This window comes from Leiobunum rupestre, chromosome 5, assembly GCF_980474605.1.
Source record: "Leiobunum rupestre chromosome 5, qqLeiRupe1.1.hap1, whole genome shotgun sequence".
Taxonomy (NCBI): Eukaryota; Metazoa; Arthropoda; class Arachnida; order Opiliones; family Sclerosomatidae; genus Leiobunum; species Leiobunum rupestre.
The window spans coordinates 60256730-60323815 of record NC_143388.1 but is presented as its reverse complement, the minus strand read 5'-3'; the positions used below and the strand labels follow the sequence as shown (position 1 = coordinate 60323815).

Below are 67086 nucleotides of genomic sequence, written 5' to 3'. Positions count from 1 at the left end.
GCTAACCAAAAAAAAATTAAAAAGGGGGGGGGGGGCTCATACAGATTTTTGCTGAGGGGCCTCTGAGTTCTCAGCTACGCCACTGTTGTTAGGCATTGAAACATAATAGTTTAAATTCCGCGCGTGTTATAAAGCGCCATTTATTAACTCGTACATCATATTTATATTTGTAAAAACTGCAGGGAGCTCAGCGCTCCGTTCAATGTGTGAATAAAGCTTCACATTTATTTTGTCAAATCTCCAACTTTTGTTTTTAATGCTTTGTGACAAATATCTATCTATACTATATTCCTAAGTGTCTTCTGTCTCGCGTCTGTTTCTCTATAGACGTCCGAGCCGTTCAACCTAGGACCGCCAAATTTCGCACAGCTATTCTTTAATATATTCTTATGGCGCAAAGGTAGCGAGTCGCGCTATTTTCATCGATTTCAAATTAAGTTAAGTAATTAAATCATGTATTTTTGCCCCTTGAAAGGTGCCGTGAATCCTGCACCCTACATACACCTATTCAACCAATATTTTTCTGCCTCAGTCAATTTGGCGGCTGCGTCATCGTCACTTGGAGAATGGAGACTGGGAGGGGGGGGGGATAATTGAACGTAACATTTCCGGAGACCCCTCCCCATTGTAACATTTAGTGTACCAAAGACCAAAGAGTAATCTTCATATTCCTTTAAAGGCAGTATGTACTTCCATATTTCTGGTAAAACAACGAGTTATGTCACCAGGTTTAATATAAGCTAGCGGTGATTGGTGCCAAATTTATCACAGCTATTCTTATGGCGCAACGGCAGCGATTTCCAATTAATTTAATTAATTAAATCAGGTAGGCAAACTAATATAAAAGCTGTTGAGCCCATGTGATTTCCTATCGTTAGATATATAAAATACCATCCTAAGTTGAAGGATTAAAACTTGGGCGCCACCCACTCTCAGGAGACCCGGGTGGGCACACCAATACAAAAGCTGTTGAGGCCATGTGATTTCCTATCGTTTGATAGACGGAAAGCATCAAAGGTGAAATATGTAAGCAAAACATGAACATGGGCGTCGCCGTCAAAGGCCGGACGACTCACGCCCGGACAACTCAGTCTTCACGGGATTTTAGTTCTAGCTGGGGCCCGGCCGAAACAGTCTTCACGGGATTTTAGTTCTAGCTGGGGCCTGGCCGAAACAGTCTTCACGGGATTTTAGTTCTAGCTGGGGCCCGGCCGAAACAGTCTTTACGGGATTTTAGTTCTAGCTGGGGCCCGGCCGAAACAGTCTTCACGGGATTTTAGTTCTAGCTGGGGCCCGGCCGAAACAGTCTTCACGGGATTTTAGTTCTAGCTGGGGCCCGGCCGAAACAGTCTTCACGGGATTTTAGTTCTAGCTGGGGCCCGGCCGAAACAGTCTTTACGGGATTTTAGTTCTAGCTGGGGCTCGGCCGAAACAGTCTTCACGGGATTTTAGTTCTAGCTGGGGCCCGGCCGAAACAGTCTTTACGGGATTTTAGTTCTAGCTGGGGCTCGGCCGAAACAGTCTTCACGGGATTTTAGTTCTAGCTGGGGCCCGGCCGAAACAGTCTTTACGGGATTTTAGTTCTAGCTGGGGCTCGGCCGAAACAGTCTTTACGGGATTTTAGTTCTAGCTGGGGCCCGGCCGAAACAGTCTTTACGGGATTTTAGTTCTAGCTGGGGCTCGGCCGAAACAGTCTTCACGGGATTTTAGTTCTAGCTGGGGCCCGGCCGAAACAGTCTTTACGGGATTTAAGTTCTAGCTGGGGCTCGGCCGAAAAAGTCTTCACGGGATTTTAGTTCTAGCTGGGGCCCGGCCGAAACAGTCTTTACGGGATTTTAGTTCTAGCTGGGGCTCGGCCGAAACAGTCTTCACGGGATTTTAGTTCTAGCTGGGGCCCGGCCGAAACAGTCTTTACGGGATTTTAGTTCTAGCTGGGGCTCGGCCGAAACAGTCTTCACGGGATTTTAGTTCTAGCTGGGGCCCGGCCGAAACAGTCTTCACGGGATTTTAGTTCTAGCTGGGGCCGGCCGAAAGAGTCTTCACGGGATTTAAGTTCTAGCTGGGGCCCAGCCGAAACAGTCTTTACGGGATTTTAGTTCTAGCTGGGGCCCGGCCGAAACAGTCTTCACGGGATTTTAGTTCTAGCTGGGGCCCGGCCGAAACAGTCTTTACGGGATTTTAGTTCTAGCTGGGGCCCGGCCGAAACAGTCTTCACGGGATTTTAGTTCTAGCTGGGGCCCGGCCGAAACAGTCTTCACGGGATTTTAGTTCTAGCTGGGGCCCGGCCGAAACAGTCTTTACGGGATTTTAGTTCTAGCTGGGGCCCGGCCGAAACAGTCTTTACGGGATTTTAGTTCTAGCTGGGGCTCGGCCGAAACAGTCTTCACGGGATTTTAGTTCTAGCTGGGGCCCGGCCGAAACAGTCTTCACGGGATTTTAGTTCTAGCTGGGGCCCGGCCGAAACAGTCTTTACGGGATTTTAGTTCTAGCTGGGGCTCGGCCGAAACAGTCTTTACGGGATTTTAGTTCTAGCTGGGGCTAGGCCGAAACAGTCTTCACGGGATTTTAGTTCTAGCTGGGGCCCAGCCGAAACAGTCTTCACGGGATTTTAGTTCTAGCTGGGGCCCGGCCGAAACAGTCTTCACGGGATTTTAGTTCTAGCTGGGGCCCGGCCGAAACAGTCTTCAGGGGATTTTAGTTCTAGCTGGGGCCCGGCCGAAACAGTCTTCACGGGATTTTAGTTCTAGCTGGGGCCCGGCCGAAACAGTCTTTACGGGATTTTAGTTCTAGCTGGGGCCCGGCCGAAACAGTCTTTACGGGATTTTAGTTCTAGCTGGGGCTCGGCCGAAACAGTCTTCACGGGATTTTAGTTCTAGCTGGGGCCCGGCCGAAACAGTCTTCACGGGATTTTAGTTCTAGCTGGGGCCCGGCCGAAACAGTCTTCACGGGATTTTAGTTCTAGCTGGGGCCCGGCCGAAACAGTCTTTACGGGATTTTAGTTTTAGCTGGGGCTCGGCCGAAACAGTCTTCACGGGATTTTAGTTCTAGCTGGGGCTCGGCCGAAACAGTCTTTACGGGATTTTAGTTCTAGCTGGGGCTCGGCCGAAACAGTCTTCACGGGATTTTAGTTCTAGCTGGGGCTCGGCCGAAACAGTCTTTACGGGATTTTAGTTCTAGCTGGGGCCCGACCGAAACAGTCTTCACGGGATTTTAGTTCTAGCTGGGGCCCGGCCGAAACAGTCTTCACGGGATTTTAGTTCTAGCTGGGGCCCGGCCGAAACAGTCTTCACGGGATTTTAGTTCTAGCTGGGGCCCGGCCGAAACAGTCTTCACGGGATTTTAGTTCTAGCTGGGGCCCGGCCGAAACAGTCTTTACGGGATTTTAGTTTTAGCTGGGGCTCGGCCGAAACAGTCTTCACGGGATTTTAGTTCTAGCTGGGGCTCGGCCGAAACAGTCTTTACGGGATTTTAGTTCTAGCTGGGGCTCGGCCGAAACAGTCTTTACGGGATTTTAGTTCTAGCTGGGGCTCGGCCGAAACGGTCTTCACGGGATTTTAGTTCTAGCTGGGGCCCGGCCGAAACAGTCTTTACGGGATTTTAGTTCTAGCTGGGGCTCGGCCGAAACAGTCTTCACGGGATTTTAGTTCTAGCTGGGGCCCGGCCGAAACAGTCTTTACGGGATTTTAGTTCTAGCTGGGGCTCGGCCGAAACAGTCTTCACGGGATTTTAGTTCTAGCTGGGGCCCGGCCGAAACAGTCTTCACGAGATTTTAGTTCTAGCTGGGGCCCGGCCGAAGGACAGGCTACCCAGCTAGTCTATACTATATCCCTAAGTGTCTTCTGTCTGTCTGTTTCTCTATAGGCGTCCGAGCCGTTCAACCTAGGACCGCCAAATTTCTCACAGCTATTCTTACGGCTCAAAGGCAGCGAGTCGCGCTGTTTTCATCGATTTCCAATTTCGGTTACGTTAATTAATTAAATAATGTTAAAAAGCGAGTCGAAATCTATGTACTTTTGCCCCTGGAAAGGTGCCGTGAATCCTGCAACCTACATACACCTATACGACCAATATTTTTCTGCCTCAGTCAATTTCGCGGCTGCGTCATCGTCACTTGGGAGGGGGGGGGGATAATTGAACGTAACATTTCCGGAGACCCCTCCCCATTGTAACATTTAGTGTACCAAAGGCCGAAGAGTATAGCTTTAAATTCTACATTTTCCTTTAAAGGCAGTATGTTTTTCATATTTATGTCACCAGGTTTAATATAAGCTAGCGGTGATTGGCGCCAAATTTCTCACAGCTATTCTTATGGCGCAAAGGCAGCGATTTCCAATTAATTTAATTAATTAAATCAGGTAGGCAAACTAATATAAAAGCTGTTGAGCCCATGTGATTTCCTATCGTTAGATATATAAAATACCATCCTAAGTTGAAGGATTAAAACTTGGGCGCCACCCACTCTCAGGAGACCCGGGTGGGCACACCAATACAAAAGCTGTTGAGGCCATGTGATTTCCTATCGTTTGATAGACGGAAAGCATCAAAGGTGAAATATGTAAGCAAAACATGAACATGGGCGTCGCCGTCAAAGGCCGGACGACTCACGTCCGGACAACTCACGTCGCCAACGTCGCCGTCAAAGGCCGGTCTACCTGGGTCGTCGTGAACGGAATGACGATAATAAAATGAAATTAATGTTGGGAATTATAAATTTTTTAAATAAATAATAAAACTTTGAAGAAACGACAAAACAATTGTTTTAATTTTTGTAATGTTAGTAACTAAACCTAAATTAGAAATTTTAAACAGAATTTGAAAGTAAATCAATTACAAATATCACGCCCAAAATAGAAAAAGGGGGGCTATTGCGCCCCCTGTTTACCTGACAGAGCTGAAACTTGCACGCAGTTTAGAGGTATAGAAGTAATAAAGGTGTAGTAATTTTTGAAATACAGATGCGGAAGGGTATCGTTCAGCGCGAAAAATGAGACTTGACCCTTGGAGGAAAGAAGGTGTCCAACCTGAGGAAGCTATGATGATGAGATTCCCGCGTCAGAAAGGTCGCCTTTCGTTGGCTCCACGTGTTTGTGGGGGGTCAGAGGTTTTTTGTCCACTTTTAGTTTCGTTGTGGAGGAAACATCCGAGGATAAAACTCTGCCCTTGACATTGGCTATAAGCGGGGGCAAATGTGCTTTGGACTGGGACACAAAGAGGAAACACTTTAATTAGCACCATACTGGCGACGGATTTGTTTTATAGGAAATAGGAAATCAGTTGGAGACGCGTCAGTGCGATGATTTCATCGTAATTTTTAGGGCGTATTACAATTTTGGTGGCGTACGATATCGTACCATTTGGTGACTCTCCCTTTAAGGGGGTTAGTCGGAGGGGGCAGAAATTAATGGCATTGCGTGTGCGTCAACGAGTTCTATTGTGCGCGTCAAAGAGTTCTATCGAATGAGACCAACTTGTTTTTTTTTTCGGTCACTCTCCCTTTAATGGGGTTGGTCGGAGGGGGCGGAAATTAACGGCACTGCGTGCGCGTCAAAGAGTTCTATCGAATGAGACCAACTTGTTTTTTTCGGTCACTCTCCCTTTAATTCGGTTGGTCGGAGGGGGCGGAAATTAACGGCACTGCGTGCGCGTCAAAGAATTCTATCGAATGAGACCAACTTGTTTTTTTTTCGGTCACTCTCCCTTTAATGGGGTTGGTCGGAGGGGGCGGAAATTAACGGCACTGCGTGCGCGTCAAAGAGTTCTATCGAATGAGACCAACTTGTTTTTTTCGGTCACTCTCCCTTTAATTCGGTTGGTCGGAGGGGGCGGAAATTAACGGCACTGCGTGCGCGTCAAAGAATTCTATCGAATGAGACCAACTTGTTTTTTTTTAAGGGGGCTGGTCGGGGGAGGGGCGGAAAAAAGAGAGACCAAAGTTTATTTCAACAAAAAAACGCGCCGAAACTTTCGGACAAGAGTGACATCTCTGGACCAACTATACAAACTGTAACAGTGTTCAAGGCTAAAAGTTCAAACAAAATCTCGAAGAGGACGGCGTCGCTCGGGCTATATGAAGCTGTTGTCTAGGTTTCTGGGTAAGCTCCCAAGCTTTTAACCTCTTAGTCTCTTCTTAGTAGCTGTGTTTTAGTATGTGTAACTGTAACTTCTTGTGTGTTTGGTGTCTAAGGCCTCGGGCCGACACCACTTTGTAACTATCAAAAAAAAAGAGGACGGCGTTGCTCACTTGAATGATGCGTCGGTTATGAAGACTACGCGGTCAGAAATCTCAGTTCGAATCCCGGTGTCGTCAATATAAGAAACTAGCCGAGAAGCACACACTACGGGTGGGCAATCAGCTAGTTATGTGTTTCGAGGCACTCCACCCCAGTAAGGCCCCCCTGCCCCATTTCCCCATGCCAGAATTACCGGGGTACCCTTTTTCCCTCGCAAAAATAACTCAAAAACAATGTTACCTACTGCTGCCATAGACTATTCTATGCTGCCCTGACTGAGCATAAAGACTCAAAGAACTGAACTAACAGGTTTTCTCGACCACAGAATAGCGTGGAAAAAGAGGATCTACTACCCATACGCGCAGATTTAACCATTCGGCTGGCTTAATAAGGTAAGGCACAGGCCCGTAGCCAGGGGGGGCCAGTACGGGCGCCGCCCGTACTGGGATCTCTTTCGCCCGACCTAGCCTTTTCTGCAACTCAAATCCGACGCCCCCTTTTGGGACAATTCGCCCCTTCCAAAATATGGTTTGCCCGCTCTATATCGATGTCCTGGCTACGGTCCTGGTAAGGCAGTCCCTATTTCCTTAGTGGCTAATCCAAAGCCCGAACGTCGGTGGTTCAAGGTCGACTATAATTACTTCAGCGTGGGAGGCGGGGGGGGGGGAGGGGGTGTAGAAACGTCGCTGGCACCTCACTATCTTTGCCTATAGGGAAGTCAAACCACCACCAGTAACAAAGTGAAAGGCAGTACCGGTTTCTCTCTGGCCCGTGCCGCCTGTGTCTTCGCCCGGTTCGCCGCCCCGCCTTTGGTACCCTTACTGACTAAGCAAAAACACAAAAAGGCTATAGTTGAGCCACTAACAAAGCGAAAGGCAGCAGCTTCTTTCTCCGTCCCGCGCTGTCTTTCTCTCCGCCACCCCGCCTTTGGCTTCACGACAGACTAAGCAAACATTCCAGAAAGCTCGGACGTACGACGACTAACGTACCAAGCGCTCCTTATAATATAGAATATAGATTATTTTTCGCAGCTCCAACTACCATGTAGTCGCTTTCCACGCCGACGCCAAACAAACAACACTTAACGACATTCCGTCCATAACAATAGTGTCACTTCGAATATATATTCGATGTGAAACTAAAAACGTAGTTGAGTTCAGTCCTTCATTCTATGTGTCGGATGAGGAAGGACGTGTTGCAGTTCGTATCGGTTAATCTCGGCCCTTTTTAGTCTCTTCCTCTATTGTTATTTTCGCTCCTGATGTATGCGGTGGTGGTGATGGTGAATAATACAGTGGAAGCTATAGGTCCGTATAGTCTACAACAGGAATCCATACTTCTACTTGGAATGCTTATCCTGCCGTATCGCTTATGGTACGATTACTCTGACGGCTTTGGCCCCGCCTACGAGAGAAAAAATCCCCTCTGCGCGCGCTTTCCTCTCACGTAGTTGTTTGTTAAGTTAACATAGTGACGTCAAAAAAACCATCAGCCACATCGAGACGAAAATCTGCCGCGATAAGTATTCCAAGACGAGGTATGGATTCCTGTCTATACCTCCGTATAAGTCCCTGGGAATCGACGAATTATCTTCAACGGCACTCTATATAAAGTTAATTAAAGGGGTAAAATCAAAAGTATTAGGAGTAAGAGGCTACTATTGTGGCTGTGTCATCTTGTTATTTTTAATGACCTTTGGTCAACAGCTTTTCGTTTTCTTAGTGTTTTCTCCCCCCTTAGTATCCCTGCAATTTTTGGTCCATTGTTTTTGTGCCATTGTGGTAGGTGAGCCTAAATTTTCCCAAAATGGCTGCTTCTTCAGAAGAATGGAAATCAGGGATGACGAGCTGGGTTACACGGTGGTAAGCCGCCGGGGACACACGAGCGGCCCGACTATAGAAACCGAAAAGATCGGAGAACAAGTGGGACCCGAAGAAACCCCCCTCAACCGGTTTGGGGACAAAATCTCGGGGGTTATTCCCCCCACTTAAACCCCTTCGTTTTAAGACGGCTAGTATTGGAGTGAAATTCTTGGAAATGGGAACAAAACAAATGCATGAATACGCTATTCCTGCTTTCTGATAAGGGGTTCATCTCAAGCCCATACAGCAAAGGGACCTTCTGATGTTTCCCAAAACGCCGGAACAAGTGGAGAGGATTAATCGACTACGTCTTTCGGGGATTTTTAATTTGGAGTGACAGATTTTAAAGACTTCGGCGTATTATAAACGTACCTACGTCTTACATCACCAAAGGTGCCATAGCTGACACAACGAAAGGTGTCTTTCCGGTCTATCCGACGCTTTGATGGTAAAACTATACCTTCGTCATTGGTTTCCCGCTAAACTAATCCCACGTTAAGTTTTCCTTTACAGCATGAATTTTGCGGTTTTGGAGTATAAGGCCCGCCTACTCCAATGCTACAAATGTCGACATTATGGCCACATCGCGTCTACATGTCGCACCAAGGTGAGACACGAAATTTACCCCACTTGTGGTAAAGACCATGCATTCGACACGGCCCAATGGTGCACAGCCGTGGCCTACTGCGTTAACTGCAAAGGCGCTCACAGTGCCAAGTTGACAGACTGTCCTTCTATGCGGAAGGAGGTTTGACGTGAGGAAGACGTCTCTTTCCGTGAGGTGCGGGCGATTGTGCGGCAAACGTCGTACGCTCAGGCAGCTGCTAGATAATAGAAGGATTGGCCTCAACCCAGAAATAATTCCATTTCTTTTCGGGCTTGGCGTCTGGCCCTGGCTTACAACCTGGTTTTTTCAGATTTATCGGAGCCATATACCTAAAGTCTCTACCCCTCCATGGGAACTACCAGTGACAACGGTTATTTCGAGATGGCTTACATTCTCTAAACAGGAATACAGCGCAGATGCCCTTAGACAATTATTCTTGGCAACTTTGGAGAAATATGACCAGGAGGCAACCGTCATTTACGAGCGCTATAGACTTAGGGGTCTCAGGTGCGGCTTTCGTGATTCCGGCCCTACCTAGATCCGGGTCATCCCAACCTTCTTGGCGATTTGGTAATTTGCTCGGACTCACAAATGGCTCTTACCCAACTCCATGCGGGCTCTGAGGATCCGGTGGTCAAATTTATACATGACCTCTGCGACGGGTATCCGGGTGCGATTACGCTCTTGTGTTGCCCACCTCATATCGGTGTCCCGGGTAATGAAATGGCCGACAGCCTGGTTGAGGTCAACCGCCTGGTTCGCCCCGCCCGGATTGACTTCATTCTCCCTTCTACACTCGTGGCAGGAGTCCATACTTCTACTTGGAATGCTTATCGTGGCAGATTTTCTTCTCGATGCGTCTGACGATCTTTTTGACGTATCAACAAACAACAACGTGAGAGGAGAGCGCACGCAAAGGGGATTTTTTTCTCTCGTAGGCGGGGCCAAAGCCAACAGAGTGGTCTTACCATACGCGACACGGCAGCATTAGCATTCCAAGTAGAGGTATGGATTCATGCTCGCGGAGATAAAACGGGCTTGCACGCAGGAGATTACCTCGGCCGGGACTCAAAGTGGCATTTTCATACTTCGCAATATCCACTCATGGATGCTAAGCCGTTTACTGGTTCCAGCTCACTCATGCTACTCAAATTAACACGTCGGGACGACACCCTACTTGCACGTCCTGGCCACTGAGTTGAGAATAATCTAGAGCCCCAGACCGGATTTTCTAAATAGGCTTTAAGCTTACCATTAGTGGCAACGGGACTGAAAATCAAGGAACTTTATCATTTACCTTCTACAATACATTCTCGTCTCGCGCCAGACCGCCCGCACAAAGGCTGTTTAATATTGTCAACAGAAGGCGCCAGGCATACTTTGATAAAGTTCCTTGATTTTCAGTCTCGTTGCCACTAATGGTAAGCTAAAAGCTTATCGAGAAAATCCGGTCTGGGTCTCTATATTATTCTCAACTCAATGGTCCTGGCTACGTTCGACCCCCGACCAACGCGACTCTTCACCGTTTCGGTTCACGACCTTCGGCCTCATGCTCAAAGTGCGGTGCGGTGGAAGATGCAGTTCACATTATATTCAAGTACCCAGCTTAGGCCACGGTTAGGAAATTATTACTGAATGCCCTCCCTTTTGGAGGATTCAACGAGTGTCCTTCAGGTTTGTTTCATTAAAACTCAACCCTGAATGTACACTTCACACAAACGGTCAGCTGCGCTGTATTGTAGCAGACGCCTCTAAGTCTCTGCCAATGAGTGTGACGTGGTCGCACTTTCCGTCTTAGCTCTAAACAACTATTTTCGTATTGTTAATTGTCACCCTGTGGTGGCTAGCGCGTGACAGCCTCAAACGTGGCGCCATACCTTGATCTATTGCGAACTATTAATTAGCAACGCTTGTGGGATTCTAGAACTATTATCTGCTAAATAGGTGAAACTATTAAGTCCACGTGGGCTGAAAAGATGGTAGTCACTTAACTTTGCGGAGAACTGCAGCGCCATCTATCCTAAGAAATACGAACTATTATTCATGTTATTTTGCTAATGGTGGTTTAAATTTTGATCGATTCATCTAAATTATCTAATTTAAATTATTATTTAAAACATCTTGTAATAGAAAGGTTGAAGTTAATTAGCTTTCGGTAGTATCTGGAAGGAATAATTTTTTTCTTCACCGTCGTACGGCCAACTATGAACAAGAGTTACCGAATCGAAGTTGGCTGTGATGTGGTAGTCACGTGATTTTGTTTTCCCATTTTAAAAAGTTGGTTAAGACAAAATTTACTTTATAGTTTCGCCTATTGGGGTTTAGCAATGAATCTAGAGATTACGTTATTGTTATTATAAAAGTGCGTCTGTTATGACAAGAATTTACAGTAGGTTGAATCCATGGTTGAATATCTAATATATTTTGATCAATCTAGGGTGGGATCAGCTTATTAAGATAAGATAAAAACTAACCTAAATAAAGTGCATTTCTACCAAGGTTCGTGACTTTCAACAACTATTTACTTCAATAACCCGATTAAATAATAACAGAAGTAAATGAACCAAGGTTATCAGATTGCTATACTCTGGAGGCGTTTTCCTTATGAAGTTACATTTTGACCTCGAATTAGAAATTTTTCGCGCTTCTAGACCGAAAAAAAGTTATTGTTTTTATGAAATCATTTTTTTATACATAGAAATAGCTATACCCACAATTCCCAAAAGCAATTTATCGCGTCAAAATAAAAGGATGGAAATTAGCTTTTATATGACTTGATTTTCTCATCATTTTCATAAGAAAAACGCTCTCCGATTCTGAGCACTATTTCGATAACTTCGGTTCATTTACTTCTGATAATAAGTATTCTACCAAGTCTTACGATATACAAGGCATTTTTATAATAATAGCGGTATTAAGCAGGACCACTTTTTGGCTAACCTTTTCAATTTAATCGCGGACTCTATTAAACGTAAATTTCGTTACAGAGTTGGTGATATAATTCTAATTTTCTGAACCATATCGGGCTGTTCACAAATTACGTAACGCAGAAAAACCACTTTTTGGACTCCCCCCCTCCCCCTCGTAACAAAGAGTAAAAAATGGAAAGACCCCTCTTCTTAAATTACGTAACAAATATCGAACCCCCCCTTAAATTATTATAGTACGTAACAACTAATATGCTGGTAATAAAGTACTATAAGATCAGGTACTAAATTTTGTTGTTTGTAATTTACATTTGAAATTACAACTGTATTTTTATGTAAACCAATGAAAATGTTTTTAATAATTGCGACTGTTTCTGAAAGTGATGAAAATTTTATTCTACGATATTAAAAATAAGATGTGTTACGTAACATTTCAGTTAACCCTCCCTCCCCCCACGTAACAATTCGTAACACTTGCCAAAACCCCCCCTCCCCCCTACCACGTTACGTAATTTGTGAACAGCCCCTATAATTATTTTCGACACTGATACTCTCGCCTAGCTACGACATGGACTTGCAACTAACTGTGTAGTGTATTATCGTCCATGGTAGTAATATATTTCGACTCGGCTCTGTGCTTACTAATAGCGTTTTCCATTTGACTGCTCTCGAGCGCTCTAGATCGCTCTGATCAACATTTTATGTTCCATTTGCGTGCTCGGATCTGCTCCGATCAAGTTTCACGTGTTCCATTTCCCGCTCTCGGGTGCTCCGAGATCGTCCAAAATCGATCTGCCGATTTCGACAGATCAACGGATCGAGATCGAGATCGGAGCAAATTTTTGCACGTTACTTTTAGATCCTTTGGCAAAATGGCAGACCAAGACGCGAAAATTCAAATTCCTAGCAGATGAAAAACCACAAAGCGCGAGAATATGATAATGGCATGTTCCATTGGCGGTTTTACTCTAGTCGATCGGGGGGAGATCTATGACATCAGAGACCAGTAGCGGCGCTAAGGGTGGGCTGAAGTGGGCTTTAGCCCCCCTGCATTTTTTTATCTCTAGAAATTTGTATTATTGCTAAGAAACGTATTTCTGGAAAACAAATCTTTCAAAATCAATTTGTTTACTCAAAAAGATAGTAGACCATTAACAGACAGATTCGGGAGGAAGGGAGCGGAAATTGAGAGAAAGTTGAATGTCCAATAGAAAGAAAAGAAAGCGGCTTAAGGGAATTTAGGGAAATACGCCGGGCATGCAGGTGTCCCCTCCAGGTCAGATACAAGGTCAGTAGGGGTCCAGTAAACGCTACGAGAGCCGCAACAATATAAAACGACCTTGCACTTCTCGCTTGCTGGAAAATATTGGGTTTTTTCGATTTTACCACTTTTGCGAAATATGGCCAACCCAAGGTTCCCGCTAAGGGCCACAAAATTCTTAGGGGCCACAAAATAATAAGCCCACCTGTGAAAAAACCTTAGCGCCGCTACTGTCAGAGACAGATTCGGAGCGAATCTCGCGCAATCAAATGGAAAAACGCTATAAATAACTCTGAAAATCAGTTCGCTGAAAACTTTGCAGATTTTATAGTAATTGCCATACTTAATAGACGCGTCAATATAACATCTTCATGGAAATTGCCAGGAAGTAATATTTCCGAGAGCCAGGACCTGCAAGTTACTGTCATAGGAAAAAAGTGTTTCCTTTAAGCTTTTTCGGACGTAATCATAGAAATCTTATACTCCTACCGGTCTAGGGGAGAATCTGACGCCAAGACATTTTGTAGCAACGACTAATGATTATATAATCAGCGGCCATTCATTAATTACGGCAATCAGCTAGCGCCATAACATGGTGGTTAAAAATAGTAAAAGATCAGACGATTCTTACAGGATCCATCCGATCCAAGCTCGCAGAATTCCCATAGGTTTTTGCTGGAATTTTTTCACATGAACCACTTCAACGCTTTTGGATTTTTATTTAATAATAGTGGTAAGATTTTTGTAACTTTTAGTTTTGTTTCATATTTACTTATTATAAGGAATATTTAAATACCATTGTGAGGAAGATAAATAAGATTTCGTTTAGGTTCGCTTTGAAAATATTTAAGCCTAGGCCTGACATAGGCCCAACTTTTAAAATAGCAGGCAATTTCAATGGCAGTTTTAGGAGAAGCAGTGACTGATGGTCCTTAGTATTAACCTTTGTATTTAAAGTTTATTACACATTTAAAGTAAGTAATATTGTATTTATGTTTTTAGAAACTTAGATAAACAAAAACCTTATGAAAGAGTAATTATATCCCAGAAAAAATACATTACACAAAAGAATGAGGTAGCAAAGTTATTTGTAGATTTTCTCCCTCTGTGACCTTTTGAAAGTATTTCCCATAGATATAGGAAACGTATATAAAGGTCTAGATAAAATATTTCAAAGGGAGTGAATACGGAGGTGACAGCTAGCAGAAACGCGTAATTTCTGCAGGCTATCCTTATAAGGCGCTATCTATCGATAAGAAAGCTCGTGCTATCGTCGCGAGAGCCATTGTCTCCCACTTAAAAATTATACTAAAAGTCACCAACAGATGGTGTCTAAAGACTACGGCCTGCGGAAAGGTCAAGCACTTAGTACTAAAATGCTAAGAGACCTCGCGCTCTTGGTCACGTGCCTTGCTCGGTGTCTGCTAGATGTCAATTCCGTATTTTATATTAGGCTTAGACGCCCCGAAATTTATCTAGACCTTTATATACATTTCTTATATCTATGGTATTTCCTTTGCAAATATATATTTATAGAGAACAATGATGTGTATCTCATATTCCTCCGATATAGCTAATATAGCGATGGTTGAATGGCGACTTGTGTATAGAATCAGAATTAAATTTGTTTTGTACGAATACCAATATTTACAATACTAAATAAAGTGTTTTTAAAAAACCAGATATTGCAGTAATTATAGTCCTGAGTTGTTGTTCCACTGGGCTGACTGAACTTCCTTAAGTAACTTTTACCAAATCACCAATTTGAATAGCCCGCCGTTTGTTAACATTTCAAATTGCCCCGAGGCCTGTACAACGACACATTTCGTCCACCGCAAATCGTTTTCTACATATGGAAATGAAGCCTTCGAGGAGCCATAACAACAAACAACGCAATAGTTATCCACCTAGGAGCAACAAACACAACACCCCACACAAGGAGAACGCAACCCGTCAAAAGGGACCGACTGAATAACGTGGAAACTGAATAACGCGCATCCTGATTTACGTGGAAAAGTTAGTAAAACCTGAATAACGTGGAAACTGAATAGCGTGGAAACTGAATAACGTGGAAACTGAATAACGTGGAAACTGAATAACGTGGAAACTGAATAGCGTGGAAACTGAATAGCGTGGAAACTGAATAGCGTGGAAACTGAATAACGTGGAAACTGAATAACGTGGAAACTGAATAGCGTGGAAACTGAATAACGTGGAAACTGAATAGCGTGGAAACTGAATAGCGTGGAAACTGAATAACGTGGAAACTGAATAGCGTGGAAACTGAATAACGTGGAAACTGAATAACGTGGAAACTGAATAGCGTGGAAACTGAATAACGTGGAAACTGAATAACGTGGAAACTGAATAGCGTGGAAACTGAATAGCGTGGAAACTGAATAGCGTGGAAATGTTTCCCCTTGTCGTTGTTAGAAGTCGCCACTGACTGAATTTTAAAGGCGTCGTTTTCCATTTAAACAAGTTGGGCAAAATCGTACAAATAGTTTCACTTGCTGATTTATTTAGTGAAACATTTATTATTGCTTCTTCTCTTTTCTCGAAATTGTTTTTATTTGATAAAAATAGGGCCTAATTATGCATTAAGCTAGAATGGGAATATAGCCCCAGGGCGGTAATCGCTCAATGGTGGCTGTTGTTTCAATATTGCACAGAAAAGAATTACGATTTTGTATAAAAGGGTGGCAAATTTTTGGGCGGCAAAAGTATAAAGACGGCCCTGACTATAGTTTTAAAACAATAATAAATAAATTATATTAAATAGTCAGATTTTCTATAACGAAATTTTCTTAAAAAAAGGTTAATTAACTAAGAAATATAAATTAAATATTATTCTTATATCAATTGTCTAAGAACGAGTGACACTATCTTTAGAAAAGTAAATTTTAGACTAGAAATGAAGTTTATGAGTGGAACAATTTTTACCAAAGAAAATTGCGTTATAGCCAAAAACGTTTCTTTATTCACTATATGAGGTAAAATTTATGAAGTCGCAGATTTTCTTAATGAAATTTGAAGAATTATAGTAAAGTTGCACTTGGAAAATCCACGACTTGAGTTTTGGTCTACAAGTGAGCGGAAGTGATCTGCGAATGACCGGAAGTGGAAGTTTGTCTTCCCCTTATAGATGATTAGGGAAAAAAGGAAAAGTTTTCTTCCGTTAACGATTTTAACAGGCTACTTTGCACATATTGAAACGTTGAATTTATTAGAACTAAATTGAAGTGGTCGTTTATACATAAGAGGTTTATTTAAGGTTTATATCTGGGACGAAAAGTTCGAGGTCGGAATTTATAGCGTCGTGGCTGGACGGCAACGGCTGCAGATGGAAAAGGAACGATTTGCGGCGGTTGCGGCTTGACGGGAACGGTTGACGGAGGCGGCGGATCGACGGGAATGGCTGGCGGCGGCCGGACTAGAACGGTTGACGGAGGCGGCGGATTGACGGGAATGGCTGGCGGTGGCCGAACGGCGGCGGTTGGGGATCGACGGGAATGGCTGGCGGCGGCCAGACGGGAACGGTTGACGGAGGCGGCGGATCGACGGGAATGGCTGGCGGTGGCCGAACGGCGGCGGTTGGGGATCGACGGGAATGGCTGGCGGCGGCCAGACGGGAACGGTTGACGGAGGCGGCGGATCGACGGGAACGGTTGACGGAGGCGGCGGATTGACGGGAACGGTTGGCTGCGTCCGAACTCGTTGTAGAATCGGTTTATTAGACTCGGAGTCGGACTCGTTCTCCCTCCCAAATATTTTTTTTTATAAATGTGATCAGGAATTTGAGGAATAACGTGGAAACTGAACAGCGTGGAAACTGAATAGCGTGGAAACTGAATATCGTGGAAACTGAACAGCGTGGAAATGTTTCCCATGGTCGTAAGGGAACGGCTAACGGCGGCTGCGGGTGGACGGAAATGGCTGGCTGCGGCTGGACAGGAATGGCTGCACGGGAACGGTTGGCTGCGGCTGCCACTGGACAGGAATGGCTGGCGGCGGCTGACTGCGGCTGCGGCTCGACGGGAATGGCTGGCGGCGCCTGGACGGGAAAGGCTGGCGGCGTCCGAACTCGTTGTAGAATCGGTTTATTAGACTCGGAGTCGGACTCGTTCTCCCTCCCAAATATATTTTTTTTATAAATGTGATCAGGAATTTGAGGAATAACGTGGAAACTGAATAACGTGGAATGTTTCCCCTGTTCGTAATGGAAGTGCTAACGGCGGCTGCGGGTGGACGGAAATGGCTGGCTACGGCTGCGGATGGACAGGAATGGCTGGACGGGAACGGTTGGCTGCGTCCGAACTCGTTGTAGAATCGGTTTATTAGACTCGGAGTCGGACTCGTTCTCCCTCCCAAATATATTTTTTTTATAAATGTGATCAGGAATTTGAGGAATAACGTGGAAACTGAATAACGTGGAATGTTTCCCCTGTTCGTAATGGAACTGCTAACGGCGGCTGCGGGTGGACGGAAATGGCTGGCGGCGGCTGGACAGGAAAGGCTGGTGGCGTCAGAACTCGTTGTAGAATCGGTTTATTAGACTCGGAGTCGGACTCGTTCTCCCTCCCAAATATTTATTTTTTTTTATAAATGTGATCAGGAATTTGAGGAATAACGTGGAAACTGAACAGCGTGGAAACTGAATAACGTGGTAACTGAATAACGTGGAAATGTTTCCCATGGTCGTAAGGGAACGGCTAACGGCGGCTGCGGGTGGACGGAAATGGCTGGCTGCGGCTGCGACTGGAAAGGAATGGCTGGACGGCAACGGTTGGCTGCGGCTGCGACTGGACAGGAATGGCTGGCGGCGGCTGACTGCGGCTGCGGCTCGACGGGAATGGCTGGCGGCGGCCGGACGGCAAAGGCTGGCGGCGTCAGAACTCGTTGTAGAAGCGGTTTATTAGACTTGGAGTCGGACTCGTTCTCCCTCCCAAATATTTTTTTTTATAAATCTGATCCGGAATTTGAGGAATGAGTTAAGGTTAATAGAAACCTTTTCTAAGTGGTTTTATTGCAGTGTACGTTTATACATAAGAGGTTTATTTAAGGTTTATAGGAAGTTATAGCGTCATGGTTGGCGGCGGCTGGATGGCATCAGCTGGTGTAGGCTGCTGCCGGACGGGGTTTGCTGGCGGTGGTTAAAATTAACCTTTAACCTAAGAATTAAATATAATTTATACAGATCATAGAATCAATTTAATACACAATCTAAATCATTAGATATGAAAAATTTTAAAAAGTGTTTATAGTGATATTTTATTAAATTCAATATTTATTCTTCTGCTACGCAGTTTTCGAAGAAATACTCTGACACTTCATTTGGGAATTATTCACAGTTTCCTTCACATGGTTTCAAACAAGTGAAACAAATCCAGTCCTAACAATTATCGCACTTTAATCCTTCATCGTTCTTTTTCCTCTTACTATAAAGTAAATCACATGTAGCGCATCTTTTACCACTCTTAAATTTAAGTTTTCTTCTTAAAAATTTTATCTCTCGTTTTCTCTAGCTTTATTTTTCGGTGGCAAAAAAAAAGAAAAAGCAGCATGCTTTTAATCCCCCCCTCCCCTCACACGGCCTTGGCAGAGGTGGGTGGAGTCGACCGTAAACATTTTCATCCATTAAACATCAATACCATATTTTTAGGATATACTTAAAAGGGCTTTCTCTACCCGCTGGTTAAACGTAGTTAGCGGTGATTCTTCAGCCCCTCTTAGTGCTTCCAACCGACTCCCAGATATCAGTTGCGATATCTGATCTGAGGATAAGAAAAAAATCAGATCGATATCTGATTATCTGATTTTAAAACAAGGTTAGGATGAAGTGCTAAAAAATAACTTCATCAAAATTATAATTTTTAATTTGGTTTCCATAGGATATAATGCTAAAAATATTAGTCAGATAACTGTTCGGATAACAGTTAACGGGGAAATTTAACCTGAATGAGCAGATCAGTTGACCGTTGGAAGCGCTAGCCCCTCTTATCCGAACCCCTTAAACACGTTTAAAAAAATACGCAGTCTTATAATTTTGGATCCGATTGACTTTTAAATTAAACCATATTGACATGCGCCAAAGCTTATAGAGCCTACACGAATTTTCTTCGTAGTTTGGATTAAATTTGAGATAGGGGTCTCATTAAAATGCCCTACGCCAGCATCAACTAGCCCGGACAGGTAACAACCCTAGCATGGGTAGTAGTACCCTACTACTGATGGTCTCACTTTCGACGCAAGCCATTCAACGGACCAAAGTCGCAGCAATGGCTTGACCAGTTTACACTTCGCTTACAGCTGTGGGATAGAGAGTGGATGCTATAGCAACTCCAGCCGACACCCTACCTACATAGATAGAGAGCCATACCCTTCATCAAGGGCTCCTAAAGGGGAACGACTGGCACACAGCGGTACACATAACTTGGCACAGCTGGCACCAGAGTTCCGGGTGTGACCCAAAAGACCAGGAAACCGGGCAACAGCTCCTCATACGGAGACCCGCCACCCCTCAGCAGGTTACCCAAACTTCCGAGGCGGCCGGTTTGACCAGATCCTCTCCGCTAGCCTGAGCCGTAGCTCAGTTTCCAGCCCCTACCAATCTTAGTCGGAGGTAGAGATAGGATCATGATATCACGGCTTACTTATCTCAGTGCACCACCGCCCTTATGGTTTACAAGAGCCGGACCTCGCCTCACCCGTAAAGCCAGCTATTATTGCACACCGTGACCCGTTAAGGGCCATTGTTTGGGAGGGAGAACGAGTACGACTCAGAGTCTAATAAACCGCTTCTACAACGAGTTCTGACGCCGCCAGCCGTTCCCGTCCAGGCGCCGCCAGCCATTCCCGTCGAGCCGCAGCCGCAGTCAGCCGCCGCCAGCCATTCCTGTCCAGTGGCAGCCGCAGCCAACCGTTCCCGTGCAGCCATTCCTGTCCAGCCGCAGCCAGCCATTTCCGTCCACCCGCAGCCGCCGTTAGCCGTTCCCTTACGACCATGGGAAACATTTCCACGCTGTTCAGTTTCCACGATATTCAGTTTCCACGCTATTCAGTTTCCACGCTGTTCAGTTTCCACGCTGTTCAGTTTCCACGTTATTCCTCAAATTCCTGATCACATTTATAAAAAAAAATATTTGGGAGGGAGAACGAGTCCGACTCCGAGTCTAATAAACCGATTCTACAACGAGTTCGGACGCAGCCAACCGTTCCCGTTCAGCCATTCCTGTCCATCCGCAGCCGTAGCCAGCCATTTCCGTTCACCCGCAGCCGCCGTTAGCAGTTCCATTACGAACAGGGGAAACATTCCACGTTATTCAGTTTCCACGTTATTCCTCAAATTCCTGATCACATTTATAAAAAAAATATATTTGGGAGGGAGAACGAGTCCGACTCCGAGTCTAATAAACCGATTCTACAACGAGTTCGGACGCCGCCAGCCTTTCCCGTCCAGGCGCCGCCAGCCATTCCCGTCGATCCCCAACCGCCGCCGTTCGGCCACCGCCAGCCATTCCCGTCAATCCGCCGCCTCCGTCAACCGTTCCCGTCCGGCCGCCGCCAGCCATTCCCGTCGATCCGCCGCCTCCGTCAACCGTTCCCGTCTGGCCGCCGCCAGCCATTCCCGTCGATCCCCAACCGCCGCCGTTCGGCCACCGCCAGCCATTCCCGTCAATCCGCCGCCTCCGTCAACCGTTCCCGTCCGGCCGCCGCCAGCCATTCCCGTCGATCCGCCGCCTCCGTCAACCGTTCCCGTCTGGCCGCCGCCAGCCATTCCCGTCGATCCCCAACCGCCGCCGTTCGGCCACCGCCAGCCATTCCCGTCAATCCGCCGCCTCCGTCAACCGTTCCCGTCCGGCCGCCGCCAGCCATTCCCGTCGATCCGCCGCCTCCGTCAACCGTTCCCGTCTGGCCGCCGCCAGCCATTCCCGTCGATCCCCAACCGCCGCCGTTCGGCCACCGCCAGCCATTCCCGTCAATCCGCCGCCTCCGTCAACCGTTCCCGTCCGGCCGCCGCCAGCCATTCCCGTCGATCCGCCGCCTCCGTCAACCGTTCCCGTCTGGCCGCCGCCAGCCATTCCCGTCGATCCCCAACCGCCGCCGTTCGGCCACCGCCAGCCATTCCCGTCAATCCGCCGCCTCCGTCAACCGTTCCCGTCCGGCCGCCGCCAGCCATTCCCGTCGATCCGCCGCCTCCGTCAACCGTTCCCGTCGAGCCGCAACCGCCGCAAATCGTTCCTTTTCCATCTGCAGCCGTTGCCGTCCAGCCACGACGCTATAACTTCCGACCTCGAACTTTTCGTCCCAGATATAAACCTTAAATAAACCTCTTATGTATAAACGACCACTTCAATTTAGTTCTAATAAATTCAACGTTTCAATATGTGCAAAGTAGCCTGTTAAAATCGTTAACGGAAGAAAAATTTTCCTTTTTTCCCTAATCATCTATAAGGGGAAGACAAACTTCCACTTCCGGTCATTCGCAGATCACTTCCGCTCACTTGTAGACCAAAACTCAAGTCGTGGATTTTCCAAGTGCAACTTTACTATAATTCTTCAAATTTCATTAAGAAAATCTGCGACTTCATAAATTTTACCTCATATAGTGAATAAAGAAACGTTTTTGGCTATAACGCAATTTTCTTTGGTAAAAATTGTTCCACTCATAAACTTCATTTCTAGTCTAAAATTTACTTTTCTAAAGATAGTGTCACTCGTTCTTAGACAATTGATATAAGAATAATATTTAATTTATATTTCTTAGTTAATTAACCTTTTTTTAAGAAAATTTCGTTATAGAAAATCTGATTATTTAATATAATTTATTTATTATTGTTTTAAAACTATAGTCAGGGCCGTCTTTATACTTTTGCCGCCCAAAAATTTGCCACCCTTTTATACAAAATCGTAATTCTTTTCTGTGCAATATTGAAACAACAGCCACCATTGAGCGATTACCGCCCTGGGGCTATATTCCCATTCTAGCTTAATGCATAATTAGGCCCTATTTTTATCAAATAAAAACAATTTCGAGAAAAGAGAAGAAGCAATAATAAATGTTTCACTAAATAAATCAGCAAGTGAAACTATTTGTACGATTTTGCCCAACTTGTTTAAATGGAAAACGACGCCTTTAAAATTCAGTCAGTGGCGACTTCTAACAACGACAAGGGGAAACATTTCCACGCTATTCAGTTTCCACGCTATTCAGTTTCCACGCTATTCAGTTTCCACGCTATTCAGTTTCCACGTTATTCAGTTTCCACGTTATTCAGTTTCCACGCTATTCAGTTTCCACGTTATTCAGTTTCCACGTTATTCAGTTTCCACGCTATTCAGTTTCCACGTTATTCAGTTTCCACGCTATTCAGTTTCCACGTTATTCAGTTTCCACGTTATTCAGTTTCCACGCTATTCAGTTTCCACGCTATTCAGTTTCCACGTTATTCAGTTTCCACGCTATTCAGTTTCCACGTTATTCAGTTTCCACGCTATTCAGTTTCCACGTTATTCAGTTTCCACGTTATTCAGTTTCCACGTTATTCAGTTTCCACGTTATTCAGTTTCCACGTTATTCAGTTTCCACGTTATTCGGTTTCCACGTTATTCAGTTTCCACGTTATTCAAGTTGCTGTCATTTTCCACGTTATTCAGGATGCACGTTATTCAGTTTCCACGTTATTCAGCCTCCCCGTCAAAAGTCGTGGATTTTCTTGTGTACGTTTTTCATTGGCTAGACGCTTTAGCGCCTGCTGCCGTCGGAAGGGGAAAATTCGGAAATTGTCTTCCCCCCCGCCCGTAAAACGTTCAGCGTAAAGGCTCGTGACGCTCGTTCAATGAAATTCGTACACAACCCTTCGTTAGCGTGTTTAAAGGCTAGCTGCGTTCTCCTTGTGTTTGTTGCTCCACGGACTGTAAATTTTAGAGGACGAGTAAAGCGTAGTCCGTCAAGGTCATTTGTACCCCCCCCGCATGTTATCTGGAAATCTGGCCGACCGAAAGACACGCCCTTTAGTTTTTTTTATGACCTTGAGCGACTCCCGTCAGCCTGATCGGTGAACGGGGCGTAAAATACCTCGGGAATACCGGTCCTCTAAAATTTACAGTCCGTGGTTGCTCCTAGTATCCACAACGTTTGCATATAAGAGAAAAATATTTATGAGTAAAGAAACAGTCTACAATGTCATGGCCCCCTGCACGCGCTCGCTCCGAGTGCGCTCTGCTCGTGACCATGTTTAAAAACTACATTAAACTCAATTGACGTGGGCCAATCAAATGCTGTTTCTTAAGGTGACGTAATCTAAAATCGAATTATTATTTTCAGTAACTCAAACTAGATGGCAACGAGTCGTTGCCGTAATAACTCTGTGAATCGTGATTGGCTGATAATGACGAAACCTCCGAAAATGTAATTGGCCGATTTTGTATTTATACGGAATCATTCTATGTTATAAGATTTCTATGGACGTAATAAGGCTTAACAAAAACCTGACGTTCTTTCCAGGTGAAAAGTTACCATTATTTCAAAACGTTTATTGCTATGATATTACTTATGGTACTTCTAATTCGAACTTTATGTTGTTTATGACCAGCAGCTAGGCTACATAAAAGCTTCGTAGCTGTATTCTTGTGCTTATAAAATTAAACGAATTCCAAAAAAATTAAAATACCACTTTAAAAGATTATTTTTTGGGAAACATTTCAGTTACTTGGATTTTGAATTGGAAACGGAAAGTGACAAAAGTCACGTGGTGTTTAAAAGTCGGCGATCGAATCGGAGACGCTTGCCTAAGATCGCACTGGAGAGTTTTATTCGGTTTTCTTAAATAATTATTGGTAATAACCCATTCATTGACTTAAATTTTATTTAGAATGATTTAGGTGTAATTTAAATATTTTATTTTATCATTTTAGGTCTTAAAAATCTCGAATTATTTGTGAAAATTATTCGTTTTCACTATCAACCAAGGCCCTAATTACACTTCTGAGTTTATAAACTACTCTTGAATTAAAGAAGTTTAAAGGTTATGGTTGACATAGCTTCTAATCAATATTCCACTTCGAAACGACTATGGACGACGACGATCCTGGAATCAGAGAAAAAATATTTCACAGCGCAGTACGTGAATATATTGTAAGTTGGCATTTTGAAGCTATTTCGTTTAAGATAAACATTGTTTTGTTTTGAAGAGAGCTAGTTTGGCCTTCATCCAGCTCATAGTGTGCCAGAAAATTTCCAGTTAACCTAATAAACATTGCAAAATTTAGGTTTTTTTGCTGTTGTTCATCATGTTCTACGGCATTTCTTACATCTTAACATCAATGTATAAGAAAAAGAAAGATGACATGTATTCGGATGAAGAGGATGCACTAGTTTTTAGAATTTCGTAAGTGTTATTTAAACTCCAATAAAATTGGTTTAATAGTATTTATTGATTTCTGTGATTTAGACTGTGGATGTGCAACTTTTCACTAGCAGTTTCGTTCGGTTCGGCGTTATTATTACCTATATCTATAATAACGAATGAAGTGCTACTTTTATACCCCCACAGCTATTACGTGCAATGGCTCAATGATTCGCTCATACAAGGTAGAATATGGATGGCTGTAAAAATTGACTTGCATAGTTAGAAATTTTAATTTTATAGGTTTATGGAATGTGATATTTTTATTTTCCAACCTCGGAGTGTTTGTTCTCTTGCCATTTGCGTATTTATTTACGGAATCTGAAGGCCTACCAGGCTCTCGAAAGGTAAAAACAAAGTTTAAATAATTAGATTTAAAAAGGCACTAATCTGTCTGATTATTTACGCTTGTAGGGTATTGCAGCGAGAGTCTATGAAACATTTCTAGTCCTATTTCTATTGAGTTTAGTTTTGGTTGGGACAGCATACATGACGTCAGCTTTCCTTGAATGTGGACGATCGGGGATCATGTCTCTCTTTAGTAATGGAGAATTATCATTAATTTCAAACCAGTTGTGTTTATTAATTTGGTTTTTTGTAGACATATGGACTTGCTACCTGCCATTTTTATACTCTTGTCTATCGTGTTTGGGAGCATTTACATTGTTAGGTGAATATTTTTTGGATATACATATAACTGTAATTTCTGAATTATTTTAAATATCTTTTAGTGTGTACGCCAGTTGGTTTTGGGAGATTGTTCAGTGTGATTGGGAATATGATAATAAAGCCAAAGGTTTGCATTTTAATTTGTTCCTGATGAAATATTGTTTGATTTGAAACTTGGTTCAGTTTTTTAGTGATTTACATGAGGATGTCTATGCAACTCAACTAGAAGAACTTGCCTTAAAAAGAAAATTGCCTTCTGGGAATTTAAATGGTGCAACCAAGCGTGATACAGTACAAAATGGCACCCATTCCCAATATATGCAGCTAGAGCAGAGTACGATTAGTTTTTGATAAATATTGATGATAAATCGAAAAGATTTAATAAAAATTACATTTTCAGATGGTGATCTACAAGCCATAGAACAAAAATTAAGCAATTTGCAAAGTGAAAGGCAAAATTTAGAGCAGCTGAGAAGTATATCGTTTTTACGAAGGAATCTTTGCTATCCAGTCGTTATGCTTTTGCTCTTGTTCCTAACTGTAAGTTTGATTTTGGGATTAGTTTTAGAAAATAAAAATTTAGCGAAAATTGATTTTTCGATTCATGGTAATTATCAAATCGAAAAAAATGCTGATTTTTTCCAATAGTTAATTTTATAAAATAAAATGTGGTCTTGCCCAAATTGTTAAAATGTTGCTCTTACGTCACGAGGCACGGCTTTATTAGTATATTTTGCGCTCGAGCGATTTGCATGCGCGCTAAAAAAACCTATATTCCTCGCGACTGTGACGTAAGAGCAACATTTTAACAAGAAGGCCATGTTAGTTTATAAAAAGAACTATTTCACTAACAAGGAGACATCCCGAGTTGTTTCTCCCCGATTTGGTTCAAACTCGGGGGTTAAGTAGACCTTCATGTACCTTGAAAGCTCATAAAGGGAAAAGTTTCAATGGCCATTAGTTTTGCCATGGCAACTAAAAATGTTTTTCCCATGCTATTTTACGAAGAGAAAGTTTAAATTTGAGTTGGGAAAATCATTTTTGCTTGCCATGGCAAAACGAATGGCCATTGAAATTTTTCACTTCAGGAACTTTAGAGTTTCAAGGTACATGAAGGTCTACTTAGTCTCTGAGTTTAGAAAAAATTGGGGAGAAACACCTCCGGATGTCTCTTTGTTAAGCTCAATGGCTAAATAAGTATATTCAAAGCAATATTTTGGCAAGCTTCTGCTGAAATACTCCTATGAATAATCCATTGAACAGGTTTTATTGAAAGGTCTATTCTGGTTACAAAAATATATGTAGAACAATTTTGAAAAAAATCATGATTTTTTGCAACCCTGATTAAAAAATCTCATTTTACTTAAGGCTGTTCAAGTGATTGTTGTAGTCCAAAATACTTTAGAAATGCTGGTGGGGATCAAAGCCCTTCCGTTATCGTCACGTGTAAGTGTAAGATGCTTTTTTTCATTTAATACCTCAAATTTTCTAGGGATGCACCGATATGGTTACAGGCGATATGTCGGCTATTCGTGGCCAATAATATCGGCGGTAATATCGGACAATATCAATATTAACTCTTAATCTATGCTGATGAAATGGTTTTATTTTTCTTGCAGAAATTTACATTGGGAATAACTTCCCTATCCGCCTTGGGACCATTTGGTGCTGCCATGGAAATAGTTCTCATTTTGTATCCTTATACGATTTATATTTATTCTTTGGTACCCACTTGTAAAATCTTCCTTAATTAATATAATCTCAGATATTTGTGGTTAGCATCTTTCGTTGGATTTTTCACATTGCCCTATTTGTGTCGATTGAGGCCCAAAATATGTGACACCTCCATGACCCAAATTATTGGGAATTGCGCTGTATTACTAATACTCAGCTCCGCTTTGCCCGTCCTTGCTAGGATACTTGGTAAAATATTGTTACAATTTGCAAAATATTTGTTGCTAATCATTGAGGTTTTTAATTTTTCAGGCATAACAAATTTTGATTTGATGGGCGATTTTGGGCGCATTGAATGGCTAGGTAACCTTTACTTAGTACTTTTTTACAACGGAATTTTCGCCGTTGCTACAGCTCTCTGTTTGGTAACTACCTTCACAAGCGCCATGCGTCAAGAACTATTGTCCCGTCTTTGCGATCTCCGGTTTTGGAGATTACACTCCTCAGATACCAAAAAATTACTTTAAGTCAAGCCTCCGCTCTAAATTCTTTTGTTAATACGCGTAATATTTTAACTTGGTAGTACTTAAAAGAAAAGTTAACAATTATTCGTATTGTAGATGATAATACTTATTTAGTTGATTAATTGTGTACAAACGTGTATTGACTGGATTTTTCATCGAATTGTTTTTATGAAACTTGAAATGATAAAATTTTCAGTTATCCAAATTCTCGATAAAAAATTATATAAATAGTAAATACGCACCATAATTTTATTTCATGGTCCATGTATTTTATCATTTAACAGTACTGCAGGGAGTACTTATAACCAGAAGCTTACAATAAACAACAGGTTTTATTATTAAAGTTAGTTAGAACATATTTAGAATGTAACATAAACATTTTCATTTTATGAGCAATAATAATGCAACTGCAATGGTAGATTGAGAATTTTCTTGAACTTCAAAAGTTCAAATTTTTTTAGTTAGCCTTTTTATATTGTTCTGTTTTACAGTAGTTAGAAATCTAGTACAAAAATCAAAATGTGAATATGGTTCATTAATAATTATTTTCTATGAAACTGATACTTTTATTTTTTAATTCAAAAGATTGCAAACTGTTGTAAAATACCCTCTTTCCTATTTTTTACAGTAAAGAAAAACCACAAGTTCCTTATATTTATTTTTATTCAGTTAATTGTACAGTGTCAGTAATTGAATTAAATATTGACAGTCAATCTTGGGCAATATCCTTATTTATCTCATCTTGAATACTAACATAAGTAAAGTAACAAAACCTAAATAAGTATATTATGAATAAGACGGTAAAGTAAATTCCAATGGCTTTCTGCCCTCAAGTTTTTGAACTTGGCGGTAAGAAAAAAAGGGAACATTTTGTGACCCTATGGTGGCCACCCTCTCCTATTAGCGATTACAGTAGTAACTTTGGTAATTTCTACCGTTTTTAAAGTTTATGATGATTTATTTCAATTACTAACTTGAGTTTTAATTTAAATATTTCAAAGTTATAGCTAAATTTATATTTAAATGATAATTTTGTCAAGCCTTTATTTCTGTAAATTTACATACTGTTCAGTTTACTTAGATGGCGCTACGTGCTCCATGAAGGATCATGGAGAAAATCGAAAAACCGTCTCTGCACATGCTCAAATATCAACCAATCCGGTGTTCCTAACAAAAGCTAGCGTCCAGTTTCGAAGTAGCATTTTACCGTATATTGTTTACTGAAAATTGTTAGTAATTATTCCCTTGTATTTAGTAAACGAATACTTTTTTCCCTGTTTCCCTTAGGCGGTGTATGATTTGGCGTTCGTCTTTATTTTTGTTTTGTTGCGAAAGAAATTCTGAAACACTATTTATATATGCAGTGCCCCCGCCAGCAGTAGGCACAAGTAGGCACGTGCCTATGTTCAAAAATTTTAGGCCTATTTTAGGGGCCTTTAAAAGTTTAAAAAAATTGCCTCTGGGGCCTCCAAATGTGATTTTTAAATTTTATTTATTTTTAAAAATTGGTCATCTAGCCCCCTAAAAAAAGAACTCCCATTCAATTCCAATTTCCAAGAGTCCTAAATGGCCCTAACAAAATGTTCCCTTTTGAACCACCTATACTCGAAATCAATATTACTTGAGTACACAACCAAAGGCAGCGAACTCTGTGGTTTCTGCTTTTGGTAGTGTACTCTGTTAACATTGATATAGCGTATATGACAAAATACTGGCCCGGGATGGGGAAGTCCGTCGTGCAAGGAAAGCAGCAAAAAAAAACCACCTGTTCGCCTCAGTGATAACTTAGCTCCAACCAACACAATAAACATAAGCTTAGTTTCTAGGAATTCTACAAAAGGGGGCATAAAGTGAGAAACTGGATTTCTTTAATAGGACTTAAATAAAACCGTTGCAACGCTTAAACGAAGGGAATTCCCAGCGGAGCTGAAGTCGAAGCGTAAAGCATCGTACCAGTCACTACTTTGAATAGAGAGCGTCCTGGGGATTAGGGTTTTTTCTTTTTTACTCCTTGTCCCTTTTGCGAAATCACGTGATATCAGTGACCACTGATCGTAGAGAAAGGACCTAGACCTTCGGTGGTCGGACTTGTCCCAGATAACGCGCGTTTCTTCATTTCGTTTTCTGCTCCTGAACAAACAGGTAGTTCTCAATTTCGATTCTCTTCCAGTCAAATTTTTTCTAAGTCTCTTCCGAGACTAACTTTGCCAATACAGCCTTTTTCAAGGCTAATTAGCTATTCTAGCTAAATTATTCAAAAAGCCTTTTTCAAGGCTAATTAGCTATCCTAGCTAAATTATTCAAAAAGCCGCTCGCTTCTATAGCTTCTGATATTTTTGGCGCTACTTACAGGTTTGTTGCGATGGTAATCAATAAATTACGGGAATCGACCATAAAAACCCGTTTGGAGGTTAAATTCCCTTTAACACCCGTATTACATCATGGCAAAGTTCAATCTTCTTGGTAATGTCACGGGTGACAAATTGATAAATTTCGGATCTTAGTGGGAAACGTATCAAAGACCTACGGGCCAGAGCACTGTCCAATCGAGCCTCATTCATGTAAAAATTCCGATTCCACACCGAAAAAGCATATCCGGGAATAGGACGGACGCTGTACCGGATTTACTTATGTGTTAAGTGACCTGTAGCAGAGGAGCCTGGACCTAAAACCCTTCTGCTCAAAGGTCATTTAGACCAAGGCTTAGTTGCTTACATCCAGTACTGACTACTGGCGGTACCACGTTTGACCGACGTTATTATTACATACATGTCATTTGCCAAGTGCCCAATTATGGTATTAGTTTGTTCACGGATGGTCCCCTTGATGAAATTACACCTCTACAAATTGACACCTATTTCGTCCATGTACCATATAGGAAATTTTACCATAGGTGTCAAATAGGGTACTGCACCCTTAAACGCCCCAGTGCTGACGCGTAATACGGTCAGGGAGTGTATTCTCAACCTAAAAATTCTGTATAAAATGGAATATAACCTGCAACGCATTCATTACGGAATACACCAACCATTTGATGGGCTACAGAAAAACTAAAGGCATGAATGTAGTCATTTCAACAAATCCCTAGTTGACTTAGACCTGTGTGGTTCCTTGGGTAATAGCTTAGCTGATTACTATTTACAATTGTAAGACCTAAAGTCTATAAAAAATCGTATTCGGATAGAAATATGAAAGCTAAATGAAATCTGCCATCCACAGAGATTCTCAATGGACGAGTACATATTTTTACGCACTTCTGGTAAAACCTTTTGTTCATTCCAAGTGTTCGTATAATTTCCCAGTAATATATTTTGGAAGGGAAAATGCAGAAAACATTATTGAACGTTATCCTTAGTTTAATCGACACTTTAAAAATGCATAAATCGAAGAGCTTATGTTTTTTTTTGTTGTCAGACATCAACATTTTATGTCGTACTTATGTTAGTAGGTTTACTAAAAGTTGGGGGGGGGGGGGGGTGGAATTTAGATAAAACTACGGCCATAATTGCGACTATATTATGAATTACCGTTTACAGCAAAACTTCACTGGAAGTCAGTAGCATGGTCCCGGAAATTTCCAAAAGTAAGGGCCCCCCCCCCGGAGAAGGGGCTAGAGCAGGGACCACCACTGCCGGAAGTTGCAACCATTGATACCCAAATTTCAAGCTTCTTGTTTAGGTCTTGTTCCGAAATTATTTTGAAAATTTCAAAGCCTTATGTGAGGCGAAAGCATTTCGCTTGCTCTGCCAAATATCTTTCCCGAGGGGTCCCAACATTTGCAAATTTTTCGCACGGGATTTTGAATCTCAGTGAGATTCTTAAATCAGAAACTAATTTTAAGATTTCATAGCGCAATTTTTGTGTTGATTTCCAGGTTTTCAGGCTGATTTCGAGATTTTTAACTGATTTGCGCCCAGATTTCGGAATTTTCAAGATTTCTAAAATCATTTTTCTCAGGAGTGTACGCGATTGCTACGAATGTCGGACCTCTCGACACATATAATTTCCTTATGTCACAGGTGATTAGATTAATTTACGACACTTAAAAGAAATAAGAAATTTGGCTTAACAATTTATTAAAGACAAAAAATAGTATTGGTAAAATTTTAATGTATTTATAAAACAATTCGATGGTGGTTATAAGCTTATTTATCTCCAAAATATAGTTTTTACAAAAAGCATCCCTGCCAGGACCTGGTTAAGGGGAGTAGTAGAGGAGGCGCCCAATAAATCTGGGAATCGTTTATGATAAATCAAAAGTTTAAATCGGCATTCAAAATGCACCTTCACGGGATAGAGAGTTGGACACTTCCCTAGTAAGGGTACTTATTATGTACTTCTGGTAGTACCCTAATGGGATTTTCAAACTAAGCGTTCTGAATTAATTTAAGAGTGATTTATTTCGAGCTAAAAGGGACTCGAAAAAGCCTTAAAAATATTTCAAAAAGTAACAAAATATAATTTTCGAAAATGTAAAGAGAGCTGGCAGTGATAAACAACTTACAATATTTTTTTTTTGCATTGTACACCCTAACAAATTTAGCGTTTTTTTCTTACGCAATCAATTTGATATTCACATTGGTATAAAATACGAGGTCAATTTTGAACTCTGTTCTAAGCAGAATCCAAAACTGAAAAAAAGAATTATGAAAATACGGTTCTTTTAAAAATGTCCTTTTTTTCTGTACAAAGATAAAATTTATAGATTGTGGCATGATGCCATACCAACGTTTTAATAATGTCAATAGATTGCAGTTGAGGACAGTCTTGGTCACCTTCTTCCTCACTTCAAAACATTAGTTTACATTTAAATCCTAAACGAGGCAATCTCACATTTTGTACACGAAGGTGCCGTTAACAGCTCCATCTGGTAGTTGAGTTCTTCGTCCCTCCCTGTGTAACGGATAGTTATTATTTCCGTTTTCCAACGTCGACAAGTCCATTCCTTGATTGGCGGACAGTCTGTTGTCGGAGTTGTAATAATCGGCGCTACCATTTCGACTCGATTTCACTTTCTTCGCGATATCCACGTTACTTTCTTGGATGCTCCCGTTGTTGTTTTGAACGCGAGGCTCGACGGGTTTCTTGGCACCGCCTCCGCTGAAGAGCAGTCTCTCCAATTGACTGATGGGGGCGTCGAACAGATGGTAGGAAATGAAAGAGATGCCGAAAGTGGCCACCAAGTGACCAAAGAACAACCAGACCTTGAAATTGAAGAAAAGGATTAGGTTTCAAGAGCCGAAAATTCGTCTGGATTTCTAAAATAGTTCTTGAAATATCTCAAAATTTGATTGGTCGTAACGGTATTTGCTCTGAAACTAAGACCGAATTTTTCAAACGATTAAAAGAAGCTACGGTTCCTAATTTTCATTGGTCAAAAATCCACTCACAAATTATTGTAATTTCCAAGTAATTGTAGATAAATTCTAAGACCTTTGAATTATTCTATTATGATTTAAACTAACCTATCCTAAGCCTTACTTTAAACTTAAGTCTTCCTAAACACAGGTTAAGCTAACCTAAACCTATCCTTAACCTACACTCTTAAAACAAAAGGTGCATTTTCTTGTCCCATATTTAACACCTTAACAGGTTTATAAAGGATGTTATTCTACACATTAAAAAGCAGTTTTCCTGCTAGGGTGTTTATTTACACTGTTTGGGATGCTTAGGTCCTCCGTTTTGGTTCCTTTGTTATACAGTTTGTGGTATAAACCTATTCCCTTCAGGGTACAAGACTACTCCTTTTAGGGTACCAAACGACTCCCTTCAGGGTGCTACAATACTCCCTTTAAAGTGTTAAAATATTCCTTTTAGGGTACTAAACTACTGCCTTAAGGGAGCTACACCCTTACGAGGTGTTAAATCACTCAATTTACGGGGTAATATAACACCCTTTATATACCTTTTCAAGTTTTTAATTTGGGACAATAAAAATCCCTTTAGATCGTTTAAATTAACATTAAAGAGTGTTTTTTTACAGATATTACACCCTTAATATACCATTAAAACACCTTTTTTTTAAGAGTGTACCCTAAGCTTAATTTAATTCCGATCTTAACCTAAGCATAACGTTATTCCTCAAACTAACAAAAACTGTGAAACGATTCACGATTTTCTGAGACCGTGAAAAGGGAACTGTCCAGGGCCGCATTTATCATTCAGGGACATTAGGCACAGTGCCCAAGGGCCTCCAAATGTTTCACGGTCTAAGGCGACGCTATTTGGGCATACGAAGGAGATAACAATAGGTGGTTCCTTTTCGCTTGTTCCTAGATTTCGGAGTTGGGTGTGAAGAGTAACGATATTACGTCATTCTGCGCAGTGGCGAATAGCCTGTGGCCTTTTAGCAGACGACCAAATTCGATTTACTCCCTTACACCTCTTTTTCCAGAGTAGCCCTATAATACTCCGGAACAAGTGAATAAATTATTGGCGAGGGGTAAGTCACTCTCGGATGACCTGTACACCGAGTTCGCATACTTAGTACTGTTAAAGGTACGGATTTTAAAGAGTTCACGAACTCTTATTAGCACAGTCAGAGGTACGACAGTGTACACCGAGTTCGAGGAGTGACCAACCCCTCGATTATGGGGCAGAGTAATTCTCATCCCTGGCGAATAAAACGTTTTAGGGTAAAAAGAGTACACTTTTAGTCCGAGTACAGGAGAAACGAAACAACCTACTAATGCCCGAAAAAAGGGCCTAGGGCCTACGAACCCTAGAATTCGACCCTGAGGAAACCCGATGCCGTAGTTTTATACGTAAACGCGGTTCTGGAGAAACGGAACTTACAATAATCATATGTTGGGCCTCTAGGTTGATTCGAAGAGCACCTTGGTGAACGTAGATAACCAAGAAATGCCAAAGATAAGCCAAGAAGGTCAACCTGCTGAGAGGAATCCAACCGCTCCAAGAGAGAATTTTGTTGACGGGTCCTGGCAGCGCGAAATCGTATTTACCGTTACGTTTTATTTGATTACGTCAATGGCGACATGAATTTTCTTACCTCCATATCCAGTAGCGCAGCAATAAGTAACCCAGGCTAGACCGAAAGCCCAGATGGACCTGTGGATGGCAGAGTAAATGGTGGAGATGACAACTCCGGGTGTGGTGTCACGATTCCATTCGTAAGTCGAAAACAGGACGCCGTAATTTCCAGCAAAGGCCAAACACCAACCGGCCACTTGTTTGAGCTAAAACGGGCCGTTTTCATTTATTTAAGTCCTTGGAAATCAGACACGGGACAAATAATAAACGATAAACGTACCGGCGAAAGCCTCATGACCTTGTTTCGGGCCAAAATGACCCCTAAAGAGAGACCGATACCATAGGGAGCCATATGAGTATTGGGTACAAAATGAGTCAAACCCCAAAGTTCAGACATGTCCCTGAAAACAAAATATATTTACTGCTGGGAGAAACGTACGAAATGGTTTGGGTATAGAACGTACAGTGGGTCAGGGTTAGCAATCAACATAGTTGGTGGAAGTTCCTTGAAGTAATTTACAGCGCCGGTGATGAAAATGGAAGACAACACCATGAACGTGTTGAAACCTATTCCCATGGCTTGGTTTCTGGAAAAGATGAGAGATACTTATCGTACCATCTACGAAGATTCTTTTAAGACGGAAAGAAACCTACTTGAACAATAGGAAGAAGAATATGACGGCTACGACGAAGAGTTGCATGTCCACAGCCGTGTACCACGTATGAGGCAAGCACTGCAAAGATCCGAGTGTTAGAACACGATGACGCGTTCCTAATTAATCTGGAGGGTTAACTTTACCATGTCACCGGCGTGCAAGAAATTATTGAAGAACAAAAGATTAGTCCACCAGTTCTGGCGACATTTGGCGCCCAAAAAGTCCGTCATCTCGTGCCAAACGGGACCAGAACCCAACAAGGGGATTAGTTGAGTGGACGCGATGACCAACATGGTGGATGGCAATAGCCTGGGATTTAACGAATTCGTTAATTTCTCGTTCATCGATAAATATACATTATGTTGATTTGGTATAATTGGTACCTAAGTATCCTCCTGATGAACATGATGATGAGATTGATACCTTTGCCATTGCTACTGTCGTAGTACTTGACGGTGAGGTAAGAGACCAGGAAACCACTGACGAAGAAGAAGGAATCGACGGCCACTAAACCGTTGATGATGGCCTGGTAAGTGAAGTCGCGAACCCAATCACGAATCACGGCGAAGTTGTCTAGAAGCAATTTTTCGATTAAACGACAATACTTTGGGCGAATTAAATTCGTCTTGTAAATTAAATCGGACAATTAAAGGCTAATTAAAGTGTTTTCTGAGTCTCTTTACAGATATTGCAATGGAACGACAAATAAAATTGATCAATGTGTTATTTCAAACGACCAATTGCCTATTACGATTCCAAAAGTAACATTACAATAAGTATGACTATTATGAAAAATGATTACCAAACTGATCTTCAGAGCTATTTTGCAAACATTTCTTAATTCGTCACAGAGCCCCCTAGTGTAAAACTGTGCCAAGGCAAAATATACTATTACCAAGGATGATAATATACTAACTGGTTGACTGTCAGTGTCGAAAAAAGGTTCGTCCAAAAAAATAGCATTTAAAACAATGACATGCTTATTTCATTATGTTACTTGTGATTATACTCTTATATAAACGAACTTAACATTGGTCGAATAAACTACTGGGCTGTTTTAGAGCTTGTAGCGCCATGGTGTCTAGTATTGGAAATATTTCCACCCAAAAACTAAAAGAAGTGCGCCAATAAGCTAAGCCTATTCGCGACCGAGACGAGTCTAGGTGGCGTAACGGCTCTAGCTTCTCCGAGGTAGCGCCTATGATCTAGCGTCTGCAGGGCCGGATTAACCAATAGGCCGAATAGGCCTGGGCCTAGGGCACCAAGCCTACAAGGGGCACCAAGAGGGTTCGAACAAAAATAAAAGTACAAAACTTTAATCATTTGCTTTTCACAAAATATTTTCCGGAGTAATTTTAGTAAATGCGTCCACCCCTATGAACCAAAAACGTTTGATTGTCACATTCTCTGACGGACTGCCGTCTAGCCCCTGACGACATACTAAATCTGGCAGCAAAATGAATTTTCCTTCCATTTCTCAATTATAAATTGAAGAAGCGCCTAGCTCGCTTCGGTCGCTATTGAAAGGGGGGCACCAAAATTAACTTGAGGGTTAGGGCCCCATAAAGTCTTAATCCGGCCCTGAGCGTCTGCTACAGTCAAATTAAAAAGTCATAAGAACGTTTTTTCTTAAATAATCTTATCAAAATATAAGCAAACGATGAAAAAATTATATTAAAATGCAAGTATCATTATTTATAAAGTCAAATTTACGACTAACGATGAGGAAAAACTAATAGAGTCTGCTTTACCCGCTACCTATAGGTTTCAATGGTGAACCAACAGGGCATGTAGCGATTGTTTTCGGTCGCGAATAGAAGTAAAATAAATGGGGGTTGGATTTTGAACCGTGGCTGCTTCTCCAAATCTGACATTTGAGCATGCGCAGAGACAGTTTTTTGCTTGTTTCGATAAGCGTAAATCACGATCCCTCCTAGAGCACATGGCGCCATCTAAGCTTACTAACCGTTATTATTTCAAAAATAAATGCTGCAAAATGCTCGGTTAACTAGAAATTTTGCTCTAACTTTGAACTCGTTAAATTAAAACACAACTTATTCATGAATTAACGTGAAAAACTGTAGAAATGATTTCAGTTACTGTGGAAGTCACGAAGCGGTGAAGATGGCAGCCATGTCGTCACGAAAAGATTTTTTCCTACCACCTTGGATTAATAATAGTCCTATTATTCATCCAAGCTACCACCAACTTCAAAAAACCTTCCGATACAGTTGGAAAGCATATTAATTTATTTAGAATACACTTAAAGAATTAGTCCCAATTTTTAAAACTCAATACGACGAATTCTATTGAAATGAAGACCTGTCGACCCTTATACGGATTAAAACTAGAAACTTATTTTACAACGTGGAGATAATTCGCCAGGTCCACGACCCAAAACACATTAAATTTTCCTCCGAGTTTTCTTTTGTATAAATTTAAAATCGCGAACGATCGTAAAACAGTCGTGAAAAATTTACGAGTTGAGGAAAACCCAACATCGCGTTCTTCCGGTTTTGAGGTTTGGTGGTAAAACGAGAAAGCTCGAGAAACTTACAAATGATTTGCAAATTGACGAACAAATAGGTGTGACCCAGGATGACCCACGTCATAGAGATGAAACGAATGCCGTGCAAACTGGGAATGTTGTCATCTACGACGTTGTCCGTCTTCAGCAAACGGGCGGCATTGCGGGGGACGGAAAACGCCAAGAAGATACGATTCAACAGAGCTGTTCACGACAATCATACATTCCATTTTTGATTAAAGACGCAAATAAACAAGTAAGTTTACCAACTTACTTTGAGGTTGTTCTTTGGGTTCTTTTTCGCCTTTGAATCTGCGAATGACATCAGGCAAAACGTCCACTAGCGTTCCAACCAAACACATCAGCCCGAAAAATGAAAAGACAGCGCTGAAAAACAGAAAGATTACATTCGAGGAACAATATTTGGTAATATTTTATCAGTAGCGTCACTAGAAAGCTTTACAAGAGGGCCCTATGGACGATTAGTATTTTATTAGACATAAGTATGCCATTGAATTATTTGGTTAATGCTAGTCTGTCGCGGTGTGATAAGCATATTTAAGGACGGATTTGGGGGCGTAAACCTCATCCCCAAATTAATTGATGGGGGAGTACAAAATGGAAGTGGTTAAAAGTAGGGTGTACAGCTCAGAAGGAACTCCCTTTTATAAGCATATTTAAGGATGGATTTGGGGGCGTAAACCCCCACCTCAAATCAATTGAAGGGGGTACAAAATGGAAGTAGTTAAAAGGAAGGTGCATAGCTCAAACTCTACCCGTTTAGGGGTCAAATTTAAAAGATTACGCTCAGAAACGAAGATCATTTTTATAATAATAAATTTTGTTTAATTTCTATAATTTATTATTTTGCTAAAGTGAATGTTATTTTTACTGAAACCATTTCAATTTTCAATAAGCGTTGGCCGATCCTTCAAATAGGTTAACTGAAACTTCCAAAATCTAGAAACAGCTCGTTGGAAAGTTTTCAATCCTTAGGCAGATGAGGATTTATAAGATTGGCGAAACATAATTATTTAAAAAAAAACCGTATCATACTTTACTATTAAATTACGTATGCTAGTTTGTCATTTAAAAACAAATTTTGAACCCAAAATACAAATTAAACTTAAATATTAACATTTTTCGATTGTTCCATTTGATTATTGCTATTTTAATAACTAATTTTAGGAAATTGCATGTAGGCAATGGCGTTCCTCAACTAGTATAGCAAACTAATCTAATGAGGAAACCTTTTACCCCTGACTGTGACATAACAGGCCGTTATTAAATAGAAATGGGAAATCCCCCCAATTAGAGATCGGTGGAGCAGATAAATTAACTGGCAAAATTTCAATTAATCATAAAAATTGCGGTTAACCGTTTATCCATGGATATTATCCATGGACAAAAACGATTTAATATGGGAAAATAACTGATTATTTTTTGGATAATTTTTGTTAATGGGTATTATCTAAACAAATGGTTAATTGTTATCCAAACGCCGACCTCTACCCCCAATGTTGTGTAGCGCCATTTTAAATATAGTCGGAGTAAAAATATTCCAGAGTTTGGAAACCTAACCCATGCTATCAGTAAAATATGCATTAAAATCCTCGTGGAAACAATTTTATTTCGAATGGTAAAAAATTAAAATTGGTTCTATGGAAAAACGCCCAACCTTCCAAGAAAGGACCCATGCTATCAGTAAATTTCAAATAGTGAAGCCCATATAGAAAAATTTAGATGAAAACGTAATCCAATAAATATACTTACATAATGGCAACTTGACCAGCGCTGTATTTATTAGGTTCCCTGACTTCGCACCTGGAGACGCTAGCGTAGGTTCCAAATCCTTTAGCCACTACAAAAGACGAGATAAAGCTCTATAAATATTAAATTCTTTAGGGTCCTTAAGATAATAAGATAATTAGAAGAAGCACATGGATTATCAAAATTTCATTTGCCAATTCATATTCTTATCCTACAAACGTTAAAGCTCCAATTTAACAATAACACCTAAAGAAAGAATTCAAAAATGGTGGATGTCTTACGATGGGATACGATGGAGGACATGTCATCTTTGCTGCAAGCGGAGGGTACGCAAATGCCTGTTCTCCACGACAAGAAATAGGCGAAATTAGCGATTTTCCGAGATTCTTCCAAAACCTTTTTGTAAAAACAACAAAAACAAAAAATATTCTATTTATAATTCGAATAAAATAATTCATTTATCGAGAGGAAAAGTTATCAGGGTTATCTGTCATCCTTAATTCGTCGTTACGTTTAGAAAACATTGTCGTTTATAGGCTAGACTCTAGAGAAATTTCCTTCCCGGAAAAATACGCACAAAGTTAATACCCGTAATTTCTAAATGATTGATACAAATCCGCTTGGTTTCCTGCAAACTAGAAAATTTATTTCTATTAATACGCGGATTTTCTTATTTGTTGGAGGATAAAGTGTCCCGTTTTATACCCACGCGATTGCCTGACCAAGATCACTCACCATCCCAAAATATCATTTTTACAGCTCAATTTTCTTTTCTTTGATATTATATTCAATATCGTGATTTATTTTATTAGCCTATGTAAAAGGATTTAAGTATAAGGTGCTACGTTTAGAATTATGGAAATAGTTTTAAATAGAACATGTTATTGTGAGGAATATTTTATTAGCCCCTGGAAAACGGTTTAAGTATATGGTGCTACGTTTAGAAATATTCAAACCGGTTTAAGTTTAACTTGTTATAATGAGGAATATTTTATTAACCTCTGTAAAACTGTTTAAGAAATATTGAAATCATTTAAAGTGGAACACTTTAAATTTTGGGTTGATTCTATTAGCCCCAGGTTTTAGTATTGGTACTACGTTTATACATATTGAAATATTTTTAAGTTTGACATGTTATAGTGATGTTTGTTTCTATTAGTCCCTGTAAAAGGATTTAAGTTTTTGGTTATACGTTTAGAAATATTCAAACAGTTTTAAGTTTTTTTCCATTGATCCCTTAAAACATGAGAAATATAAGAAATATTCAAACCGATTTGAGTTAAAATTGTTCCTGCGAAATCTTAATTACAACGTACAAAGTTGTCGGTGGTGAAGTTGTCCAGAGGTTTGATGATTAGGTTCATTCGATTGAAACGTTCCCTTTTAGGCACCGGAAGTCGCATCTCGACGGTGCAGTACTGGCCTCGCAACGAAGTGCCATCGGACAATTTCTCTTCAGGAACTGACACATTGACGCACTGATCGTAGCTGCCCAGAACAGCGCTGGTGCCCGAAAAGATGCCACTAGGCAGTTTTCCGGACGCGTCCAACACTGAAAATATCCATTAACAATTAACCAAATAATAATTCAATAAAATCCAATCGTTACCACACCAATTTTAAAGTCTTTACACAGTACGTTAAATAATGTACTAAAAATTTCACCAAATGTAAAATAACAAACCAACTATGTTGAAGATATTTCGAAATTTTTCTTCTTGGGACCACGAAGCGTCAAAAATAAACCGTTTCAAAATTTAACTGATTGACCAAGGTATTCAAGAAATACAGTTTTGATGAAGTGAAATGTATAAATTATGTACTAGTAAGCGTAAAAGACCCAAATTTTGACGAGTTTAAAATACTAGTTCCACCGCTTATAATTAGTAAAAAAAAATTACCCAATGTCAAAGATACATCAACGAGTAAAAACAACGAAATAAAATTAAACAAAAACATTGACGAACTAAATTCCTTTAAGTGGGTGGTTTCCAATGTTGCAACCAGAAATAAATTTTACTTTCGACGTAAAACCACTTAATCTTCGTGAAAGCACTGAATGTCAGCTAGGAGCAACAAACACAAGGAGAACCCAGCTAGCCTTTAAACACGCTAAGGCAGTGTTGTGTACAAATTTCATTGGACGAGCCTTTACGCTAAACGTTTACGGAAAGCTTCTAACCAATGAAAAATGTACGCAAGAAAATGCACGAATTTTGACGGGTGATGTTCTTCTTGTGTGAGATGCTGTGTTTGTGGCTCCTAGATGTCAGTAAGCTTAGTTACGAATGTTTCAACTCCACACTAATTTCCTATATAGTTAGAGAGAAGTATTTCACAAGTTTAAAAATAATTAAACTTTCACATTTTTATGCTAATTTATTATTATGGTTTCATAATTTTACTAACTTTAAATTAAATTAAAGCTTTAATTTAGGTGGGTTATATGTCAAAATATGATACTCCCTACAAAAAATCAAATTTATACATCACTATGGACACCTTTACAGGGGTAACGCCATAAGAGAACGATTTTTTAAATCGTGAAGTTTTGAGAGATGGAGCCACCAGTTGGCATTTTGCAATGGAAAATTTCCATTTCATTTAAAAACTGTGTAACATAATGTTTTCCTAGTTTCATTTTATGTAGAAATAGATAAAATAGAGGTTAAATATTGTTACTAATTTGGGAAATAAATGAATTATTTTCTTAACGCCAAACATTTAAATTAATTATTGATAGTATAAATAATATCATTAAATTTTAACATCTAATGGTTTCCCATTAAGGTTAAGCCCTGCAAATATTTAGTGTTATGGTTTAACACTAGATGGAGTAGGAGTTTCTGCGGTACTAGAATTGATGGCCAGAGGCGAAAAAGAAACTGTACGAGTGTAAGATCTCAACTTTTAAATAATTCCTATCTTATTTTGAATATAGCCACATATCATTTTCCGCCGATATACGCGTCCAAAAAGATGGTTAAAGTCCGTATTTAGACGACTACATAAAATATTTTATAAAATATATGAAGAACATAATTAATAATATAGTCCTTCTTGATACTAGTCTAATATCAATCCGCACCTTCTATCTTAGTATTTCGGCGATATTTGGTATTTATTGAGGCTGATCGAATAGCACTTTAAGGAAATCGAGACGAATATCGAATACCCATAATTTTTCAAATCGAATACCGAGACGAATAGTAGTTTTCGATCCAAATACCGAATAGTTAGGCTTATTCCAAATACTACCTTATCGAATATTCGTCGAATATAGGCCCAAATATTAGTCAAATAGCAGGCCCAAAATTAAAAATATTTTTAATTCTAATATCTAAATAGTAGAACTGAATTATTTAATGACATCATAGGTGACCTATGACGTGAATAAAAAAACAAAAATATCTGTACACACAAAAAAGTATCTGCTGAGAGCCAACTGACCAATGACGTACGTTCTTTTGTATAGAATTGCCCTTTAGAGTATTTTATTCTAGCCGTCAACAACCAAGTGAGAGTTCTACCGTAAAAATGTCTTCCCCAAAACAGGGTTTAGGCTTCACCCTCCCAACGCGGGACACAGGCCGATTGGGGAAGCGATAACAAGAGTCGACATTTTCCGAATATTTACCGAATAATAAAGACCGAATAATAGAAATGTTATTCGATATTCGATCAAATACCATAAAGAGGCGTGAAACGTATATCGAGATGGTTATTCGTTTCGATATTTGACCGAATTATTCGGTTAATTCGGATATTCGAACAGCCTAACTTTTTAAAACAAAATAATGAAAGAGTGAACAAAAAATTGGCTGGAAAAATTGAAACCAGGAGTGCATATTGGAGTTTACGTTCCAAAAAAAGAAAATAATTCTACGTTAATCTAAATGTTTCACAAAATATCAGAAAACGTGGCGTATATACTAATCTCCACGACTCTCCCCCTATTCGGCTTTCCGTTGCTATGCAACTCATTTTGAAATTTTTAATATTTAGGCTTAGTTTCTCTATTCGGTGTTTTAGTCGCAAGCCAGATTTCTGACGAGTCCCAAAAAGGACGAAACCGGTCTACCGTTGGAATTTCTGGCTATTTTATTTAATTTAATTTTTCACTCGAAGATCTATTCGATCCGAGTTTCGCGTTTTGTGCTCGAAGACCTATCGGTACGAGCTATTAGTAAGTTTTTAAATTTCTTCAAATTTGTTTAGGGTTTAGCTTTAGTATCCCTTTTCATAATGGACTAATCTACTTATTCGCTAAATTTATCATCGTTTTATCTTAAATGTTTGTTTCCCTGTAAGAAATTCGTGAATAGGTCTTTGTCAACTAATGACTTGTGAAGTCAGTTACCGATGGCCGGGTTATATCGCATAGGATGGTGGTGGTAAGCCCTTCACGCCACGCGAGCCAACAGCTCCCTACACTCATTATTACGGCTAACCTCGGTAATTTTTTAAGGAAATGAGAAACCCAGTGCCACAAGCAGTGGGATCGAACCCAGCTCCTCTTACTGCCATCTAGGAGCAACAAACACAACACCCCACACAAGGAGAACGCAACCCGTCAAAAGTCGTGGATTTTCTTGCGTACATTTTTCATTGGCTAGACGCTTTAGCGCCGGCTGCCGTCGGAAGGGGAAAATTCGGAAATTGTCTTCCCCCCCGCCCGTAAAACGTTCAGCGTAAAGGCTCGTGACGCTCGTCCAATGAAATTCGTACACAACCCTTCGTTAGCGTGTTTAAAGGCTAGCTGCGTTCTCATTGTGTTTGTTGCTCCTAGAGCTCTGTCATTAAGGATGAAAGAATTAAAATACAGCACGTTTATTCGGTATCGCTTCTTTAAACGAAATATTTTACGGGAATATTTCGAGAAGTTGGAGGAAACTCTAGTTCCAACGCAACGAGCCGTACTTCCGGTTCTCTTTATTTCAATTGACGAACATTTGTTTACTTATTTTAATCGCGCTACTAAACAGATAAACAAAGAGAAGTGCTCTTAAGAAAAGCCATTATAAAGAATTATAGTTACAAGGAAGCGTTTGCAGATTTTTCAAAGTAGATTTCGACTCGAGATATTAGAGGAACTACAGCCCGCAGTGTTCGGAACTTTAAGTTTACGGGGATAAATTCACATTTTTCACGTCACTTGATTTTCCCCCGTCTTTTACTGAACCTGGTCTCGTTAGATTTCTATATTAATCGTAAAATAGGTTAATATGACGTATTTTGTTAAAACAAATGACACGGCGTTATTTGCAAGTTAATTTTTTTAACAAAGAGTAGTTGTAAATGTTTTCATTATATTTATTATTAGGTCGAACCTATATCATATCAAGGTTGTTTATACTGAGCGTTAGTACAAGCGTATAGTGTTTAGACAATCAAATAATAAACATCTTAAACCAATAGATTCTTCACAGGTCCGATGAAAACTATTGTACTATAGAATTTTTTTGGAACTACACATACCCGTGTCTAGGACGAAATAAATTTACAGCCTGGAACACGTTACCGATTTTAATAATAATAAAAATAAAAATAATAATAATAAAAATAATAATAATAATCAGCTAGTCTAATACCCAAGGCACCACCTTAGGCCTAAGACATCGAGCAATTTTTTCTAATCGGGCCCTAATTAAACATTTTTACCCTAAAATAACTGAAAATAAATCTATCTTAAGAATCCGCGCCCTGGGCAATAACCTGCCTTGCCTTAACAATAACCCGTCTAGAGGTCGGGGATGGTTAACTTTTATTCAAAAGATAAAGCTCTCAAAATTATTCGTCAAACGTTTTGATCAAGAAACTTATATTTCTGTATTATCCGATTAATGTTTTGATAAATTTGTAAAATTAATCAGAAAAACGAAGTATTTTTCGATAAAAAGCTAAAATTTTACGAATAATACACGTTGTTTAATCATTTTCCGAAATATTAACCGGTAAATTTCTTTGTTTACATTTTTTCCCCAAAAAAAATCAATTTAATCATGGATAATGATTAACAGTCCCCGACCTCTAAACCCGTCCATGTTTCCAGCTAACTTTCAGCTGACGATGTGACTTATGTCAAACCTAAAATGACACCCTTTCGTTGAGTCCTCTCTGCCATACTGACCAACTTTCGTCAAAACACTCATAAAGTAAACCATTAAAAATTATACGAATTAAATGCAGAAAAAAAATCCCCTCAATTTGACCTGAATATCCAATTTACGTAAATATCAAATAATTTTATTACGAAACGCAATCGCACGGACTAAAACAATACAAATGCCATAGTTTATAAAACAAGAATTTATCACTTTTCTTTGATAAAATCGGTAATTTATTTTCTTTAAAAAGAAACTTTTCCCGGAAACGGGAGGAGTGTCCGGGGCCCCTGGGCTACCTCCTTTTCAGACAATCCCCAAATTACCAATAAAAATTCCCGTTTAAAAGCCTAGTGGCCTTTTTCCAGGTTATTGCCAAGTGCTTTTGTACACACGCAATTTATAACTTCCTCGTCAATTTCCGGAACACATTTAATTCCAAAAATCTCTCGACTTCTGCGGAAGGTTTACGCCAGAGATAACGCCAAAGGGAGTGGCCGCCTCATCTTTGGGTGTTTATTTCATACTATCTTCCGCTCTAAATCAACCCACTTCACCGTATTTATGTCTTTAGCAAGGACTATTGTAAGTGAAATGTACGTGATCTTTTTCAAATAACGAGATATAATAGAGGCTAAATTGAAGTTGGTAGTACCAGAAGTATATAATATATTTCACAAGTATACACTTCAATGTACAGATCATGCTATTCACATGAATCATGTACCTTTGCAGGCTCCTGCTGATTTTTTAAAATACTAAAAAACTATTACAGAGGGAAATATGATTTAAACATAAGTAAATATCCCTAGGCAGAGTAATTTATATATTTTACATCAGTAGGCGGAGTGATACACGTGGTACGTTTTTAACCGTGCAGTGTTGAATGCTTCCGCAGCTTGTCTGGAAAATAATACCGATTGAAAAAAGGCGTACAGGTTAATGCTTAAATTTTATATACTAAAAGAATTCTTTGGGTAGTATTTTTAAAAGGGTTTAAGAAAGTGATTCACGGGGTTTTCTACTAGTTTGAAATAAATATACAGCTTACAAAGTTATTTTTAAATAGTTGAAGAATTAAATGAAGATATATTCTAATAGCAAGAATGCATTTATTTAACTCGATTTATACTTCGAGAGACGTAATCCCCCATGCTCTAGCAGTGAGCTCTTTCCCCCTAACAAAAAATCATTGGTTCCATAAAACTGTCCGACTCGTTGGTAACACACTAATGCCTGGTGAGAATTTGACCATGATGTCTACGAATCGTCATTATCCCTAAATATAAATATATATATTCTTGCTCATACAATAAATTTTAATTTTTAGAAGTTTCAAGTCGTGGACTTTATTTGATCCTTTACGAAAATTACCATAATTCCTTCAAATGCCAAAACGTAAGATGTCACATTTCAAATGAAAACTGAAGAACCTTGAGCGTAAAAGGGAAAACACCGCAAATAAGCTATAATTTTAAGTATGCCTGTACCGTAAACACAATAATTTAAGCGTGATAAATCCGTACGGCGGCAGACAAGATGTTGAAACTTAAATATTCTTAAATTCTTCATAAATATATAGCGAAACGGTTAATAACACGCTAGTTACCAGATAAATATTTATGGCGGTTTCTTTACCTATAGGATTACCGCCGTTAAATCAGCCACCGTTTTAACGCTAGACTAATCGGTTAAACTTTAAAATTAGGCGAACTATTGCTTAAATTACCGTTAAACAAAGGCTCTTTGTACAAAGTTACTCTGCTGGAAACGTTAAATAACTTTGTAAAGAAGCGTGTGTAGAATTGAGTGGCGAAATTCTTCAGAAATTTGGTTAGAAAGCGCGCTTTCGACCTATTTCGTAACCGCGTTTCCTAATTTCATTTCAACTGCGCATTTAAATTGATAATGTCAATAAACATTGGGAACATGGGGCTAAACTACATTTCTCGAAAATTTGCCTGAGTTGCTTTACCACGAGTTATTAGTGACCTTTGTCACTTTCAATTACTTTGGAAATAAAATTTAAAGAGATCAGGGTACTTAATAGGGATTAAGAATATGATTTTTAGTATTCTTAAAAAGACACTTCAGTACAATGTTCTTTATAGTGCGAAATTTTTGTAACATTTTGATTGAAAGTTTTTTTCACTAACAAGGAGACTACCCGAGGTGTAACTCATCAATTTTGTTTAAATTCAGGGATTAAGTAGACCTTCATGTAACTTAAAAACTCCCAAAGGGAAAAATGCGATGAGCTTTAGTTTTACTATGGCAACCGAAAACGTTTTTGACAACTAAAATATTATATTTCTCTATGTAAATTACCAAAATTTAGACATTTACACAAACTTAGACATTTACCTAAAATTTGATATTTACCCAAATTTAACCACCTTTGTTTAAAAAAATCTTTGAAATTTTGAATAATTTAAAACCCTTAGAATCTTCGATTTTGCCATGTTAATTTACATAGAGAAATATAATATTTTAGTTGTAAAAAACGTTTTCGGTTGCCATGGTAAAACTAAAGCCCATCGCATTTTTTCCCTTTCGGGTTTTTTAAGTTACATGAATGTCTACTTAATCCCTGAATTTAATCAAAATCGATGAGTTACACCTTGTAGGTCTCTCGGTTTAATATTTAATAGGTATAAAACATAATTTTACGCTTTCTTTATAAGATTAAAAGTCAAAAACTTGTTTACGATTTATAATTAGAACCGTCCTAATATACATATATATATACTTAACGAAATTAAGGAAAACTTTGAGGCTGCGATTGCCCCAAATTTGACTCGTTGGTATTCTTAGATCCGAGCGAGAGAGAAAAGCTTGAAATTACCCAGACTGGTCAGAATGAGGAAAAATTGCCATTAATTCCTTAGAAATATCCCTCATTTTGAAATGGAAACGTATCATACGCGAAAAAATATGAAAGACGATAAAGATAGATTAAAATCTTTGATTCTTTCGGCATTTTGCGCTAGTTCCCATTTTTCTCCAGGATACCCACCAAAATTAGAGGTAAAGAAAGTGAAAAAAGGTCTCGTTTCCGCCTCCGTACTAAGAATGGTGACGATTTTTGTCAAGTTCCTATTTCGGGTTGAAGGTGTCGCTTACTTTTAACCTAAAGCGGTTGTCTTTTCGCTAGTTCAATGAACTTATCGAAGTGATTGAAAGTTAAACCAACTACTTGATATTTGTGGAGTGTATTTTAAATTCATTGTACTGGTACCACGATTGTGGCTTTAATAAAATAAAATGATTAAAAAGTAGAAAAATTATTATAAAACGTGGCAGAATATTTTTGTTTTATTACATAGTATAGTCTAACGCGCGTTAGAAAAGCCGAAGTTCCTTGTGACTCTAGCACGCGCTCGTAGATGAAGTAACGTAAAATCTACATTAAAATAAGAAGCACAAGCTACTTTATAGAAAGACCTTTTATGAACGTATAATTGAACTTAAGAAAGTCACAGCAAGAAATTGTCCAAAATCACTAGAAATATTGAAATATTACAGAACATTGATTGAAATTCAGCAATCAGAGGTACAAAGGTACCCCTATTTCTCTATAAACATTTTAACTTAAAGGTATTGTAGGTAGTTGAATTTCTGCTGGAACCTACCTACAGGGTGTTTTCTCTTTATCCACCAATTAAATGGAGAAAATGTCCACCCTCTGCGTGTGGGTAACACTTAAATTGGATTACTTAAATCTTAAGTGTCAACTTTTTCCTATCAACGCAATTATAGCATAGAACGGACATGTCAAGGGAATCAGAGAATTGTACAGCCGCCTTAAATGTACTGACACTTTACACAAGGTTAAGCTGGTTTTTTTTTGGATAGAGTGCCAAATTTGAATCTTTTCGATCAGTTACTCCCCTCACCTTTTTATCTTACTAGAAGGTCTTAAAAATGGAATTGTTGCAAAGTGTATTTTTCCGGATACCATATTCATGGCAACTAATAAAACTAAAATATCATGATGAGATTTGTTACAATTTTTTAAAGTAAAGATAATTTTTATTAAATCACTAAATTCAACGTTTTTGGACATCTAAGTCACACTTTTGGAGTTCAGACAAATGCCACTTCGGGTAGGTTAGTTCAGGTTGGGTTAGGTTAGTTTAGGTTAGTTTAGGTTGGGTTAGGTTAGGTTAGGTTAGTTCAGGTTAGGTTAGGTTAGGTTAGGTTAGGTTAGGTTGGGTTGGGTTAGGTTAGGTTAGTTCAGGTTGGGTTGGGTTAGATTAGTTCAGGTTGGGTTGGGTTGGGTTAGGTTAGATATGGTAGGCAACTATTTAACGTCGGGTCTTATCAAGGTTATTTTCCAAAATTAAAAACGGAAAATATCAAATTTCAAGGGAAAAAGGTCTAAAAATACACGTCGGTACGAAATAATAAATATTTAAGACATAGTTTAGTCCAAATTAGATATACTATCGTCACGTAACCTACGATATATAAATATGTATCACTAACGGTATATTGACCGAAAACCGCGCAAAACGCGGTTTTCGGTCGATTGGAATTCGGTTGAATGGTACATTCGGACGAATGGGATTTCGGTCCAATGGTCTACAATCGTTATTTTTTCAACATCGTATGAAAACGCTTGACCTCAATTGTTATTTTTTCAACATCTTATGGAAACTCTGAACCTCAGCTGTTATTTGTTCAAAATCTTATAGAAACGCTGAACCTGAACTGTTATCTGTTCAAAATCATATAGAAACGCTGAACCTCAAGTGCTATATGTTCAAAATCTTATGGAAAAGCTGAACCTCAACTATTATTTGTTCAAAATCTTATGGAAACGCTGGACATAGTGGAAGTAGAGTTCAAACTGCATCTCTGCTTCTAACCATGAGGACGATTTTGTTTGGTCCAAACCAAAACCGTAACGTCATTTTTCCGGGCTGCTAGGTGGAAAATGGAACCCAAGCTAACAATTTTTTTAGCTATATTTTAGTTAATTAGTTCAAGTAATGAGGATATTTGGCTCAAAGACAATGAATTAAAGTGTGGCGTGGAAGTCGTGAATTCAAACTAAAGGAAAAATTTATAATTCACCATGCTCTTACCACTGTAAGACAAACCTGACAATGTAATTCGTGTAAAAACCCTAAATTTCGTTTAAGAAAAACGCCTTTTAAGACCAAAACTTCGAGAATCCTATTAGCCCAGTGAACTCAATTTTAGCATAACCAATTCCGCTGTTCTTTAAATCTAAGAATGCTTGGGTTCAAACAAGGTCAGTTTTTGAGGATTACTTTTATATTTAGTTTTTCACACTTAACCTCTGGCAGTTTGAAGCTCAAAAGAGGGTCTATAAATTAGAAATGGGCGTAGTCCCTGTCAATAGTGGGATATGGTTTTTCTGTTATAGACTCCGCAAACAGGGAAGTATGGAAGGGCCGGCGTTGGTGGGGGGGGGGGATGGAGGGGTGGTAAGCGGGGCAAAAGTACCCTGGGCCCGGGTCTCCGAAAGGAACCCGCCGGAACGGGTGCCTAACTAAAATTTTCTGACTATTTCCAAAAAACGAAATTTTGGAGTAAAAATTACCAGGGGCCCGAAAATCCTAGCACCGGCCCTGAAGTATGGTACTGTGAAAAATAAATATTGGGAATAGTGAGATTTAGTACTGGAACAGAATGAGTTTCAATTTCTCGATTACACTTAAATGTGTAAACATTATGATATAGAACGACTATAACGGGGATCAAAATTACAGGAAAAAAGATCGTTCAACTAAAAATATCCCAAAAAGAGGACATTGATCACTGAGGTCCAATTTGAAATTAAAGTCTGTATAATTTGTGGTAGCCTTTCTTCGCTGGTTTTATAAAATCCAATGCCAAAATAGTCACAAAATACCCAATAACCCGCACTGTTAAAAATAAAGGTTTATAAAACGACCAAAATTGGACTTTTAATTTATTTCAAACCATTTGGTTACTGAAAACGGTCTAATCAATTATTTTAGACCCATTTTACTCTTTCATGTTGAATACAATACCTTTTGGGGTATTGAAAGGGAACGAGCCCTATGAATAAACCTTTTCCAGTCCTGGTGGTAAAGGTATAACAAGTCGGTCAAGCCCGTAATATTACCTCTCTTCGGAGGATATATCCAGGTGTCGTCACACACCACTATAACTGTATTTATTTATATATATATATATATATATATATACAAACAAACACACCAACACACATGGTGATTGTGAAACTTCTACTAGGGTACCTCAGAGAGGCAAAAACATATGATGTTCAATAATAAACCAAATGCCCACAAGGTAGGTTGAAGTTAACGCCACTTGACTTTCTTTGACGCAGAAATCACACAACAAGATTAAGTCTTCATAATTTCATTCTATTCGTAAAAAAACCACATTAGGCTTTCATAATTTCATTCGTAAAAAAACCAGATTAGGCCTTCATAATTTTATTCGTAAAAAAATTCAAGACTTTATTAACTATTATGCTTACGATGAGTGTCTTATTTGCAGTATAGCTAAGGGGTTATCGTTGGTTTTGTGGTAGAGCGCTCAACTGCCTAACTGTACGGCCTGGGTTCAAAACCTGGTTGGCGCATTTGTTTTTAATCAATAGATAAATCGCTAAATTAGAATTTCTTCGATGCAATAATTTAAATCTTACACTAAATCTTGTTCTATATCAATTAAACCAGGTCTAATTTCCGATCAAGTGTATTGAGTGTCGGTGGTTCTGTGGTAGAACGTCCGCCTGTCAAGCAGGCGGTCTCGGGTTCGAAACCCGCCCGATGCGATCTCAAATTGATACTAAGACGAATACCGTGAACAGTTGGTGGAAACCCTGCCATTGGACGTTGAGAGGTTGCCATAACACTCAGCACTCGGTCCGTCCCAAAAGTAAATAAGAAGGAGTTGGAAAAAATACACCCATGACAACCGGCGCGACGGTAGGCGTTAACGAAAAAAAACCAACCAACAAAACTCAAGGCAATCGCAAATTTATCCGTTAACGTTTACCGTCACACTGTGGTTTTGCCAACCTTTAAGCTGCTAAAACGGTTATTCGATTGCGTACGCAGTGAGCCAAGAAACTGCGTACGCAGTGATTACCCTTTGCCCCGAAAATGCGAACGCGTTCGCAGGCCTGACAGACAGACCCATAGACAGACAGACAGACAGACACGGTGGTTGTATAACCCCTCCTAGGGTACAAAGTCCCCTCGGAGAGGTAAAAATGTTATGTTCTAACATTTAGTCCTTTTGAATACCCATTTAATTCCCTTAAACAAAGAAAAAAATTATATTGGACTAGTATTTGACTACTTCGTTATTTCTTTTTTAATATTTTCTTTAAAATAACATAATGCGAAGAAATTCCAATCACCAGGAATATTTAACTAAGGTTAAGTCTTTAAAAATTTGATAACAGATTTAAATATAGGGGATATTGAATATGGCGTCAAACTATTATAACCCAAGTATCGGCACCAAAGAATTCTTACTACGTGTATATCAAAAACTTAAAGTATTAAATGATACTTTACGTGATCAGCTCCCTTCGTTCAACGACTATTTCCCCCGAGCGAAAACCAGCCTAATCTGGCCATGTTAATGGTTAATCTATTGAGTCGTATTGAATAATAATTAAAATAGTTTTAAATAAGGGCCTATAAAAGACTGAAAATGAAGTTAAAAAGGATTAACTTCTTACTGTTTATGAAGTAAAATGGATAAAAGAGTGTAAAATAAGTACTTAAACACTCCACAAAAGGACTGAATTTGGTGAGCAGAAGGTTTAAATATGTTCTATGATAAAACCCTGAATGGTCTTAAATATTGGAAAATGTTTTAAGCACTTCAGAGGTCTAAAATAAGACCTTTATTTTTAACAGTGCGGAAAGGAACGAAAAGAGAATTATAGGAACTTACTCAACATGGCCCATCCCTTCATCTTCCTGATGGCCAACATCATTTTGAAGATGGTGGCGCTGCAATCGGCCGATATCTCCACCTCGGAACTGGCCCGGACAATCATGGGAAACACCATCTTCATGGCCTGTTCCACACCTTCCCTCATAACCTTGTCCAAGTTTTGCCATTTCTCCAAGACCTGGTGATGGCTTGATTCGGTGGTAACGCTTTGAACTTCCAACAGGTTAGCTTGGACCCGATGGCACGCCAACAAGGCCACCGCGAACACCAAAAAGAACCGACTACTCCTAACCAACGACTTCAAGAACCACATGGCTAAATAGACAATTCGCGCGTTACTCTCAAACGAAAACCATAGACAACACGCGCGAAAGACGAGTCCAGTCGCTTCTCTCCCCAAATGTTAAATGAAAGTTGTTATCCCCAAAGAACCCCAGATATTTCGGACGGTAAGAGATATCTTGGAAAATAACGGTTATTCGTTAATTTCGCTTTTCATTCTGTGTTTTTTTTTGCGACGGACGTTTCGTCCCTCCCCGTGTCCCCCTTTCGCGAACCAAAGTGACGTACGCATAGGGGTACTTTATGGGGGATTTTACCTGGGCCACGTGGTCTCAACGGAGCCTCCGCCGACGGTTTTCTTCCGATTTATTTTGGAAGCGTTTTCCCTCCCGCGAGAGGATCGAGAAAGTATTTTTACGCTGCGTTTCCTCTTATCGAAGAAAAAAGTGGGCAGATTTTTTTAGGGATAATTTCTTCCAAATCCAGGGCACGAGAAGGTCTATACAGGGTGTTTTATCATATTCGTATACTTTATCCGTAAATTATAATAAACGTAAAAGTATTTTATATTTATATATTTATTTATTTATATATTTATTTATATATTTATTTATTTATTTATATATTTATTTATTTATTTATATATTTTTTTATTTACTTATTTATTTATATATTTATTTATATATATATATTTATTTATTTATTTATTTATATATTTTTTTATTTACTTATTTATTTATATATTTATTTATATATATATATTTATTTATTTATTTATTTATATATATATATATATATATATATATATATATATATTTATTTATATATTTATATATTTATTTATATATTTATATATTTATTTATTTATTTATTAATATATTTATTTATATTTTTTAAATTTTTGTCTTAATATTAAATTTGAAATTATAATAAACGTAAAATTATTTTGGATTTATATTTATATTTATTTTAAATTTAATTTTTTATATATATTTTCAAACTTTGGTCTTAATATTAAATCGAATTAAATATTAAGACAAAGGTTAAAAATAAATATAAAATTAAATTAAATTAAATGTAAGTATAAAATTATATCATAATAATATAATCTAATAATAATAATAATAATAATAATAATAATAATAATAAAATGAATTTGACTTCGAAAATTATACGAATTATTTTGGTTTAATTGAATTTTGGGTTCAAATAATAAAATGTTGAGCGGAATTTCGCGAACCGTATTAAGTATTAAATTTTGAAATACATTTTTTATTTTTTATGTTTTCTTTATAAAATAAATTCAAATTATTCATATTTAATTTAATTAATGATCCCTTAAAAAGTTGAGTAGTTGAAAAAGCACTCTATTCTATGAACAATTTTATTAAGAATTTATTTATTTAAGTAAGAAATAATTGCAAAACAACGATTATTTTGTGCACTATAGAGGTTTAATAAAAGTAAAAATAAAATCATTTATTTACCCATATTTAATAAAATTAATCAAATACGTTTAATTTATTTGGAGATATTTGATCTAGTACTCTTGAGTACAAACACCTGGTACTACGGTGAAAGTTAAACCAGTAACTCCATAGCGAAAATATCGTGTCAAAAAAATATTCAAACATTTCGGACAAGGAAACTTTTTAGCTAAAGAACAGCCGGAGTATTTAGGAAAGAATAAGGTAAACTGTTCGGATAAGTTCAGTTGTTTAGGATACTGGCTTTGAAAGGGTACGTGGGATATAACCCGTTACGTGCCACTCTTTAAAATGTTATTTTTGACAAATTTTAACGATGTCTGAGAACTTGTTTGCGCGTGCAACCATATAGCCTAACGTGACATCCTACAAGGATGCCATGAAAATGATTTATAATATTATATTAATATTATATTTTGAATTTTTACATATTCTCATTTGGATTGTGTTAATTTTTATTATTGTAAATTCACGCCTGTTTTTGTGGTTGACACTAATTGATTTAAATTTAAGTTATTTAATATTTAAATCTAACATATTAGAGTAACGCGGAAATTAATAAATTAAGTTATTCAATTTTTTTAGCTGTTTCTTTGGCTTTTGGGTATGAGGAAGGTAGTTATGGTCATGCTTTAAGAATGCCATACAATATTCCAAAGGATTGCAATTCATTATTTCATTTTTTTTAGAAATAATTTAGAAAGAAAGATTTTGGATTATTTTAATTTTTGAAAAATCTTATTTCAAATATAAAATTTTACGTCAATTTTGTGAGAAAAACAGAAAATAAAATCAGAATAAATAAAATTTCAGCGTTAAATTATTGTTCATAGTAATATTTGATATAAATTTTGTCCAATTTTAAATAATTTTAATAAATTAATAATTTTTAACTATAAAAATGTTTCAGCAATAAAATATAATTTCTTGAGAAAAATTATAAATACATTTTAGTGTATTCAACTCATTCCAAATGTCGTTTTTCATAAAGTTATTTTAAACCTTTAACGAACTAACGACTTTCCTAGTTCATTTATAACTAAAATATTTTTCATAATAATATGAGATATTAACTAATATAATATTAATATTTAAAATATATTATTAAAAATAATGGTCTAACCACATTTTCTAAAGTAAAATATATTCAAGGCATAGATCTTGATAAATAATTGATAAATATCAAACAATATCTACCATAATTAGCAAACAAGCATTCCGGTCACGAGTTTTTCGTTTGATGCTAAGATTAGATTCTTTCCTCAATTTATTTCAATGACTATTTACAATTCGATACTTTTGTCAATTCAGCCATGCTTGATTAAAGAAGTGTTTATTGTTTCCATAAGCGTATAATATTGTTTCATATGTGTGACAATTCCTATTCTTCACATGCAAAAGTTTTACTGAGAGCTATTCGCAAGACAGACTGCATTACGGGCTTCGTCACCGTTTTGCGTCCGCTCGCTCCCGTGCAGCGTTGCCAGTTCCTGAAACTAAAATTATCGTGCCAGAGCCAAAAAATTTCGATATCAAAAATACATTATCGTAAGCCAGAAAAATGGCGGTAAATTTGGATTTTCTGTGAAATACTCACGTTAAACTTGTTAAATAATTTTTTTAATAACACTTAAAGGAAAAGTCCAAGCGAGCGAAATTTACCCGCCAAGCGATCTGCCATTTTCTTTCGCCTTCCCTGGAGCCGCAGACCGCACGCGGAGCAAGCGCGCGCAGGGAACCGAGCGCTGTTATAGCGCGAACAGCACGTGATTAAAGTCCTAGAACGTCACCGCGAAACAAAATGGCAGCTCACTTGGCGGGTAAATTTCACTCGTTTAAAAATTAATTTCTCGTCATTAAAAAAAGGTACAATTTTACGACTGATATTTTTGAGTTTATTTAAACATGATCTTTCAAATAAATCCAAATCTTACCCAACCTGAACTTTTCCTTTAAAGCTCGACGCATTGAAAACTTACGTTTAAAATTCGAATTTTTTCAGCCAAAATGAAAATTATAGTACATTATCGTACGCGCAAGCTGAATTATCGAAAAATGCGTACTATATAGCACGCCGTTGAAAATATCGTACAACGCTGCTCCCGCGTCACACGTAGCCTTTACAGCGCCTCGCTAGGGGGAGATTTTCTTCTTGTGATGACGTCACTTCGTTACTAGCTCTCAGTAAAATATTCCCCAAAGTGACAAACTTATGGAACAATATTATACACTAATGTTGTTACCAATTAGTTTAGCGATAGTAACTATCGTATTTACAGCTCTTTTGTCTCGCTCACGAATCAAACGGGGGAGCGACATTCTTTCAACTCATTTCCTTTGTTTATCCAAGTAATAGTGAAACAAATCTTAGTATTTGCCACCGCGTTGGGAATAAAACGCTGGAAGCTAGTGTACATTGTTCGTTGATAAGGAGGCCGTGAAATTTATGGAAAAATAGGCGGTCGGAACAAAAATTAATACAAATTTACATACAAGGGGTTAGGTAAACTATGAGAGGAAATGGACATTTACTTCCTTATTCGTTCCATTTTTACTATTCTTTTTTCAACTATTTTAAGGAAACTTTAAATACGCTCCGCTTTCAATGGCTAAAAGTGTTTTATAACAGAAAAAGGTTATCATTTAATCAAACCGACGCCAGTTGAGGAAAGTCCAAGTGGACTGCCCAAAAAGCAGTGAAGCACGCTTTTCTATTGTTGTATTTTATTCTAAAGCAGCTATAATAGAAAAATATATTTATTTCTCTGTATACAATTAATAAACAAAAAAATCCACATGGAAATGGAGCGATAATATGAACTGTGAAAGAGTTGCGGTGTTTCTATTTTGATAGTGCAGAAAATATAATATCAATCAGGGCTATTTTATGCATTAGGTTTAGTAGACACAGTGTCTAGGACCCAATATATATATATATATATATATATATATATATATATATATATATACAGGGTGTTTCAAAAGGTTATGCAAAAAATTTAAGGAGTTGTAGGGGGTGCCTGTTTTTTTTTCATTTTCCTACGATGAATTAAAAAAGCGCCAGAGAGCTTCGAAATGTGGTCAAAATCAAGCAGGAGGGTAGTGGCAACCCTTCATGCCCCGTGAGCCCACAGCTCCCTACACTCACTGTTACCGAGATTAGTTGGCTGGATCGTTTTCGGTTTTAATTTCTGTAATTTCTAGTCTTAAAATATTAATAAAAAATAAAAGAATTCAGAGCAAAATATAGATTTTAAAATTTGAATCCTTGACTATTTTAAACAATGACCCTTAATTACGAATGACATAAAGTGGTGATAAGGGCAGTTATTTTTCGGTTTTTTGAGACATGATGTATATACTGTGAGACTTGTACAATCTTTGGTTCTTTAATTGTAGGTTTGGTTATGAATATTTAATTAATAATTTGAAATTTGGTAAATTAATTAGCAAATTATTATTTTTCTGAAGTCAATTTTTCTTAAAATTACAAAATCACAAATTTTTAAATAATTACCAATTGACTAAATAAGCCATTTAACAAATAACCAATATAACAAATTACTAGTAGCTGAACATAGAAAATGACTAATTCATGCATTAATTTAGTAAATTACTAAATTTAGTAATTTCCATTTTAGTAATTTCGTAATATTATAATATCGCGAGCAATTTATTAAATTAGTTTTTAAATAAATTAATAACTCAGCATATTACACAATAACGGCTTTACGAATTGCTAACTTATTGAGTTATAAAAATAATTAAATAATAATTAAGTTAATTATTAAGTACGTTAGAAAATTTTATTTATAAATTAATTAGTTTATAATAACGTATTTCTATTCATTATTATTAAGTAAATTACTAATTTAGCATATCATAAAATTTATTAATATTGTAAATTACTGAAATATATATTTACAAATTTAGCAACCTATTCTACTAAATAGGTAATTATTAGTAATTCAGTAATTTAACTAATTAACCAATTTTGAAAATGACTTTTCAATTTTTAGAAAATTAATAGTAACAATTTCACTTTTAGTAACTGATTAGATAATATTACCGAATTTCTTGTTTGCGCGTCTCTGCACAAGCCCTGCCCTATGGCCTACGCAAATGACCCAGCCTAAGATGTCTTAAAACGGCTCCATGTTCATTACGAACTCTAACGTATCGGAAACCAAAACCTATGCGATAGGGAATTGCAATTTACTCCAAAGGTTCAAATTACCAAAACGAAGTTTTTTTTCCCACTGAACCGTGAAAAATTATTGAACGAAAAACAAAAAAGAGGTTCTTTGTCTTTAGTTTAAATTTACAAATACGCTTTTTGTATATAGACTTAATGCATATAAAATAAAAATATTTAGGACAATGGAAATTATGTTCTTTTTTCAATTTTGATATTTAATTATCTAAATTAACACAAATACCAGTCAGTCAGCTATACTGAATTTTTTTGGTTATATTCTTGAAATAAAATTCGTGAAGTTAACTTTCTCTGCTCTTAAAAACGAAATGCAAATTAACAAACCAAAAGGATCCATCATTTAAGTGTGACAAAATTAACCTGATTTGGAATTTAACGGAATACTAATGAGGGAAGTAAGAGACCACGCTAAACGTGTAAATAAGAACCACTTTTTCAGGTAACCAATTTATCATTCTAGAATGTAATTGTTTTCCTGTATTTTTTTTAAATCTTTCACTTAATCATTGACGAGTAAATTACCCACACAAAAACACCTGTCTAAACCATATTTATTCCTAAGACGACATTAAGATGTTTGAATTTGGATTAAAAAAATATTAATAAGGGTTCAATTTTGGGCAATTTGATCAAAACCTAAAAAAACTATTCAAGATTTATAATTTAACGAAAATATTATCACTAAATATTTGGTGACAAGTACGAAAAAAAAATATTTATATTTATATTTATATTTAGAGTATTTTCTAACTAAAATTAGGATATGTCATGTGTCATTTTCATTGAGTGGTCACAATATAGGTTGTTTCTTTATATTCAAAGAACAGGTAATTATACTTCAATAATTTCGGTCGTATCCCTCCATCTCGGAAGTAGGAAAATTGTGGTCTCATGATCGAAAGAAATGTTGGTCGCGGTCCCGTCTATAATGACCAGTTTAAAGGTATTTCCCACCTGAGAGAAAAATAACGCCTTTGAACGAGACAACCTCGTCTTTAAGCGCATTTTAGAATCTTTCCTCCAAGATATGAAACGGATACTTATTATAGAGAAAAGCCCGTAGTAGACGCAATTGATTTTCAAAGGTTAAACTTGCTTTTATGGGATGACAGCGAATAGTTAATTTTTTATAATGTATATTCTGCTGGGAAAAATGAAGCCGTAAAATATTTATGTCCATTAGGCCCCACTAACATATCCTCTTTTGAAGGCCACTGAAAATACCACGATGGGCACGGTCAGAGAAAATTACATATTTGCAGATCTAAATATTTTCAAATGAGTGTGAAAAGAGAGGAGTACCGTTCATGTTGCTCAAAAAGGGACGAAAATTGAGGAGCACCGCTTATACTTCTTAAATGAGCTTAAAAAGAGGAGACCCGTTTATGGTACTCAAATGAACTTGAAAAGAGAGGAGCACCGTTTATGCTTCTCAAATGAGCTTAAAAAGAGGAGACTTGTTTATGGTACTCAAATGAGCTTGAAAAGAGGAGCATCGTTTCTCGGTTTATGCTTCTCAAATGAGCTTAAAAAGAGGAGACTTGTTTATGGTACTCAAATGAGCTTGAAAAGAGAGAATCGCCGTTAATGCTTCTCAAATGAGCTTAAAAATGGAGACTCGTTTATGTTGCTCAAATGAGTACGAAAAGAGAGGACCCCCAGAGAATATTGCTTAAATAAGCGTGAATAGAGAGAAGCAACGATTAGGTTGTTCAATTGAGCTCCATAAGTGAGGAGCGAAGCTTTCCTTAATTGAGCAGTGGGTGATGAGCTGAGCTCTTCCTCAGATAAATTGCCCATCCTTGTAAGAGTATAAATAATGCAATGAAATGACTCCAAGGAATCATCTTAATATTTTTAAGGCCCCTTAATGACATAAAAATAAAAAAATACTTTATGTACCTTCCATAATTGTCTGTCGATTATTTTTCTACAATCCACATTTTCAAAATTTCGATGTTTCTGCAGTAAACAATGGAATTTCTGTTAATGAAACTCTTCTTAATAATCTTTTTTTTGGTTTTTGGATATTTTAAAGGAAAACCTACGCAAAATTATTTAAAAAAAAAACGAGTAGGGTGAAAGTTGATATCAAAATAATTTGTTTCCTAAAAGCGCGTCGTTGATTCACGTTTTGTTGAAAAAACGGGCCCAAAGCGAAATTGCGTTTCTTATTTTTAACTCTTTGAAACGAAAACTAACTCCTTTAAACAAACTTTCCTTCTCTTTGGACCAGGAAGGAATCATTACCATGAGATAGACAGAGATTAAGGACGCAGTTATACGTCTAGGAATGTACGTCCGAATTATGTTTCATGTATTTCCATTTTGGTCGGCATAAGTAACATCATAATCATAAGTATGGTACTTCCTATTGTGTGAACACCAAATTTCTGACCGAACCTGTTTTCGACACTGACCCTCTCGAGCTGGACTAGCAACCAAACTGAATCGTATATTATCGTCGTTGGTTGTAGAAAATTTCGCCTTGGCTTTATTTAGACACTAAGGGGGTATTTGCAATCAGATGGTAGACAATTTTTGCTAATTTTTGTACTTATTGGTATTATGTTAATTATGATTCAGGTAATTAGGTTAAGCTATACCAAACAGTGGAAAGGGGGCGTATATGGGTACATTGTACCCTCCTAGATTTCGGGGGGGGGGGGGTAAAATCTATGTATTTGTAACCCCCAATATTACACCCCCAAAATTTCCATAAATAACATTTTGGTCTCTAATTTTCGAAAATCCACATAAATAATAATTGTATTATACATATATATATATATATATATATATATATATATATATTCATATAATTATGTTAATTAAGAAAATGATTTAAATAAATATTGAATTAGGTTTGATATTTGCTATGGTCGTGAAAATCACTAGCAAATATACCATACAAATTTAGAAAAACAAATCTTGCGTTTTTGGCTTGACAAATAAACGTGATTTTCGAGAAGAGCTGTGGGCTAACCCGAATTTTTAATTTGTTACCCCACCCAATATTTTCCTTCAGCCACCACCGCTATCAAAAGTATATAAAATATCTTTTGATTGAAACATGCAGACTTCCACTGAATTTTAAAAGTGCCCTTTGGAAGAAAGAATAGTTAACTGCGAAATACGAAATAAATTTATTTCTAAAACTATTTAATCGGAAAATATACGTTATAAATCAGAAAATATCCCTAAGCTTTGTAATTTTTACAGGTGGTATCGTTTGAACCGTGATGACGTCGAACCTGCAAAGGAACGTGTTACGGTTCAGATAGAAACCCCTCTCGTAACAGATGCAAAATATACTTATGACTCTACGTAATTCCTTAAAAAGAAGACTCTTAAAAACGCTAAAAAGTGAATTGTGAAAATGCTTTTGGCAGCACTGCCACGTTCCCGTTTCTTAATGAGCAGAGCTTAACCTCCCGCATAACTTAGCCGCCCGTCCCAGAAAAATCAACTTTATCCCACTTTCATTTTTTCATTACAGGAAAATGCGCCGCTAAATAATAAAATGAGGAAACTTTGGCATTAAACTTTTTTCTAGTTCCCGACGCTGTTGGTTTTTAACGGCATCTGTACTCGGAAACCTGTCTCTTAATCTAAATTAATATATTTGTTCATTGGCATTTAAATAAATGTATTTATTATTTTGTTAGTTTTATAATGGTTTTTAATATTTTATTTTTCTAATTAAATATTTACAGCACAATATATATTAAGATTATAGATGGCAGAGAAGAATCAAGTGCGTAAAAATCACCGTTTCTTTATCTAAATTAATATTTTATTATAGTGTCTTTGAAAGAAATGTATAAGTCATATTGTTAGATTTATAAGATTTTTAATAATAAAAAAGTTTTATTAAATATTTATCGCACAATATCCAATATATTTAAATTATATAGAGTAGAATCAAGTGCATAAATATCGATTTTTATGTAATAATTATACTGTTAGATTTATAAGAGTTTTAATATTTAACATTTTTCGAATAATTTATGGATTATGGAAACTATCTTACACAAACTATGCAAACTATCTTACACAAAATATGAAAACTATGTTAGGCGAACTCCATGCGAAATGCTTACGAAGAGCGGCACCAGATGAGAAAAACTAAGCTTGGTCGCCATCACGGTCAGTAAAGTGTTAGGTAGGTTAGCATAACAGTCAGGAACGAGTTAGTTAGTTAGGTCAGCATCACAGTCAGGAACGAGTTAGGTAGGTCAGCATCACAGCCAGGAACGAGTTAGTGAGGTCAGCATCACAGTCAGGAACGAGTTAGGTAGGTCAGCATCACAGCCAGGAACGAGTTAGGTAGGTCAGCATCACAGTCAGGAATGAGTTAGGTAGGTCAGCATCACAGTCAGGAACGAGTTAGGTAGGTCAGCATCACAGTCAGGAACGAGTTAGTGAGGTCAGCATCACAGTCAGGAACGAGTTAGTGAGGTCAGCATCACAGTCAGGAACGAGATAGGTAGGTCAGCATCACAGCCAGGAACGAGTTAGTGAGGTCAGCATCACAGTCAGGAATGAGTTAGGTAGGTCAGCATCACAGTCAGGAACGAGTTAGTGAGGTCAGCATCACAGTCAGGAACGAGTTAGGTAGGTCAGCATCACAGTCAGGAACGAGTTAGGTAGGTCAGCATCACAGTCAGGAACGAGTTAGTGAGGTCAGCATCACAGTCAGGAACGAGTTAGTGAGGTCAGCATCACAGTCAGGAACGAGTTAGGTAGGTCAGCATCACTGTCAGGAACGAGTTAGGTAGGTCAGCATCACAGTCAGGAATGAGTTAGGTAGGTCAGCATCACAGTCAGGAACGAGTTAGTAAGGTCAGCATCACAGTCAGGAACGATTTAGGTAGGTCAGTATCACAATCAGGAACGAGTTAGGTAGGTCAGCATCACAGTCAGGAACGAGTTAGGTAGATCAGCATCACAGTCAGGAATGAGTTAGGTAGGTCAGCATCACAGTCAGGAACGAGTTAGTGAGGTCAGCATCACAGTCAGGAACGATTTAGGTAGGTCAGTATCACAATCAGGAACGAGTTAGGTAGGTCAGCATCACAGTCAGGAACGAGTTAGTGAGGTCAGCATCACAGTCAGGAACGAGTTAGTGAGGTCAGCATCACAGTCAGGAACGAGTTAGGTAGGTCAGCATCACAGTCAGGAATGAGTTAGGTAGGTCAGCATCACAGTCAGGAACGACTTAGTGAGGTCAGCATCACAGTCAGGAACGAGTTAGTGAGGTTAGCATCACAGTCAGGAACGAGTTAGTGAGGTCAGCATCACAGTCAGGAACGAGTTAGTGAGGTCAGCATCACAGTCAGGAACGAGTTAGTGATGTCAGCATCACAGTCAGGAACGAGTTAGGCAGGTCAACATCACAGTCAGGAACGAGTTAGGTAGGTCAGCATCACAGTCAGGAACGAGTTAGTGAGGTCAGCATCACAGTCAGGAACGAGTTAGGTAGGTCAGCATCACAGTCAGGAACGAGTTAGTGAGGTCAGCATCACAGTCAGGAACGAGTTAGGTAGGTCAGCATCACAGTCAGGAACGCGTTAGGTAGGTCAGCATCACAGTCAGGAATGAGTTAGTGAGGTCAGCATCACAGTCAGGAACGAGTTAGTGAGGTCAGCATCACAGTCAGGAACGAATTAGGTAGGTCAGCATCACTGTCAGGAACGAGTTAGGTAGGTCAGCATCACAGTCAGGAACGAGTTAGGTAGGTCAGCATCACAGTCAGGAACGAGTTAGTGAGGTCAGCATCACAGCCAGGAACGAGTTAGGTAGGTCAGCATCACAGTCAGGAATGAGTTAGGTAGGTCAGCATCACAGTCAGGAACGACTTAGTGAGGTCAGCATCACAGTCAGGAACGAGATAGTGAGGTTAGCATCACAGTCAGGAACGAGTTAGTGAGGTCAGCATCACAGTCAGGAACGAGTTAGTGAGGTCAGCATCACAGTCAGGAACGAGTTAGTGATGTCAGCATCACAGTCATTAACGTGTTAATGAGGTCAGCATCACAGTCAGGAACAAGTTAGGCAGGTCAACATCACAGTCAGGAACGAGTTAGGTAGGTCAGCATCACAGTCAGGAACGAGTTAGTGAGGTCAGCATCACAGTCAGGAACGAGTTAGGTAGGTCAGCATCACAGTCAGGAACGAGTTAGTGAGGTCAGCATCACAGTCAGGAACGAGTTAGGTAGGTCAGCATCACAGTCAGGAACGCGTTAGGTAGGTCAGCATCACAGTCAGGAACGAGTTAGTGAGGTCAGCATCACAGTCAGGAACGAGTTAGTGAGGTCAGCATCACAGTCAGGAACGAGTTAGGTAGGTCAGCATCACTGTCAGGAACGAGTTAGGTAGGTCAGCATCACAGTCAGGAATGAGTTAGGTAGGTCAGCATCACAGTCAGGAACGAGTTAGTGAGGTCAGCATCACAGTCAGGAACGATTTAGGTAGGTCAGTATCACAATCAGGAACGAGTTAGGTAGGTCAGCATCACAGTCAGGAACGAGTTAGGTAGATCAGCATCACAGTCAGGAATGAGTTAGGTAGGTCAGCATCACAGTCAGGAACGAGTTAGTGAGGTCAGCATCACAGTCAGGAACGATTTAGGTAGGTCAGTATCACAATCAGAAACGAGTTAGGTAGGTCAGCATCACAGTCAGGAACGAGTTAGGTAGGTCAGCATCACAGTCAGGAACGATATAGGTAGGTCAGAATCACAGCCAGGAACGAGTTAGTGAGGTCAGCATCACAGTCAGGAACGAGTTAGTGAGGTCAGCATCACAGTCAGGAACGAGTTAGTGAGGTCAGCATCACAGTAAGGAACGAGTTAGTGAGGTCAGCATCACAGTCAGGAACGAGTTAGGTAGGTCAGCATCACTGTCAGGAACGAGTTAGGTAGGTCAGCATCACAGTCAGGAATGAGTTAGGTAGGTCAGCATCACAGTCAGGAACGAGTTAGTGAGGTCAGCATCACAGTCAGGAACGATTTAGGTAGGTCAGTATCACAATCAGGAACGAGTTAGGTAGGTCAGCATCACAGTCAGGAATGAGTTAGGTAGGTCAGCATCACAGTCAGGAACGAGTTAGTGAGGTCGGCATCACAGTCAAGAACGAGTTAGTGAGGTTAGCATCACCGTCAGGAACGAGTTAGTGAGGTCAGCATCACAGTCAGGAACGAGTTAGTGAGGTCAGCATCACAGTCAGGAACGAGTTAGTGAGGTCAGCATCACAGTCAGGAATGAGTTAGGTAGGTCAGCATCACAGTCAGGAACGAGTTAGTGAGGTCAGCATCACAGTCAGGAACGAGTTAGTGATGTCAGCATCACAGTCAGGAACGAGTTAGGTAGGTCAACATCACAGTCAGGAACGAGTTAGGTAGGTCAGCATCACAGTCAGGAACGAGTTAGTGAGGTCAGCATCACAGTCAGGAACGAGTTAGGTAGGTCAGCATCACAGTCAGGAATGAGTTAGTGAGGTCAGCATCACAGTCAGGAACGAGTTAGGTAGGTCAGCATCACAGTCAGGAACGAGTTAGGTAGGTCAGCATCACAGTCAGGAACGAGTTAGTGAGGTCAGCATCACAGTCAGGAACGAGTTAGTGAGGACAGCATCACAGTCAGGAACGAGTTAGGTAGGTCAGCATCACTGTCAGGAACGAGTTAGGTAGGTCAGCATCCCAGTCAGGAATGAGTTAGGTAGGTCAGCATCACAGTCAGGAACGAGTTAGTGAGGTCAGCATCACAGTCAGGAACGATTTAGGTAGGTCAGTATCACAATCAGGAACGAGTTAGATAGGTCAGCATCACAGTCAGGAACGAGTTAGGTAGATCAGCATCACAGTCAGGAATGAGTTAGGTAGGTCAGCATCACAGTCAGGAACGAGTTAGTGAGGTCAGCATCACAGTCAGGAACGATTTAGGTAGGTCAG

At 39.0% G+C, this 67086-nt stretch overlaps 2 protein-coding genes across 2 annotated transcripts; one reads left to right on the top strand and one right to left on the bottom strand.

The window, feature by feature from the left end:
* The first annotated feature begins 23529 nt into the window (after window positions 1-23529).
* On the top strand, window positions 23530-27770 carry lili (LMBR1-like protein lilipod). Its single transcript, XM_090174481.1, has 14 exons — window positions 23530-23726; window positions 23805-24024; window positions 24159-24277; window positions 24341-24480; window positions 24539-24642; window positions 24710-24836; window positions 24897-24965; window positions 25027-25091; window positions 25148-25298; window positions 25365-25504; window positions 26333-26416; window positions 26584-26657; window positions 26730-26887; window positions 26951-27770. Exons 2-14 carry the CDS (start codon window positions 23962-23964, stop codon window positions 27163-27165), a joined length of 1509 nt encoding a protein of 502 aa, XP_090030607.1. The 5' UTR covers window positions 23530-23726; window positions 23805-23961; the 3' UTR covers window positions 27166-27770.
* A 3973-nt stretch (window positions 27771-31743) lies between these two features.
* On the bottom strand, window positions 31744-53460 carry LOC149945486 (nose resistant to fluoxetine protein 6-like). The gene is made up of 14 exons (XM_090176578.1): window positions 53145-53460; window positions 40422-40657; window positions 39387-39501; window positions 39109-39196; window positions 37610-37722; window positions 37366-37539; window positions 35192-35381; window positions 34952-35117; window positions 34807-34886; window positions 34617-34739; window positions 34433-34553; window positions 34172-34358; window positions 33958-34100; window positions 31744-32366 (listed from the first exon to the last, which is right to left on the bottom strand). The coding sequence occupies exons 1-14, from the start codon at window positions 53458-53460 to the stop codon at window positions 31992-31994; spliced, it is 2427 nt and encodes an 808-aa protein (XP_090032704.1). The 3' UTR covers window positions 31744-31991.
* Between the last annotated feature and the right edge of the window lie 13626 nt (window positions 53461-67086).

Bases quoted from the DNA above. Each gene is read 5' to 3' on its own strand.
- LOC149945486 (XM_090176578.1), bottom strand. From the start codon at position 53,460: ATGTGGTTCTTGAAGTCGTTGGTTAGGAGTAGTCGGTTCTTTTTGGTG. The intron at 39,502-40,421 runs GTACGTTGTAAT...TTTTACAAAAAG, and splicing joins ACTTCACCACCGACAACTTT to GTTTTGGAAGAATCTCGGAA. The intron at 32,367-33,957 runs GTAAGTTCCGTT...TTCAATTTCAAG, and splicing joins AGGCCCAACATATGATTATT to GTCTGGTTGTTCTTTGGTCA.
- lili (XM_090174481.1), top strand. From the start codon at position 23,962: ATGGACGACGACGATCCTGGAATCAGAGAAAAAATATTTCACAGCGCA. The intron at 24,643-24,709 runs GTAAAAACAAAG...TTACGCTTGTAG, and splicing joins GCCTACCAGGCTCTCGAAAG to GGTATTGCAGCGAGAGTCTA. The intron at 25,505-26,332 runs GTAAGTTTGATT...ATTTTACTTAAG, and splicing joins TTTTGCTCTTGTTCCTAACT to GCTGTTCAAGTGATTGTTGT.